The sequence below is a fragment of the Caretta caretta genome, chromosome 27, assembly GCF_965140235.1.
Source record: "Caretta caretta isolate rCarCar2 chromosome 27, rCarCar1.hap1, whole genome shotgun sequence".
Classification (NCBI taxonomy): Eukaryota; Metazoa; Chordata; order Testudines; family Cheloniidae; genus Caretta; species Caretta caretta.
The window spans coordinates 9,740,948-9,811,835 of NC_134232.1; the positions used below are offsets into that span (position 1 = coordinate 9,740,948).

Here is a 70,888-nt window from a genome sequence, read left to right on the forward strand (position 1 = left end):
TTTCTTTCTTCTTTTTTAAAGCATTAGAAATCCAGGTCTTGTCTGCATTGGAAGATGCTTTGGGGATCAGCTAACTAGTGAAACTGTGAGCGCACACAAGACTGAAACCTGAGGGCAGTATCTTCGGTCAGATGCTGATACTGGTATGATCTCTGTAGCCCTTCTGTCCAATGAACAATTGGGAGAAAAGAAGTCTTTGTTAAAGAGTCCTCAACCCAGCTGCTTTAATTGAGGCGTGAGTTCCCACAGTACACATCTGACAAGCCCAGGACATCCTCTCTCCAAATCAATGAAGATCAGACTTCATTCTTCTGATATTTCTAAGGTTAAAAATCAAGCAGGGGGAAAAAACTAAAACAAACCCCCACCTTTAAAAACTCTCTTAAGTCCCTTTTTCTTTCATAAACATGGTAGGGAAAGAGTGCGATTCCCACTATTTAAAAATCATTTGAAGGCCACCTTTCACTAATTTACCCCAGTAACACGACCATCATCCTCACTGCAGCAAATGAGGCATAGACTGCTAAGGCAACTTGACTGGCGTCTCAGGGTAAACTCAGCGGTAGAACAGCGATTAAAATCCAGGTTTCAGAGTAGCAGCCATGTTAGTCTGTATTTGCAAGAAGAAAAGGAGTACTTGTGGCACCTTAGAGACTAACCAATTTATTTGAGCATAAGCTTTCGTGAGCTAAATCCTGGTGTTCCCAAGTCATCCGGAGCAAAAAACGTCATCTTGAGACACAGTCCAAGCAACACGAACACAAAGTCCAGCAAGCACATACACACAGTCCCAAATTCCTGTGCGACACACACGTGAGGACACACGCCTACACACACACAGTGTGAAACACCAACGTACTCACACGTGCATGCTAACAATCACAACTACACGATCACATGCCAGTGAAGGCAAAAGCAATCCCACACTAAATACATCCACGACACACCAGCACTGTATGCTGCTTATTCACGGCTGAACAATACACCCGGCTACTTGCCCACACAAGCACATGTTCATTCATGGACATACAAACACAACCTTTTGATCCTGGGCCATGTCAGCCATCCACCCAAACGCCCACTGCTGACACCAATCACAGCAAAAGGACTAACTGGGTGGTTGAATTACAGGAATATTTATTCATTGTAAGAATTTCTAATTGGCATTACTCCTATTACAGAGAAACCCGAGGGGCCGGGATAATAACAGGTATTAACAAGAGGAACGTGCTGTCTTTGTACAACAAAACATTATAAAAAGCAACAAAAATCTCCAAGATCATTAACTTTGGCTTATTTTTTCCCTTGGTACTTTTGTCTCAGAACAGGAAGGTGAAGTGTCCCTAAGTCCTTCTTTGCATACTGAACGCTTCTCGCGTCAGCATGGAATTTGGTGATGCACCAAGGGGCTTCTCCTACATGGCCATTAGGACCTGAGCACTTAGCAATATTGCTCTGGCAATAAGAAAGAGATTTATGAGCTCAGGAGCTACTGCTCTGCACACTGAATTGCACCCGGTTAAATGAAAGCGTGACTTTAAACCGATTTAGTTTAAGTTGTGCAAAAACCAAATGTGGCCGCTCATCAATCTGTTTAAATCTAATGTGTAGCGGTTTAATTTTTACCAGTAAATTTAACAACGCAAGTAAAACTGGAAGCCAGGTTTAAGCTGAGCTGAGGGTATGTTTACACTATAGCCACGAAAACAGCTCAGCTTTGAAATGGATTTTAATTAAACCAGTGCCACTTCTGTGTGTAGACGGGCCATAAATCCAGAGTCGTCCCAATGTCAGTGGATTTGCACATTCAGGCGAACTCCACTGGACTGCACTGGGATTTACGCCAGGGTGGCTGGGCTCAGAGTCTGGAACAAATTCTCCAAACTGGTGGGTTTTGCATGCGCAGTTGCCAGCTAAGGCCATCAGCATTTGATGCCTTGTGGAAATGGTTCTTTCTTTGAATGGGTCTTTCTGCCTGGTCTACAGAGAGATTGGCATGAACACAGACTCTTCAGGGCTTAAAAATTCATCCTCCACTGAGCCTCCTTCTCCTCCTGACACCCCCCTCCCCTGCTTCTGCCTCTGACACTTTCACTGTGTCCCACTGGGATGGGGCAAGCAGAGGACTATAGTTTGCTGGGTGAGATGGAGGCTGTTACTCAAGCAGGAGCCGCCGTGGCTACCACTGCTGAATCCCTCCCTGCCAAAGTGCCCGTCCTCCCATGCCCACTGGAGCCATCACGCTGCATTGAGCCTTCCCCCTCACACAGACGCCATCTCCCCCACTTCCTGATGCCACAATGCTCCCTGAGCCTTTCTCCATATCAGGGAGGCATCCCTTACACCTCACAGTCTCTCTTCCCCTCCTCCACTAGAGATTCCCCAGCCCCACCTCTTCGGCCAGGCTCTCTAGCTGCCCCATCCTTTCCTGCTCTCTTTGCAGAGCAGGCCGGATCTTTCCTTGTTCCCACACTGTGCCCTAAATAACCCCTGAGTTCTCCCTTGTTCCCACTGCAGGCAGGCCGCCCCTGAGCAGATGACCCTCGCTGACTTGCTTGGCAGGCCATTTATTTTTTTTTGTCCTCTCTTCCTGCAAGGGCCAGGCTTTTGCAGGTGGGTTGGGAAGGAAATGCGAGCCTTGCTTTAAATTAACCCTTTCACCCCGAAGGGAAGGAACACAATGTTTCTCCCGTGTGACTCCTAAGGATTTACGGGGGGTGAATTATTTGGAGATCTGTGATTAACGAGGATGCTTTTGTTCTGTTCTCTGCTTTTAGGATTCACAGTGCAAATAATATGATCAAATATTGCTTTGTGGTACTGAGTAACTTCTTTTTTAAGAAGCTGGAAGAACATTAACTCGTAGAGTCCTCCTTAGCCATCAGAACATATACATGACTCCTCAGAGAGAAATAGCACAGGGTCTGTGTGGTTGCAGGGGGAGCAGGATGGAAAAATGCTAACCTGCAGCACAGGAGAGCTGGGTTTATTTCCCCTGTTCTTCCATAAACTTTCTCTCTGATTTGACACAAGTCATTTATTCTCCCCGGATCTCACTTTCCCCATCTGTAAAGTGGGAATAATAGCACTTCCCTGCCTTAAAGAGTGGGAGGTGATCAGATAAGAACATAAGAATGGCCCTACTGGGTCAGACCAAGGGTCCATCTAGCCCAGTATCCCGTCTTCCGACAGTGGCCAGTGCCAGGTGCCCCAGAGGGAATGAACAGACCAGGTAACCATCAAGTGATCCATCCCCTGTCGCCTATTCCCAGCTTCTGGCAAACAGAGGCTAGGGACACCATCCCTGCACAGATACCACAGTGATGGGAACAATATAAGTACCTCAAAAAGAAAAGGAGTACTTGTGGCACCTTAGAGACTAACCAATTTATTTGAGCATAAACTTTCAATGAAGTGAGCTGTAGCTCATGAAAGCTTATGCTGAAATAAATTGGTTAGTCTCTAAGGTGCCACAAGTCCTCCTTTTCTTTTTGTGAATACAGACTAACACGACTGCTACTCTGAAACCTGTCATAAGTACCTCAGACTTCTTCCACTGACTTTCAGTGTGTACTTTGCAAATCCCAGCCAAAACCCCAATCTAATCCTGTTCTCATGCAAGTTTCCGTGCGCTTCAAAAATGGAGAGAATCCAAAATATTGGAGCTGGTTGAAAATCTTCAGCTAAAGTTTCGTTCCAATGTTTTGCAGGAAATTTTAAAGCAAAACCTGAGAATGTCTATTTCATTCCAATTCAAATACAAATGTTCCTTTTGATGCTCATAGAAATTTTCAATTTGTTTCGGTTTTCAGCAATGGAAACAAAAATTGCCATCTCAAATGAAGCTAAATGAATATTTTTGTTCCGAAATTTCCCTTGAAAATGAAAATAAAATTTCACCGAAAAAACTAAATTTTCCTGGGATAACTTTCAGTTTTGAGGAAAACCTCATCTTCCGGTGGGAACCAATAGTTCGAAAAATGTAAACCAGCTTGACAACATAGCTGTGAGTCTGCAGATTCTGTGGCCTGAGGTCAGACTAGATGATCATAATGGTCCCTTCTGACTGTAGTATCTATGAATTTGCTTTTCAGAGTTCTCTGCAAGGCATTTTTGTCTGGAACACAACACAGGGATGTTACGACTACGATCACCTTCCACATATATAAGGCAACTCAAAAATTAAAGCTGTTTCTCCATGTACAATATCTAAGCACCCCTGGGGCCTGTGAAGAATACCTGATTTCTTATATGATGCTTCAATGCCTGCATACAAAAAATGAGTGGTAAGGTCACTATTAACATATTTTTAAAAAATCCCTTGCCTGCATTACTAACAACACCATATAGATGGTTAAAGATAACATCCGTCTGACTCAAATGTGCCTTTTTTATTGTTTCTCGTCTTTCATTGCTTGTTTATCTTTCTCCCAGTTTGACCTAGATGGGTAAGTTTCAGTTTTTGCTTCTCATGCATTAGCCCAATGCTGCTGGCCAAGCATTTTGCAAGTGGCTTGTTATCTGGGGACACCTTAAAGGGGCTTGATTTTCAGAAAGAGCCGAGCACCCACCCTCTGAAAATCAGCCCCCTTTTTAAGGTGCCCTCACTTGGGTACCTGAAGTCACTAGTCACGTCTGAAAACCATAGCCATTGTGTTTACATTTTCAGCGCCAAAGCAGGAAGGTTTTGATCCAATCCCTCCCGTTTCCATTGTCATTTTTTTTTTGGCTTAAAATATTTGGGACATTTCTACTCATATTAAGTTTTCTAAAACTTAAAAAAATATACATCTAAATGGGCAACATTTTTCGGAAACGGGGGTCTAAATGATCCGTTCCTAAGTCCATATTTTGGCACCTGGTTAAGTGGCCTGATTTTCAGAGGTGCTCTTCTCTCACTGACCTCATAGGGAGCTGCTTGCTGAGTGCTCACCCCTAAATCAGGCCATTTAATTACATGCCTACATATGGTCATCATGGGTGTCTGGTTTTCCAAAGCATCTTAGGTGACCTAGAAGCTCAAGCCCCACTGAAAGGGCATGTACTCCTAAATCAATCAAAAGTATGATGGTAGCTGGACATTTTTGTAAATCCTGTTCGAGAAGCCCAATTCTTAGCAACTCCCCCAGCCCCATATTTTAAAGCATAATGGGTGAAATTTATAGCACTTAAAGGAGTTAAGTGCTCAACTTCCACTGACATTCAGTGGGATTTGGGTGCCATCTAATAACTATGGGTACCTTTGAAAATTTCAACCTGTCCCTTTAAAAAGGCCTGAAGTTTCATCCTGGACCTAATCTCTCTGCTTTCGTCAGTTTCGCATGGCCATTCAACACTACCATCATCATCATCATCATTGTTAAAAAAAAAAAAAGTGTGCATATGTCAATTTCCCTCTGTAAGGCCAGAATCAAGGTTATTGTAACAAATACAAGGCTGGTAATATAAAATTCAACCTGCAACACAGAGCCATGAGCAAACGGATCTTTGCCACAACGCTGTCCATCAGGAAGACGCTGAGAGGCCAGTCAGTTCATTGGCACTGAATGGCACTGGTTATAACACTTATCATAGCTTTGTGGAAGAACGGGTAACAGCTAGACCCCATGCTAAGGCAGCGTTGAACAGAAGCCCTTGATGAGAAAGCCAAGGTCTCCTGCTCTTCAGCACTGTAATCCACTTCACACTTAGAAACATTTAGCAGTGAGTAAAACAAGACAATATTATTTACAATTAATTCTTAGTTGTCTCATTTGGTTTTTTTCCCCCCTTCTTCCTCATTTAATAACAAGGTTTCTGGCGGAGCTGGGAGGCAAACAGCAGGTCCTTCACTTACGTAGCTCAGTCTCTCAGATTTCCCTTTTCAGGGACAAGTTCGGCCCCTTTGGAGCCCCCCCAGAATTGGAGCAGAGATGAACGTGGCCCATAGACTTCATTTCATCTGTGAACTCATGACCATCACCAAAACTCAGCTACTGCAGGCCCTGTTCTTGACCTCCTTCCTCTGACAGCGCTCCCACTGCTTTCCAAGGCAATGCTGTCTGAGCAAGGAGACTAGAGTCAGGCCGTTAATGAATTAGCAGCTCTATGCATATACGCCGTGGACTTGCTGGCTTGAGGACTGGAGGAAGAGGCCAGACCAGAGGCAGAAAAGGAGGAAGGGTGAGGGGCTCCCCTTCCCACCCCAGTTCTGCTACAATTCTTCACTAGCTACCAGTCAAATGAGATTTGATCCTGTGTTGTGAGGGCAGAAGCAGGGTATATTCTAGAACTGGAGACATTTGAGGCCGGATTCTTACTTGCATTGAATAGTAGAGCGGGTGAGGAATTTTCCAAAGAAACTTTTTTTCTCCACTGGAAAACGCTGATTTTTTGAAATGGAAACTTTTTTTTTTTTTGCAGGAAAGGGTCAATTTTGACAAAAGTTTCCTACCCCAAATTGGGGGGGGGAGGGTGTCAAAATTGTCAATGTTTTATTTTGACATTTTCAACATGAAAAATCATAGTTTTCCAGTTCAAAGTAGCTTTTTGCTTAAAAAATTAAGCTAATTCTAGTACCCCCCCCCATTAAAAAAAAACCTTCAAATGGTCAAAATTAAAACAAAATGCTTCAAAATGATCGAAACGAAATATTTCGACCTGAACTGAATTTCTTTTGCCAGATTTTTTGATGTGCCTCCAACACCATCTTTCCCCCAAACCCATTTTCACCCATCTTTCCCCCGCCTCCAACACCATCTTTCCCCCAAACCCATTTCCGAGCCTGGGAAAAACTCCATTGAACACACTCCCCCACGCCCTGTTCCTTTAGACAGGTTGCTGCAGCTGCCTCTCTACCACCCGGGTCTTCCCTGGAAGCCTCAAAATACCCAAAGGAGCCTGTTCTTGGGATGTCTCCAGCTTTGCAGAGACCGAGAGGTTCAGATAATACAGTGAAGACAGCTGAGCTTCTGGGCGCTCTTCCAAATCACCCTCCGACCCTTTCGAGCCTTATCCGTACCAGCTCAGATACTGCGGTAATGATCACAGTCTATGAGCCCATATAGAATAGAATCAACTCCATCACTAACATCGCCCAGACCCACTTTCCCCTTGCTCGTCGGCCGCTAATGCAGCAGCGTGATTACGTTATAGCCCACAGTGGGTGGATCACTGGTCCGAGGAAGGGCACAGAGCCTTTCTCCTAGTGTCTCACCAGTACAATACATGATGGGTCTGGGATGACAGCTTGAGTCAGGGGCCTTGCAGCTGGCCCAGATCTCCATGGCAGCACCGGGCTTGCAGCGTGATGGATGGCAATTGTTTCCTGTTTTTCCAGGCACCATTAGCCGTTTGCTATTCTCCACTAGAATTTGGTGGCTCTAACAAGGGTGATGTCTGCCTTGGAGAGATCAGTGCCTGGGAAGGTGCTGGCTATTGACCGCTGAGCATCCAAGGCGGGCAAACGACATTATTCCACAGGTGACTAGATTGTTTCTTAATGTGTCAGGCAGCCTGGCTGCTAATGACCAAGGCAAACTCTTCCAAGCCTGAGGCATGTGCATGTTGTGGAGGCATGGGGATCTCTGTCTCCAACATGCACGCTGTATGTTTCATGATTCACAGTGTAGATTTTGCCTGCTGGAAACAAAGTCCTCCCGCCCCTCACCGCTCCCAAAGACAGTGCAGAGGCACAAATGTGTGTTTCTATGGAGGGAGCCCTTTTTTCCCCCATGATGCATCCTTGGGTAGCTCCTTCTAATGATATCCCTCTGCTCCCCACCCTCCCTCCCAATTCCCTGTTAATAACATCTTCACTCAACCATTAGCCTTGAAATCCACCCTCTTCTCTCTGAATTCAGCTGGGTCCATCCTTCCTGGCTTGGCAGATGCAATTCAAAGGGGGAGTAACTGGTGATCTGGGGCAAATAGGAAGGGGTGGATATTGTGGGGGGTGGGGTAGAGGAAGATCCTCAGAGGGGGAGTGGAAGAGGGGGAACGAAGCAGACAGAGAAAGAAAGAGGAGAGACCTGAGAGAGCAAACGCGGTCATTGTTGCAGCTACTGAAGAAGTGTTGTTGGGGTTCGGGATGGGGGGGCACAAGAGATTGTTCTGCTCACACAGGATGTGCCGAAGCCGTCAAGCACTCCTAGGTCCCAGCCAGACTGAAGGAGGCCACAGCTCCCGTTTGCCTTGGCTATATCCCTTCTGCTTTCGCATCAGCCTGTCTGCCGGAGAAAGGGGGATAGAAAAAAGGGGACAATACTGAAAATAAGAGGTCAGTGCATACAGGATTGTTCGTAAATAGCAGGGGGCCCAGGCTGGAACCCCATTTCCTTCACATCTTCTTGCCGGCTGGTATCTCTGTGGGGTCGCAGAGGGGCTGGCTGGGGAGCGCCTCTCCCACTCCACCCTTCACACCGGCGACGTGGCGGTCGACTCGCTGTACAAGCTCTCCACAATGTCTCCCCGCTGGATTCGGCGCAGGGCGGAATACAGGGCGTCCATGGTGGCGCTGTCCTTGCTGGACCAGTCGGAGAGCAGGGCCCGGACAGGGCACTCCTCCTGCGTGAAGGAGTCTATGTGATCCTCCTTGTAGCCCAGCTCCCCCGCCAGATGACGCCAGGTGTCCTCGGGGGAGCTGTTGAGCAGCTTCTCCACCTCCTCTTGCTTGTTAGGAGGCAGGCTGGTGTAGAGGTTCCCGTCTCCTTTCAGAGCTGTGCAGGGAAGAGAAGGAACAGAGCAGGGTGACTGCAGCCTTTGGGAGATGAAGCTGAACCAGAAGGGGTCAGAAAGCCCAGGAGAGTCCCAGGATTGGGGGGCGGGCAGCTTCCCAAGACAAACCGGGGGATGCCTATGGCCTGTACCCTCCTGTGTATTATTTCCCCAGTCTGGGCTTGCAGCATCACCCCACTGTTCCAGTCCTGGGCTCCCCTCTGTCCCAACCTGTCCAGCCACTCCTACCCCAATCCTGACCCGCAGCTCCCCTTCCCCACAACACCATGTCTGACCCTCCCAGCTCCACCAGTGCGCCCCAGCCCTGAACTGCAGACTTCGCCTAGCCCCGGTCCCACCCTCGCCCGGCTTGGTGGATAAACCTTACCCTGCACCTGTGCGGTCTGTGTCGGTGGCTGTTGGTCGTGAAGGCTCTGGCTGTCCACGGAGATCCCGCTGTCGCTGTGAAGCTTCTCTCCTTCCGGAGAGGGGGTCTGGTTCACAGGGCGGTTGTTGGCGCCCTGTTTGTTCTGTTTGCAGCTGTTCCACCTGCAGAAGGGACCAGCGGAGAGGAATGAAACAGCCAATCCAGCCACATCCGCCAGCCTCTTACCTGGATCTTATTGGAAGTCAGCCAGAGTCACAGAGCCTCATTCTCCCTGTCCTGCCCCTCTGTGCCCTGTCTGCCTTGGCACTGCTGGTATAAATGTTGATACGAGGGCAAAGCAGCAGAGAGCCAGACCCGCCGTCCTTAGAGATCCAGGCTCCAGCATCCTGATACTGATTACTAGGATGTATTGCAGTCACACCTAGGAGCCCTAGTAACGGATCAAGACCCCCTACAGGGTGCTAGGTGCTGTACAATCCCAGAACAAAGAGACTGTCCTTGCCTCAAAGGGCTTGCCATTTAAGTCTCAGCTAGGGATAAATGAGGATCAAGGGTATGGCTACACTCCCAACGGCACAGTGACCAGGCTGCAGCCATAGTGCCGTAGTGTAGACACTTCCTACGCGATAGCGTAGACACTTCCTGTGTGGGTTTGTCCCACGATGTAGTTAATACACCTCTCCGAGAGGTGGTACTTAGGTCAACGGAAGGATTCTTCTGCCAACCTATCCACATCTACAGTCTACGCTACGTCGCACAGGGCACAAAATGTTTCACAGCCCTGAGGGATGTAGCTAGGCCGATCCAACTTTTAAGCATAGGGCTAGCTCTTCCACTGAAATCAGTAGTGTTACAGAGGTGAGTGTGGCCACTGAGTCAGGCTGCATGAGTCCACTGTGATTAGGACAGGACTGGTTTAGTTTGCTTGGCGGCCTAGGTTTAGCCAGGCTGACTAAAAAGCCAGCATTCGTCCTTCAGGGGAGAATTACTGCATTGCTCCTGATGTCGTTAGGCCAAACTCTCCAACAGTGTAAAGTGGCACCGCTCCACTGAATTCAGTGCCAATTTGCACCACCGGAGACCTGCGTTTCCTGTAAACATAAACTTTCCTTTAGACATACAAATATTTTTTTAACGAACATGAAAACCAGTCTGCGTGCATTTATGCACTGGAGTCTGTGCACGTATGGGACTGTGTGCATACTGTTAGCCAATGTATAGGTGATACGTATTGCATACTGTATTATGTAGTATCCATCATATTAATATCATATACATTACATTATATATGAATGTTAGCACTGAGTTGTATTAGGGTCAGGCTTGCCCACTCGCAATATCTCCCACAATACCTTGCAAAGCTAGATACAGCATAAATCCTGTCAAAATCAAGAGACATGAGTGCTCTGCTCTGGTACAAAGTAGAGACTGTTTTCATGGCATGGAATGGAGTGCTTTGTTCAAAAGGAGCTAAGGGGCACACCCTGGTACCAGGACAAACAAGTAAAAATGCTGATGGGTGAATTTTAATCTTGGGTGTCTTATTGAATGCTTTTAATTTGTAAATGGGTGTACTATAAAAATAGCTAGTTTGGGGGGGCACAATCTTAGAAGCAAACCCACTGTGTAAGCACTTGCTGCGAGAAGCAGCTTCCCAGAGGGGGCGGTACATAAACATCCTTTCTGTATCGTACGACTTTGTCTTTAGACAATAAACTTGGCTGAGGCTGGTCATAAGGTTGTCCTGCCTTGACTGCAGGGGACTGGACTAGAAGACCTCTTGAGGTCCCTTCCAGTCTTACAGGTCTATGATTTGAGCTCTTTAATGTTTTTAATGATGGACCACGAGTGTAGAGCTAATCAAATGGCTGCATTCTGATCAATAATACATCTGTGATTGTGTGGGCTCATATAAATGCACGTCAAACCGGGGGTCCACGCACGTAAATGCATGTGTTTATATGCTTTGGTGTGCACGTGGAAATGCCTGTGAAACAGCATGTGGGCCTGTGTGTATGTGTGAATCACTGCACCGAGCGATATGCAAAGGCACATGGGATTGTGTGCAGACATGCAACTGAATGTGAATGCAGTGACTCGGTACACACAGGTAGTTGGGTGAGAATATGCACATATGAACCGTGTGGGGTGCATGTGTGAACACGCTTGTGGGTGTGCACATGGGAATGTCTTTGGGGGGGGGTGCACCTCTGCTGGCATCACTGATTAGTCAATGGGAGTTTTCTTAGCAGAGAATTCAGCCTCCTCCCTGGGAATAACAGTGATTAGGGATTATTTCCAGCACGTTGGTATGTGGAGAAATCGTAGCCTCTGTTCAAACACTGAACCAGCTGCAACCTGCATAGGCACCAGGTGCAACTCCCAGCACAAAGCGGGTGAGAGGGTGCAAGACACTGAAAGTGATGCAGTTGCAGAATGTGTCGGAGTTACAAGCACCCCCCAAAGGGAAATGAGCGAGCTAAAGAAAGAACAAGATAGGTGAGAGAGACCATATAGGGCCCAATTCTCCATTGCTCTGCACTACAGGGCATGTGAGTGCCCAACTCCCCTTGGCCTTCCATAGAAGACGAGTGCCCAACTCCCAAATGTGCCCCTCCGGTGCTGTCATTTATACCAGTGCGAAGTGTAAATTGGAGTAAACCGCCAAACCTGATAACTCCATTATCACCAAAGGTCCCAAGACGGCCAGATGCTGCTAGAGAAAGCTGCCCGATGCGGCAGTAATGGCCCTGGGCCTCAGTCTGAGGCCGGCAGCCTCCCCCACTCCTGGAGCCCTCCCTCCGTTCCTAGAATCCATCAGGACATTGGCCCCTGCCTACCTTTTGAAAGCAATGTAGGCCACTAGCCCCGCCACCACGGCTGCCAGGACGGAGCAGTAGACAGGGATGAGGTTATCGGCAGGGCCGCGGCTCACGACTGGCTGGGAGCTACCCAGGACGGTGGTGACTGTATCTGCTAGAGTGCTGGCAATGCCTTTTGTATCGTACGGGTCTTTGGTGAACGGCACGGGGCTGCCAGAGCTCAGCAGGGTTGGGGTCCAGCGCGGGTGAAGATCTGCCAAGGGGAATAAAAACGAGTTAGCAATTCACCCCGCCTCCCTTTCGCCTCTCGAGCTCTCAGTAATGGCTGCGACTAGTCTAGGCACCCTAGGGAAGGGGGAGGCGAGACATAACGCCTCCAGAGGCGCCGGGCAGTGAGACTTGCCACCCTTTGGGAGGCTGTAGCCAGCACACGCCCAGTGAAGCCGTGCTGGCTCCCAGGGGGAGGAGCCAAGACGAGGCCCCGCCCCTCCTCACACAGACACACCCCTCTGGCACCCTTAACAGGGTTAGCCATCTCTCCACACCATGGCACTTGGACGGGTGAGCGCTATGAAAACAGCTACTGCACAGTCCCCACTGTTGACTCTCTCTAGTGGGGCTCAAAATGAGAGTAGCCAATGTTCAAATAAATTGGTTAGTCTCTAAGGTGCCACAAGTCCTCCTTTCCTTTATCTCAGGGGTAACTAAACCTGCCCAAAGACTGTCGGGACTTCCTGGCAGAGGTGGGCTCACACGGGAAGCCCACAGCCTAACCCCCCCACCCCGAATTCTGCAGCCAGAACCCATCTCTAACCCCTGTCTGCCAACCCTAAACATGGCACACCCTCGGTGTGAATTGTGTCTCCCATTCCTCCTTCTCATTAGTCCGTCTCATTAGCTCCAGCAGGCCAGCGTCACATATCCCTGCAGGTAGCAGCCTTTGTATGCTGGCATGAAATTCCAGAGAGCGCTGAATCTTTTCCATACCCTTTCTCCACCCTGGGACGGCTGACCCTGTCTGGAGCCAGCTCAGAGCCATCTTTGCCCTTTGCTCTTTACCAGTATTTGTTTATTGGAGGCTTTTTTCCTGATGGTCAAGGACTGTGGGGCTTTGACCTGTCATTCTCTAAAGGGCGTGAAATTTGGAGCACCAACCAAATCGAAAAGGGCAAAGGGTTTCAGAAACGCAGTGCTGCTGTCAAATACCAACACTCATCAGCAAAGCAGATGCATCCCACTTGGATGTACTAGGATCAGACAGCAGCAATTAGAGCTTTGGGGACTGCAGACCGTGTAGATGAAGCTAGGCAAGGGGGGAAGCACGTCAAGGAAGAGATCAAAAGCAGGGCAGGCAGCTGTGATGATCATTTGAGCACAGTTTGCAGTAACCTGATCGCTTCCCTCCTAGGGAAGGGTCACCACTGAGGAAGGCTGAATGCGGTGAAGAAGCAAGCAGTCGGAAGGTCTAACAGAACGCGCGGAGCAGTGCGGATTCTTAGCAAGAGTGTGGGACAGTCTATGGAGCACAGTTCGTCCAATGGCCATCGCCGTATAGCATGTGCACAGGAAGCTGTTCGCTCATCACTGAGATGAGGCCGCTTTTTAGTGGCCTGAAAAGCGTTCAGCTCCAACCTCAAACATACCTAAAATTAACCTTGGTTCAGGCTCAGAACTAGGGGGGTCATCCAGTGAAATGAATAGGCAGACGATGTAAAACAAACACAAGGAAGTGTTTCTTCACACATCGCAGAGGCAACCTGTGGAACTCCCTGCCAGATGATGTTGTGAAGGCCAAGACTATAACAGGGTTAAAAAAAGAACTAGATAAAGTTCCTGGAGGATCGGTCCATCAATGGCTATTAGCCAGGATGGGCAGGGATGGTGTCCTTAGCCTCTGTTTGCCATAAGCTGGGAATGGGCGACAGGGGATGGATCACTGGATGGTTCCCTGGTCGGTTCATTCCCTCTGGGGCACCTGGCACTGGCCACTGTCAGAAGACAGGATTCTGGGTTAGATGAACCTTTGCTCTGAACCAGTGTGGCCGTTCTTATGCTCTTATGTTCTTCTTATTATTTGTATTTCAGTTGCCTTGAGGCGAGAGCCCCCCACTGCAGGGCAGCGCACAGACACTTAATAAGAGACAGTCCCTGCCCCAAGGAGCTTACATCTAAAGAGACATGCCAAAGGAGAAAGAGGAAGTGGCTTGCCAAAGGTCACCCAGCAGGTAAGTGGCAGAGCTGGGAATAGAAATCAGATCTGCCAATTTTCCTCACATTACCTCTCAGAATGAATTCTTTTTACAAATCGTCTATGGCAAAAATGGATTTTGTTCCGGACCTTCAGTCCCTTCCTCAGAGCTGGCTACGTACAACAATACTAGCCTACAATTTATGGACGAGAGGAACCAAGAATATCCATTGCCAGGGGAACCCAGAGAAGGAATTTAGGGTATCAGATTATACTCATCCAAACACATGTCTCTTGAATAAGTAATAACTAAGGTGGGACAGGCCACCTAAAGCCACAACTATTTCAATATCAAAGAGAATGGTCCAAGAAGTTGTAACTAGAAATAAGGGGATGGTTTAAAAAAAAAAGTAATATGATGCAGGATAAATATCAAGAGAAACACCCTCAACAGTGGGATCTATGTGACTGGGTGAGAGTCTTCCAATGGACGCTCCATCCCCGGAGATATAGACATCTAGGCAGGATGACTCACTAGAAGATGCTGTCGGGAGCAATCCTGCAAGGGCAGGAGATTAAACTTCTGTGCCTGCCACTGGAGGTTTGCCGGAACACGGGGTAACATCCCATCTCCTACTCCTGGCAGATGTGCCCACAGCACGTGTGATTATCGCGAACGGCCAGGCTTTTCCCTGCGCGATTTCTCACCGCAGTGCTGGCCTGGACCGACCCTGCTTTGCTGATGAAATCTGACTAGATCGGAGCCTGAGGTGAGAGACGTTCTTTCTGCTGTTCCTCCTCTCAGCCCTACTTTCCGCCCAGAGCCCGGCTGGGTGGCAGCAGCAATAACTGACCCGCGGAGCTGTTCGGTGGATCAGCTCCACCCAGGCAATGGAAGCCCCACGTTGCCGGGGTGCTGCACTGTGCATGTACGTCTCCTTATCCTGCACAGGAAGGATGGGCTTATGGATAGTGGTCCAAGACTCGAGAGAGGGGTTCAGTTCCTACCCCGTCTCAGACTGTCCTTTGTGAACTTGAGCCCCTCTCTCTGTGCCTCAGCTCCCCATCTGTATGATGGGGATAATACCATTTCTTCTGTCTTCCTTGTCTATTTAGGCTGTAGGCCTCAAAGCTGTTATGTGCTTAACTCCCCACTGAAATCCATGGGAGTTAGGTGCCTAAATACCTTTGCAGATCAGACCCTTAGCTCATCGGGGCAAGGAGTCTCTTACTCTGGGTCTGTACAGGGCCTAGCATAATGGGGCCCCAACCTCAATTAGGGCTCACTGTCACATTGATTTTAATACACGGGAATATTGTGCTATGCAGCCTGTAGACACAGCTATTGCACGGCAAACACAGGACTGCCACCCGTCTCAGCAACATGCATGGAGTCAGGCATGGAGCTAGGGTCGTCCCTTGCTAACATCGAGGTGTTCCTGTTTCACCTGGATTCCCTCCCTCCAGCTCAATGGCACGAGTCACTAAGAGTCAGTGAGCAGCGGCGTTCCCAGTTTGTTCTCTTCCCCTCTGTGCCCAGACGCTCCTAGCCTCCATGCATGCCCCGTTGCTCTGGGACACACCCTGTCCTTTCAGCTCCGGAGGGGAGGAAAATGTTTGCCTATTGGCTGGTTCCCCGTCTTCAGCCAAGAACCGCACCTAGGCATGCCTGGTGAAGAAAATGTGTCTCATCTTGTGCCTGTGAAGCAGGGAGGGTCCTACCCATTTGTTGCTGGGGAAAAGGCAGGAAAAGTCACAGGGAGGTTATGAAAGGTGGCGGGGGGGAGAGCAGGACAGGCGAAGGCAAGGCCTGGGGGCCTGTGATTTTATAGTCTCTAGCAAGAAACCGTCTCTGACGCTTACAGCATCCCATTGCCAGGAGAGCGTGACCGCTGAGCTGATGCTTCGGCTTCAGTTTTAACTCTCCCTGGTGCCACCTACCCTCCCAAATCTGCTGCTTTCTCCATTGCCTGATGACCTGGCTTTTCACGCTGCCCGCTACGCGAGTAGGGAGTGATCCACCTTCTGGCTCTAGCACTGACATTTGGAATGGTCCAGGCTGCAGGCTGCGGGCTCGAGCGCCAGCAGCTGGGATGTTCCACGCGGCAGCCTGGGGTTCTAGCACCAGCAGTTGGAATGGTCCACGCCGCGGCCTGGGGTTCTAGCACCAGCAGTTGGAACCGTCCACGCCGCGGCCTGGGGTTCTAGCACCAGCAGTTGGAATCGTCCACGCCGCGGCCTGGGGTTCTAGCACCAGCAGTTGGAATCGTCCACGCCGCGGCCTGGGGTTCTAGCACCAGCAGTTGGAATGGTCCACGCGGCAGCCTGGGGTTCTAGCACCAGCAGTTGGAATCGTCCACGCGGCAGCCTGGGGTTCCAGCACCAGCAGCTGGAATGTTCCACGCTGTGGCCTGGGGTTCTAGCACCAGCAGTTGGAATGGTCCACGCGGCAGCCTGGGGTTCTAGCACCAGCAGTTGGAATGGTCCACGCTGCGGCCTGGGGTTCTAGCACCAGCAGTTGGAATGGTCCACGCCGCGGCCTGGGGTTCTAGCACCAGCAGTTGGAATCGTCCACGCCGCGGCCTGGGGTTCTAGCACCAGCAGTTGGAATGGTCCACGCCGCAGCCTGGGGTTCTAGCACCAGCAGTTGGAATGTTCCACACTGCAGCCTGGGGTTCTAGCACCAGCAGTTGGAATGGTCCACGCTGCGGCCTGGGGTTCTAGCACCAGCAGTTAGAATGGTCCACGCTGCGGCCTGGGGTTCTAGCCACAGCAGTTGGAATGGTCCACGCTGCGGCCTGGGGTTCTAGCACCAGCAGTTGGAATGGTCCACGCTGCGGCCTGGGGTTCTAGCACCAGCAGTTGGAATGGTCCACGCCGCGGCCTGGGGTTCTAGCACCAGCAGTTGGAATGTTCCACGCTGCGGCGTGGGGTTCTAGCACCAGCAGTTGGAATCGTCCACGCCGCGGCCTGGGGTTCTAGCACCAGCAGTTGGAATGGTCCACGCGGCAGCCTGGGGTTCCAGCACCAGCAGTTGGAATGGTCCACGCGGCAGCCTGGGGTTCTAGCACCAGCAGTTGGAATGGTCCACGCCGCGGCCTGGGGTTCTAGCACCAGCAGTTGGAATGGTCCACGCCGCGGCCTGGGGTTCTAGCACCAGCAGTTGGAATGTTCCACGCTGCGGCGTGGGGTTCTAGCACCAGCAGTTGGAATGGTCCACGCCGCGGCCTGGGGTTCTAGCACCAGCAGTTGGAATGTTCCACGCTGCGGCGTGGGGTTCTAGCACCAGCAGTTGGAATGGTCCACGCCGCGGCCTGGGGTTCTAGCACCAGCAGTTGGAATGGTCCACGCCGCGGCCTGGGGTTCTAGCACCAGCAGTTGGAATGGTCCACGCCGCGGCCTGGGGTTCTAGCACCAGCAGTTGGAATGGTCCACGCCGCGGCCTGGGGTTCTAGCACCAGCAGTTGGAATGGTCCATGCCGCGGCCTGGGGTTCTAGCACCAGCAGTTGGAATGTTCCACGCTGTGGCCTGGGGTTCTAGCACCAGCAGTTGGAATCGTCCACGCCGCGGCCTGGGGTTCTAGCACCAGCAGTTGGAATGGTCCACGCGGCAGCCTGGGGTTCCAGCACCAGCAGCTGGAATGGTCCACGCGGCAGCCTGAGGTTCCAGCACCAGCAGCTGGAATGTTCCACGCTGTGGCCTGGGGTTCTAGCACCAGCAGTTGGAATGGTCCACGCGGCAGCCTGGGGTTCTAGCACCAGCAGTTGGAATGGTCCACGCTGCGGCCTGGGGTTCTAGCACCAGCAGTTGGAATGGTCCACGCCGCGGCCTGGGGTTCTAGCACCAGCAGTTGGAATGGTCCACGCCGCGGCCTGGGGTTCTAGCACCAGCAGTTGGAATCGTCCACGCCGCGGCCTGGGGTTCTAGCACCAGCAGTTGGAATGGTCCACGCCGCAGCCTGGGGTTCTAGCACCAGCAGTTGGAATGTTCCACACTGCAGCCTGGGGTTCTAGCACCAGCAGTTGGAATGGTCCACGCTGCGGCCTGGGGTTCTAGCACCAGCAGTTAGAATGGTCCACGCTGCGGCCTGGGGTTCTAGCACCAGCAGTTGGAATGGTCCACGCTGCGGCCTGGGGTTCTAGCACCAGCAGTTGGAATGGTCCACGCTGCGGCCTGGGGTTCTAGCACCAGCAGTTGGAATGGTCCACGCCGCGGCCTGGGGTTCTAGCACCAGCAGTTGGAATGGTCCACGCCGCGGCCTGGGGTTCTAGCACCAGCAGTTGGAATGGTCCACGCCGCGGCCTGGGGTTCTAGCACCAGCAGTTGGAATGGTCCACGCTGCGGCCTGGGGTTCTAGCACCAGCAGTTGGAATGGTCCACGCTGCAGCCTGGGGTTCTAGCACCAGCAGTTGGAATGGTCCACGCTGCAGCCTGGGGTTCTAGCACCAGCAGTTGGAATGGTCCACGCTGCGGCCTGGGGTTCTAGCACCAGCAGTTGGAATGGTCCACGCTGCAGCCTGGGGTTCTAAGGCCGACATCTGGAATGTTCCATGATGCCGCCCGTAGCTCTAGACCTTTGGTATCTTTCACTCTAGGCTGCTCGTCCACTCTAAATCAGGACAGACCTCAGCAGTCCCCTTCTGGAAACTGCCTGAGTTCCTGCTCTGCCATGCCCAGCTCAGAGCGCGCCCGTGCCACACTGCCCTCCGATAGCCGTGTCAGAAACACACTGCAGATGAACCCTTGCTCCAGGAGTGATGCCTGTCCAGAACCTTTGGAAAAAAACCCTGCCCATCTGAATGCGCACACAGGCCCCTCTGCCATCCCCTCCAGAACCACGGCGCAAGCAGGGCCATGGAGCCTGTCGAGGCACCGACCCCTGCCATAGGAACAGGCTAACTAGAGTGCCACGCGGGGCCTGGCCCAAGAGCAAACCCAGATCCGGAGGTAGTTTCTCAGGCTGGCGATTGCTCCTGGCTCAGAAGAACGGCTTGTAGCAACTGGCAGCCCCCCCACTCCGCACACCGCCCTCAGCTGGGCTGGAACAGACGGCTCCTGTGCCAACCCATGCCGCCTTTTCAGAGCAAGCCTTGGGGAGGCCTTCCTGGCTATTTTCTGCTGGGCTCTGATCCCGCCCCTTGTGCCCCCAAGCATAAAATCCGGCTAACAAAGCCCACCCTTTGTGCCTTGACTTCTGGCTCCATTTATTCAACCCTGTAAAGGGATCAGCCAGAAAGGACTGCCCAGAACTCCCCCTGCCTTGCAGCGGTGAATCAGAGACGCCCATGGCACAATGGTCTCTTCTCTACTTCTGTGCTCCAGGCAGGGCAAATAACTACGTCTCCAACCAAAGGAGGAAACTGGTGCCCTCCCCCACCCCTGCCACCAGCCGATCATGCCATTCATCCTGCTAATGAGCTTTCTAAATAAAGGGCTGCCCCTTTTGGGAAATCCCCTGGGGACCAGGGCCTCGCTGTGAAGTGTCATCAGCATGGCTGGGGCAGCAGAGGACTCAGCTTTGGGGAACAGGGGGTTACTGCCAGATGACAGAATCTGATCCTCTAACAAAGGAGTCCCTTCCCTACACAGGTGACATTTTGTGTAAACTATTACACTGCTAATCTGCATGTAATTTGGATTGGCTGGCACCCTAGGGGATTGAACCAGGAACCTCCAGAGCTAAAAAAACAAACCCCATAAGCTGCTGTAGTGTAAGTCCACACGCCTTAGCTAGGGCTATACCAGACTCACCTCTTCTGGGACCTGGGACTGGCAGCTCACACCCACCGGTGGGTTACACTGGACCATAAACTTCCCAGGCCCGAGCCTACCCCTTCTCTGCCCAGAGTGCCTCGGTGGAAGTGAGGAGCTTAAAACCTTTGAGGGGGCTGAGGCAAAGTCCCAAGCTGACATTACAGCTGATCCCCAGCTGGCCCCGAGGGCTTGTTCCTTACCCTAGAGCTCAGTCCCTATCCCGGATCCCACTGACATGACACTCCAGGTCCTGAACTCAACACGGACATTAGAAGAAGCAGCGACGGAGCAGAAGGACTGTAGCCAGCAGGCCAGAGCTTGCCATTCCCTGCAGGGCTGTGTGGATTTGCTCTGTCTCACCCACCCTGGCCTGTTTCCTCATCCTGAGATTTGATCCCAGGGGAAAATTGAACCATTGTCCCCCACTCCCGATTTCCTTATTTCCCTCTTCTTAAACACAATTCCCCAGCAAAATGCAGCCTGGCCCCGCCACCCCTCCTGTGGGGTGGCACAGCGGAGCCTCAGGAAGCAGAGAGTCCTCGTGAAACTCAGTCACTGATCCCACGTGCCAACAGGCCTGGTTCTGCCAGGCACAGAGCCTCATTGGAGCCAGCAGGCCCTGCACTAGACGGGGCTGCTGTAGGATTTTAGGGAGAGGTTGTCCCTGGGCCTTGTGCAAGGCAGGGGGGTAGGGAGAGCAGGAATCAGGGGACTTCCCCCACCCCTACATCCGCATGCACAGGCAAGGGACAATTACAGTCCCTGCACTGGGTGAAATTCCAACCCCTGTGCATGAGGCTGAAGCCGCACTGAAGTCCTGCATGATACCTAGGTCTGGTGCCGGCTCTCTGCACGGGGGTGGGATTTCAGCCTCTGGGCAGCCCATAGGGCACATATTGCTCTGAAAACAGGCAGGGTTATCGTACACCGGGCCCAGGCCCCAAGCTCCCCTGTGCCATAGGAAACTCAGAGAAGGTCTGGGTCCACTCCACACCCCCAAAATGAAGCACACTAGCGCTCCTGGGGAAGTGCAGTCCCTACGCCTGTCAGCGACGAAACGCCTCAATTAATTCCCATTAGGGACCCGCCGGCTGCCAAATTCCATTTTACAGAAGGCCAGGACTGCCAGGCTCCAACTGCCACAAACAAAGCGTCTGAAGCTATTAAACGTCGGCCCTTTGCTCCAGGTTCCTGTACCTACCAGGCAGGCCGATTATTTTTAAACACGGCCAGCAGAGACCTCTGGGCATATCCCTCCCCACATGAGCCGGGCTTCACCTTGGAGCCAAGAGGCTGCCATTGCCGGGAAGTCATAGACCCCTTGGAAACACACCAGACCAACCACCAGTGCAGGGCAGATGTTTGCAAGCCACCTGGGAGCTTGAAGCAGCAGACGCAAAGCCACATGGTTAGAACATGTGCTGGCTTTTCTGGAATCTGCCCACTAAGTGTCAAACCCCTGAAATGCCCAGGGCTGCAACCAAGACAGTATTGCATCCTTGATTTTCCTGCTAGCCTTGGGGGCTGCTGCTTTATTACCCTGATGTGTACGACACCACTGTCTAGAACCAGCACTCTGACCCCAGGCGTTCCAGTGGCCCCCGCCTAGGATCCACGTTGCTTTCTCTACTGTGTGTAGCAGCTTTAATCATCATGTTCAGCAGTGAATTAAGCTGATGGATGATCAGTATCAGCCCCGGGAATACAGCCGAGACAGATAGTGCTTTGCATTTATAGTACCTTTCACTGGAGGATCCCAAAGCACCATAACCAGCTGGATGCAGCACCATTATCCCCTTTATCCACAAGGGGAAACCGAGGCACAAAGACGCTACGGGAGTTGGCCAGGCTTACACTCCCCTGATCTAATCCCTGGGCCTCCCAGGTGAACAAAGATTGGCTGCCAAAGAATTTCCATATGAAAAAGCTTCCGTACGCCCATTCCCCTGCCTCTGATGCGGGAAGCAGCTGGGGTGGGCTCGGTGGTGGAGCATGCGGGAGGCGGAGCTCTCTCTGACTTGGAGGGACAGCCGCCAAGGCCGTGAGTCAGAGAACATCGTGGCTGGTTCCATTGCTCATCTGGGATCTGTTTCTATATTGGCACGGCGACCTTGCTGGGGAAGCCAGATCTGTCTGGAGGGACAGGTGGAACCATATGGAACAATCAAACCCTGCACATCCTGCTTTACCATTACATCCCAGAAAGGTGGGGAGCAGAGGTGGTCCCGATTTGCTTGGAGGCCACATTGTCTAGGGGCTGGGACTGGGAGTAAGGACTCCTGGGTTCTTTGCTCAGCTGTTTGAGCGGTGTCATAATCAAAGCAGGGGGCTGGGAGCCAGGACTCCTGGGTCCTCGAATTTTGACACTGGCTCCTTGTGTGACCATCAACGTATAACTTCACCCTCCTTGTGCCTCAGTTTCCCCTTCAGTAAGGTGATGCTAATGCTCCTGACCTACCCTTGATAAAATGCTTTGAGAGGTAGGAATGGAAGGTGTGCTGGGTGACTTAGTCCTTTGACCTGAAAGTCACTAAGGGACAAATCGTGAACCCAAGGAAGTTAAGGGCCAAACTCCCATTGCCCTTTAATGGGGCTGGATTTGGTCCTAAAGTGTTAATCTGAACGACCATGATCCACGCTCCACAGAACAGGGATGCAGGGATCCATTACCTCTGCACTCGGCATCGGATATCGGGGTGCACTCCTTGATCATGACCTCGTTCTCCTCACAGATGGTGCAGGGCAGGCAGGGGTCCATGTGGTTGGCTTCATCGGAGAAGGTCCCGTCGGGGCACTCCTCGCAGACGGTGTTCTGAGTGTCCCCGCACGGGAACATCAGGCCGTAGCCCACCTCGCAGATCTCGCATTCCTTGCACTGCCCACTCCCCTCGTCCTGGTAGTAGCCGTAGGCGCATTTGCAGACGGCGTCGTCCGACTCCACGCAGGGAGCCGACATGCTCTGCAGGCCCACGCACTCTGTGCATGGCTTGCATGCCTCCGTGGCGCTGACGGTGTCCGAGTAGGTCACACCTGCAATGGAGCAGAGAGAGAGCGCGAGTGAGAGATCAGTGTGTGGGTAACCCCCTGGGGAGCAAGTGCTACAGGCCTGTGCTGATCCGCAGAGGATAGGAGTCTGTTACTGCCCCGACTAGGCAGCCGTGGCTTTTTAGCTCAAGCTGCAGCAGCTTTGGAAGCTCCTGGTTCCATCTTTGCCGCAGCTGCGTTCCCCTGCTCCTGCAACGGATGATACCGTTGCTCCTACACCGACCTATAGACTATATCGCGTCCCCCTCTAAACAGAGCTACTGGTGGCAATGCAAACTGGCCAAAGGCAGGAGCTGCGGCAGGACAAAAACTTGGGGCTCTGTCGTGTCCTAGTGCAGGCAACTTCTTTAGCTGTACGTGGCTGTTACCCGACTGGAACAAGAGGAGATTCAAGAGCCCTCTGCAGCTGCAGCACCAAGCTTTTAAAAACCCAGGAAATTAAGGGTTTTGTTATTAGGAAGCGTGTTTGGTACTGGTGAAAGGTGCCAGACTGACAACCCTGGAGACCCACGTCTCCTCTCCCCAGATCATGGCCCCGCATTGTCCTGCCTTTCCCCGGGAGCTCAGGCCCCAAGCCTCAAAGGTGTGGAGGCTCCTAACTCTCCATGGCCCATCCAGTCCCCAGCCTGCTCATCGGTGCTAAGGGGATGATAGCGCTCCTTGTCCAGAGGGCACTGGACTGAGACCAGTGGCTCATTTCACAAGCCATTCCCTCTGGCTGGATTTGAATCAGCAGCCTAGTGGGGAAAAGCTCGGGATTCCGATAGCAAACCCCCAAACCCACCCAGCCCCATAAGGAAGGGGAAGTTCAGGAGAGGGAAAGGCACTAACTACAGCAGCCTAAACCGACCCGGGTTCCCTTCACCCTAACAACGGATTGCTGGAAGCTGCTGTTAACCCTGTAATCAGAGCAAAACAATTTTCCGCACAAACAGAGGGGCAGCCCCAGGCTTCGCTAACTCAGGCCCTCTGAACTCCTGCCTCGTTGGGAGACCCCGGACTGATAGCCACAAGCTAATCTCTGGCATAACTGCCGTGTAATTAGCACGTGTTGCTAATGGGAGGGCGTGAAAGAGTGTTTCACTGCACACATTCACTCAGGTCTGCCTCCCTGAGGGTCATGTGGAGAAGGGAAGTGGTGTCACTATTCCACTGGGAGGGTGGTGAAGCCCTGGAATGGGTTCCCTGGGGAGGTGGTGGAATCTCCATCCTTAGAGGTTAAGGCCCGAGACAAAGCCTTGGCTGGGATGATTTAGTTGGTGTTGGTCCTGCTTTGAGCAGAGGGTTGGACTAGATGATCTCCTGAGGTCTCTTCCAACCCTAATCTTCTATGATTCTATGCCAGGGTGTGAGCGGGGGAGGCTATTGGCGGGAGGGGCAGGGGATCAGGAGGAAATTTTTCCTAGGGCAGGTTATCCCATAACACCCTGCTGCAGGGGTTTCTTGTACCTCCCTCTGGCCATGGTCAGAGACAGGGCCCTGGGCTAGAGGGATCCCTGCTCTGATTCAGTCTGGCAGTGTCCGTGTTCCAGCTGCCAGTCCATGGCTTGCTACCCCAGAAGGGTCCACTCACCCCCTTCGCAGCTGCCTAGCCCACCCCAACAACCCCACCACCAGCACCCCCCAGGTGCCCACTCTCTTCTGCTACTGCACCACAATAGAGAATCATAGGACTGGAAGGGACCTCGAGAGGTCAGCTAGTCCCATCCCCTGCACTCATGGCTGGACTAAGTATTATCTAGACCATTCCTGACATGTGTTTGTCTAACCTGCTCTTAAAAATCTCCAATGATGGAGATTCCACAACCTCCCTAGGCAATTTATTCCAGTGCTTCACCACCCTGACAGTTCGGAAGTTTTTCCTAATGTCCAACCTAAACCACCCTTGCTGCAATATAAGCCCATTGCTTCTTGTCCTATCCTCAGAGGTTAACGAGAACAATTTTTCTCCCTCCTCCTTATAGCAACCTTTTATGGACATGAAAACTTATCATGTCCCCTCTAGGTCTTCACTTCTCCAGACTAAACAAACCGAATTTTTTCAATCTTTCCTCACAGGTCTTGTTTTCTAGACCTTTAATCATTTTTGTTGCTCTGCTCTGGACTTTCTCCAATTTGTCTGCATCTTTCCTGACACGTGGTGCCCAGAACCGAACACAAAAGTCCTGCTTACAACACTCCTGCTAATACATCCCAGAATGAGGTCTGCTTGTTTTTGCAACATTACACTGTTGACTCATATTTAGCTTGCGATTCACTATGACCCCCAGATCCCTTTCCGCAGTACTCCTTCCTAGGCAGTCATTTCCCAGTTTGTATGTGTGCAATTGACTGTTTCTTCCTAAGTGGAGTACCTGTAATCCTGCTCCCCTCCCAATGCTGACACCCCATCCTGTGAGCCAACCTGCCCCCCACAGCGGCTAATCCCTCCCCAGCTATGGAGTCCACCTCTCATTACTTTGCAGGCCCTGTTGTTAGAGGCTGCCTGCTGTGGGCTTGGATCCATCCAGAGCCTCAGGGGCAGGGGAGCAGCTGGCACTAAGCATGTCGATGTAGGGGGTGACTGCTGTCACATGGCACTGACGGGCTGCTGTGTTCCAGCCCTGAACTGCCCACCCGCCTTCTGTTAAGGGATCCCTCTGAATACAGCCTGTCAAGTGCTCTGTGATCCCAAAGGTGCTCTAGGCATTCTCCTTATTCTTTATATTAGTGTCTGAGGGCCCCAACTGAGATTGGGGGGTCCCGTTGTGCTAGGCTCCGAACTGACACTGAGTGAGAAAAACAGGCTCCGCCCCTCAAAGCTATTTAGGCGCCAAACTCCCATTATCAATCAATGGGAGTTAGGCCCCTAAACAGCTTTGAGGATCTCAGCCTGAGTGACTTGGCCAAGGTTATACAAGGCATCTACATCTAGCGGAGATGGGACTTGAACCCGGAATTATTCTTATGTTACACAAGTTGTATTACTGTGGTGGGCTCTGTGCAAACATAGAACAGATTGACAGTCCCTGCACCAAAGCGTTTACAATTTAAATCTTGAATCCAAGTCAGATCTCCTGAATCCCAGCCCAGTGCCTTATCAACAAAGCCAACCTTCCTCTTCTAACACCCTTGAGGCTTTTTCCGCCTTGCCCTGTCAGGGCTGATTTTGAGGGGCGTTGCCTGCCCTCCATTCCCCCACCAAACAGCCATTTTCCCCAAACAGCGGCCACACGCCCCATTTGGTTTAGCTGCATCTGTTTCCCATCAATGACTGATGGAAAACAGGAGAGAATCAAGATGCAGGAGCCCAATATAAACACGAGCGTACGATGCTAATTGCTGACTCTTGCCCGAGCCTTGGTTCCTTGGTCTCCGGTTTCAGCGGCACCCTGCAGAACTAATTCCTCAGCATAAATCAATCTCCCCCACACGTATCCCACGCTGTCTTCCCTCTCCCCTCCCCAGCACCCCCAAGACTCCTGGGCTCAGAGACTTTAAGGCCAGAAGGGACCGTCATGATCATCTTGTTTGGCCCCCGGCACATTGCAGGCTGCAGAACCTCATCCACCCACTCCTGTAATAAACCTCTGGCTGAGTTCCTGAACTCAAATCACACGAGAAAGACTTCGCTGGAGGTGCAGCAGGCTGGAGGCCAGGGGCTACTTTAAAGGGCTACAGTGCTGTGCTGGGGTAGGGCTGGCCTGGCCTACAGGCCCTGCTGGGCAGAGGAGCTGGGCGATGGGTTGCTCTGAGCTGACCGTCGCAGGGCATAGGCTGCCTGCTCCCCTCCAAGTCCTGTGCTGTCCCTGTCCCTAGGCTGGCCCGACAGAGGGGGGCCCTGTGGGTTGGGGAGAGAAGAGCCCTGGGGGCCCCCACCCTGCCCCCATGGCTACAGGGAGGAGCCCCAGCGTCTGAAGTTATTTTTAACCCCGGGAAGAGGAGTTCCTGTAGGGCCTGCAGTCACTGTCTCTTCATCTACGTCCTTTGAATTCATTTCCTCCGCTCTGACCTGCCAGGGCCTTCGACCTCGTTCCTCTCTCCGGGCCTTCGAATCTTCCCCCCCTCTTCAGGGGAGAAAGGTGTCGGAGAGATTAACCCTAATCCTCGGCTCAGCCTCCCCCTCATTTTGAAAGTTATCCATCCGTGTATTAATCTTTAATTACCTGGGCGATCTCCCGAGGACGTTCGCGGGAGACAGCAATTATCCCGATGAATGACAGGACGCAAAGTGCTCTGCTCGGATTGAATGCTGCCATCATGGCCGCCTTGCTCCCGGAGTCTTGGTTAAACCTGCCCTTTGCTAGCTGCCTGTCTCATGCTGGAACTTAGGGTCCCCGGCACTGTAGCCTCTGAGCACCTCATGACCTTTAATGCATTTTCCCTCCCACAAACTGGGAGGCAGGGCAGTGGTGTTATCTCCACAGGACAGATGGGGAACTGAGGCACAGAGAAACTAAGGCCTGGATCTGCAAATGGTTTTAGGCGCCTAACTCCCAGTCCCATGGGAGTTGGGCATCTAAATACCTTTGAGGATCTGAGCCTAAGTGACTTGCCCAAGGCCAGACAGGGAGTCTGTGGCAGAGCTGGGATCTGAATCCAGCTTCATTCGAAATAAGCAGTTGGGGAGGGGGCTGTGGTCTTTGAGCCTTTCTTACCAGCGCAGAGCACGGGCATTCAAGTAAGGAGACTAGGGGGTCATGGTGGGGTCACAGGAGGAGACAGGAGGTGGCTAGATCATGGGCTGAGAACTGGGAGGCCATGAACGAAGGGAGAAGAGGAACAAGCCAGATCTCTGTGGGATGACACATCCCGCCCACACCGCTATGAAGCTAGAACAGAAATTATTAGCTGGATGTAGGAATTCCTGCATGAGGTTCTCTGGCTTGTGTTGGGCAGGAGGCCAGACTGACTCCCTTCTGGCCTGAACCTCTATGAATAAAGGCAAAGTGGGGCTGAGGAAGAAGGAGATGTATCTGTTGAGATTTGTACGCACTATCATCTAGCTAAGGTGGCCCCATTGCCATGTTACCTAACCATCTCTAATGTACTGAGCCACACAACACCGCTGATGCATGGTACAGATGGAGAACTGAGGCTAAGTGACAGGCCCAAAGTTCTGGGCTTGAACCCAGGTCTCCCTAGTCCTGTGTCCTAACCACTTGGCCACCCTTCCTCTCGAGAAGGCAGCAGCCCATCCAGTGCTCTTGACAATCTAAACCCAGGGTTGTGAGCGCAATCCTTGAGGGGGCCATTTAGGGATCTGGGGCACAAACTGGGGATTGGTCCTGCTTTGAGCAGGGGGTTGGGCTAGATGACCTCCTGAGGTCCCTTCCAACCCTGATATTCTATGATTCCCACTGAGCAAATGAAACAACCCCATGACAACATATCACACACGTTCCCCAGAGTCCCACCCATGACTACCCAGCCCTACCAACTGCTCATCTCCTCACCAGCCAGGAGAAAAGGTAGGCCCCTGAAGGCCGACCCATTCAGGCTGGCAGGAAGTGAACTCCAAAGGTCCGGAGCTCTCAGGGAGGGCACCTTGTGAACCACCCTTCCTCAGTGACATTTCGTGGTCAGTGGGGTTAAAGGCGGCTGACAAATCTAATGCTCTCAGTCCTTCCTGTTCACCCATTGCTGGGAGATCATCCACCGGAGTTGTCTCTCTCAATAACCAGACTGGCAAGGAGATCTCACGCCAACCTTTTTCCATAAGCTCAACCAGATGTGGAAGACTCGATACAGGGCGGGAGCTGGCAAGATAGCCAGTGCCAAGCAATGAGTACTGGATAGCCGAGGCCTCTCTGACAGGGCTGTATGGCCCTGAAGGAGAGGTGGCTAGTTCACGGGCTTGTGGCATTACGCTGTATTGGCAGGGAGTGGTAGACATGTCTTCCATGGTAGGATGTGCAGTGCCTTGTGGGAGAAGACAATGGTAGCCACAGACTCCCCATTGACCCACGTAGGCGTGTAACTCGGTGGTGACATGAGTCCCAGACCAGTGACTTTATCACAGGCTGATCTTTCCTCTCACGGACGTGCCATTGGACAGAATTTAACAGGCCATAACAGGCCCCTCCTCTTCCCCAGGGTCTGCATCATGTCAATAAACATAACACGGTGACATTCCGTAGTGTCCACTAGGCCTTGGTGTTTGGGCCCAGGACCAATGGGAGTTAGGCACCTTTGAGGCTCCTCAGCCATAGTGAATAGCTCGGAGCTGTCCCAGCCATCTGCCAGGAGGTCCGGGAAAGGGTGGGGCAGCTGGTCAAGCCCCATCAGCTCCATCTCCATGCAGCTGGAGGGCTTTTCTTTTGGCAGGAAAGCGCGCCGGTTCAGAGGTGCGGAAAGCAGCCGTGTTTAGCTATTTTAGGCAGGGTCCTCAATAATTCAGCAGCATCAGTTCTCGGTGTCGAAGGATCACAGGGAGGATGATGCTAGCGATGAAAGGCAAAGGGGTCCCCATGTGGCCCAAAGCAGCTGATCACTATTAGCTTGGCTATTAAGGGAAAACATTGGTGCCTGTGAACAGGGTGTTCCTGGCGGCGACCTCGATCTGTCCCCCCACTGTGCTGGGAGCGCCAAGCCGGGTCAGAGCATCCCGAAAGGTGAGCGTGCCAGGGTAACTCCCTGAGCAGGGATATCATGCACCACCCTGCTGGCACTGGCCAGGTATTGCCATTCTCCCCACCATCCTCTCCTGCTGTACCGTGTGCCGTGGTGGTGGTGGTGGGGGGGTAGATCGCTGCCCCTGCTAGTCCTTGAAAGATGCTTCCATCCTCTGCTCTGTGGCTGAGAGCACCCCCAAACACACACCCTGGCACCCCACGGCGTTGCCATTCGCCAACTCCCATCCTCTCTGGCTCGGTTCAGTCCCAGCCAGCTCAGGGAGCGCTGAGCGGCAGATCATTTGCATTCCTCTGGCCCCTTAGCCCCTCAAGGAGTGGGTGTGGGTGTGTAGGGGGGTGGGGGCATTCCTCTTCTCCTCCTAAATCTGTTAATTTGAGTTTTCCATCCCAGAAGCAGCTCTCTCTTCTCTGCCCGCCTCTGCTTTCTTGGCTTCTCCTGCGGCCGCCAATTTCGTGGTCGTAACTGAGCACAGAACAGAGATCAGACCTCCCAAATCTATTTTATTCAGGCCCTGAGCCCCATGAGCCCCCCACCCCTACCCCATCACCAGCTTGGCACAAAGATTCTTTCCTGGGTATCTGGTGAGTCTTGCCCACATGCTCAGGGTTCAGCTGATCACCATATTTGGGGTCGGGAAGGAATTTTCCTCCAGGGCAGATTGGAAGAGGCCCTGGGGGTTTTTCACCTTCCTCTGTAGCATGGGGCACGGGTCACTTGCTGGAGGATTCTCTGCACCTTGAAGTCTTTAAATCACGATTTGAGGACGTCAGTAGCTCAGACATAGGTGAGAGGTTTATTGCAGGAGTGGGTGGGTGAGATTCTGTGGCCTGTGTTGAGCAGGAGGTCAGACTAGATGATCATAATGGTCCCTTCTGATCTTAATATCTATGAACCTGTGCTCTCTCTCCCTCTCACCCATCCCACTCCCCCCCGCCCCCATCACCTCCCTTGCCTTTCTGAGCAAACCAAGGCATCGCAGTTCCCCGTCAGACGCCGGAGTGCACAGCTCCCATTAACCTGGGTTAATTCCTTACATTATTCTGAATTATTGATGGACGCCATTAGACCGGGGAGCTGGACCGGAAAAGCATATCGGCTGAGTGGGCACATTTTCAGTGGCAGCCGGGTAGGCGAGCTGAACAATTACAGCAGAGAATCAAGCAGGCCCCCATGTAATGATGGATGCTGAGGAGATGAATAAATAAATCATGAGACAGTGGTCGGGAGAGGCTGGCGGTGGCGGGGCGGGGGAATGCAGCTGCTTGGGCTAATGCAGGACTCAGGGGTTGAACTTCAACATGAAAGGAGACCTGGTTCCCCCCCTTCCCCCAGCAGCCAGTGATGTTTTCTTCTCCACCTCCACAGGCCGAGTTTTGCACTGATGGTCTTTTGCGCCTTGCTGTTGTCGAATCGGTTGCAATAAATGAGGCCGGCCAGTTGGGAGCAAATCAAAGGAAAGGCTTTTCAGGGCAAACTGGAGGAATCCGCAACCGTGGGCAGTCACCCGGGCCAAACGGTGGGGCTGGATTATTAGAGGGCTCCATCATTTAATGACCAGCGACTGCACGATTATTCTGGATGCTGTGATCGAGGGGCGGCAGATGCCACGCTCCGGGATGTAAGGCAATCCCCTGCTGAGGCCCAGAAGGAACGGTCTCACCCAATCCACACCATGGACAGCTTTTCACAACTGGCTAGGCTACAGAAGACCCATTTTCTCACCCCCCCTCTGAAGCACCAAGTAGTAGCAGCTGCCAGGGGCAGGAGATTGGATTTGATGGGTCGATGGTCTGAGCCAGTGCTTGGCGGTAGGTTAGTGGATCTGAAACGCCTGTGCTACGATCCACTAAGGTGAATCCTGTGGGTTCTGCAGCCATCTGACGCTCCTATGAAAGCCCAAGGGATTCTCACACGTGGAGCAGCGCCGGCATCAGACCGGATTGCTCCACACTGCCGATATTTCACAAAGAACAGAGGGAAGGGAGCAGGGCTCAGAATCTGGGACAGGAGAGGCGAGGGGCTTGATTCTGCAGGGCCGGCCACCAGCCTTACACTGGCATAGCCCCTGGGCTCCTTATCTACAGAGGTGCAAGCAAGACCAGAATCAAGGCCGAGGGCTCCTTCCAATCAGACATGGACCAAGGCTGTTACCGCAGCTCAGCCAATCCATCGCCCGAGGGATCACAATAGGGGATTAGTCCCTACTGGATCTTTTCAAGTGTTTTCTCATTTTAAATGCCCCCAAATGCCCCCAAGCACTGGAGAGGCTGTCCCACGGCTTGATGGAGCTCACGGCAGCAAGTTCTGCCTCCCAGCTTCCTTTTGCTCCTAGCTACCCCCATTGGGTCACACTCATTCTTCTCCTTTCACCAGCAGCGCCTCTTGGGCACATCTGCTCCCCTGATGACCTTGAGCCCCTCCCTCCTTGAGGCGGGCAGAGTGACCAGCTGACCCATCTGCCACCCCTGGCTCTGAGACGACCCGTATTTTATTCTGGGGTTTTTAAAAAGTGACCTCCAAGTTCTAGCTTTTCTCATCATAGTTTTTTCCTTATTATTTCCATTAAAGTAGCCATTTTATGTTAGGTGCTGGACAAACACATAGTAAGAGACAATCCGCGCCCTGAAGATTTTACAGTCTAAACAGGCAAGTCAAACAAAGGGCGGGGAAAACTGAGGCACGGAGAGGTGACATGACTTGCCTAAGGGCACCCAGCAGATCAGTGGCAGAGTTTCTATTTTCCAGCCTGCTGCCCTATTATCTAGATCAGCAGTTCTCAACCAGAGGTCCAGGGCTTCCTCGGGGGGGGAGGGGGGGAGGGGCCGCGAGCAGGTCTCAGGGGGGTCACCAAGCAGGGCCTGCATTGGACTTGCTGGAGCCCAGGGCAGAAAGCTGAAGCCCCACCTCAAGGAGCTGAAGCCCGGGTCCCTGAGCCCTGCCACCTAGGCTGAAGCCGAAGCCTGAGCAACTTAGCTTCGTGGGGGCCCCTGTGGCATGGGGCGCCAGGCAACTGCCCTGCTTGCTACCCCCTCACGCCAGCCCTGACTTTTATATGCAGAAAACCGGTGGTGTCAGCACTCGTGGGCCATGGAGTTTTTATAGCATACTGGGGGGGCCTCAGAAAGAAAAAGGGTGAGAACCCCTGAGCTAGATCATGCAGTCCCTCTACCCCCAGCCACTCCTGCCTCTGGATTACTTTGTGACACTGGGGTAGGGGAGAGGGGACACCTCAAGACCCTGTTGATGAGTGATTGGTTGCGTAGCTCAGCTCCCCGGTGTGACAAAGCAGAGAGCAAACCCAGTCCAAGCAGCAGAATGGGAATACACACGCCAGCTATACAAAGACATGTCAAGGTCAGCTGGGCACATAAAACAGAAACACGTGTATTTATACACACAGCCACCCACGTGCAGATTAATGGACAGACGCTCCAGTGCTGCACCCGAGTTTTGATCCTGCTCTCTCAATACCGCCCTCCGCACACATTCCCGGAGGGAATCACATGATGAGACCTGGAATGGCTCCATCCCGCGGGGGAGAATGCGTCCCAGCCGGAAGGATGCGGGGGAGGGGAGGGGGGGTTGCAGAAAAATGTCATGTCCCCACTCTGAGGTTGTGAGAGTGGAAATGACTCGAAAGCCCAGAGTGGAGAACGAACATGTGTCCGTGAGGATTAATACCGTCATCTGTGCAAGAGGCTGGGAGCCTGGCTTCCAGCAGGCCGCGCGCACAAAGCTGCCGCTGCATGGCAAAGCCAACAGCATGCCCGCCACAAATACAGCTACGGTCCACAGAGACAGCATGCAAACACTTGCACACGGAGCCATCCCCGGGAGTGGTTAACCTGTAGCTCCGTAGCACAGACTTGAGCTAAGGGAGGAACATCACTAACCAGCAGCAGTAGTAGGCTGTTACCTTCAGAGAAAAAGCCTCGAAGGGGGGGGCACAACACACACTTGTGCAAGTACAGAGCCAGAGTCATGATACACCCATCTGCCCGCACAAACAAGTGTGATCCAAGGACATGTTCACTCCCATTCACATCCACTCAACATTTACTGCATACGCACTCCCTCCATTACCCGGGTGGGAATTTTCTTCTTCCAAATCCACATTTCCTTCTGGAATGAAGAGCTGGCATGTCTCCCTGGGACCTGATTCATGCAGCATTTGCTCTGCGTGATTGTAAAGGCGCCTCAGCATGGACTCCCTGCTCAGGGAGTTACCCGGTGAGAGACCTAAAGAGAGTTACCAGCATATTCTCGGGGCAGGGTTTGCTCCCTGGTAGAAGCTGCTTTGCAGGGTGCTAACATGCTTCTCCTCCAAGGTCAGACACCGGGGCTGGTATTCAATATCCAGAGTCCTTACTGCCATTCACTCCGAGGGTAAGTGGCATTCATTGATTTTGCAGGAAGGTTGATATTTTTAGCCGGTGCGGGACGACAGGCCATGGAGCATTTTCCTCTAACAAGTCAGATCACCTGCCCACAGCCCCCTCCCAGTCGGCACCCTCTCCTGCACCAGTCCCCTCTCTTCCAAAAATTGTTTTCAGGAGACACTCTCCCCAAGGATCTCTCCTCCACAGGGGAAACCTTGTCCTCAGGGAGGTCTTCTCCCCCTGCAGCATTTTCAATTTTGCTCTGGGTCAAAATAAGAATTGTGCAACAAACCGTCACGCAGCCCTTCACCACAGCGTTTTGGCTTGTGCGGATTTCGCTGCAAACGGTTGGAACCAGCAGTATTTCGGCACTTTTCTACCATAGTAAAGATTTGCAGGGCAGACTGCCCTGGTGGTGGAGGATGGGGGGGGGGGGCTGGTGTTTTTATTTTCTCTGCAAAGCACCGTACACAGCCTTGGCACTACAGAAATAATCGCTCAATCATTTCATCACTTCGTGTGCACTGAAATCACTACCACATATGAAGCATCTGATGGGGACAAAATGCCTTCATCCATCTGTGATCAAACAGCTGGTTTCCTTGTCCTACTGGGGCTACCTTGTTCTCATCCCCTGCTGAATGGTCGGTCTAATTCCACTTTCTTATTATACTGTAAAAGACCCGGGTTGGAGGCTCATTGGAAAACATCCCATTGGGCAGACCGTACAGCTAAGCAAGACAGAGATAATTTCCCAAACGTCTGAGAGAACCAAGCAACTGCCATCAGCCGGTGCAAGCCTGGGGAAGGGGCTGAGTGGGTGTGGAGAGGAATAGAGACCCCAAGGAAGGAGGGAATGAAACAAATGGCCGGTAGAAGAAAACGCAAAGGGCTGGTATCTCAGAGGAGGGCTCAGGGGGAGAAAGCCCAGAAACCCCTTTGCCGTTTGGATGTGCAAGTTAGTGGGTACATGCAGACGGGGAGCTGGCTTGATCAGACCGCGAGGCCACACCGGCCTTCTGCAGCTGAGAGGCTTCGGTGACAGTGGTTATCGTGTTTGTGGAGGGTATGGTCTATTTGTTATATCCCACCTGCTGTGAGGGGGGGAATGGGTTTAAATGATATAAAGGGAGACCAGATACCATAGTAATGGGCGCATTAGAAATTGCAGGTGAGAGCAATTCGCTAGTCTGGAGCAAGCAGATACCTGAGTGAGGACTGTACCAAATGGGATGACAGAGCAAAGGGGATACCCACTTTTTCCTAGGTGCTCTGTGTATTGTAGTCATGAGAAGACAATACGCACCCAGTGATCCCAAGGGCTTTTCCACGCAGCCATCTCACCCCTCTACTGGAACACAACACCCCCCGCCCCCAGCTTTATCCCCAGTGCAGTAGGCAGCAGGCGGTTTTCCCCCCACCTCCAAAGCTCGCTGCAGGGGTGAAATAGAGCACAAGCTACTTACTGTCCAGGCATGGCTCACAGACCGTCTGATTCACCCCACAGGGCTGTGCTACCCCTTCGCCCAGGTTGCAGGCTTTGCAGCACTCCCCGCTGGTGGTGTACCTCTTGGTGAGACACTTCTCCTTCGCAGCCCCTGCCGGCCCCTGCCACGGGAGGGAAACAGAATGATCGGGTCAGTCTCTTTGCTGTGCAGGTGGGGTGGGTGAGGAAATAAGTTACTAAATAAATTCAATCCCACCAGCAGGAGGGATGTCCAGCGTGATCAAAACGCCCCAGCCTAAAATGCACTTGATTGGAAACATCTGGGTTTAAGATGAGCTCACCTACCTACTATTATTAACATCAAAGGCTTGGGAGAAGAAAGGGATTAAAGAGTGTCGTTCCCCTCCTCCCCCCGCCACCCCAAATTCCCATTCCCCAATAAAGCCCCCAAAAGCATGAGAGTGAGATCAGCTAGGAAAGCAATCAAGTGTCTGGATTCTGCCCTCTGCCGGCACAGCACATTGTGGGGGGGGGGAGGCTGGGTTCTTCTGGGTGCCTATTGCACTCCTTAGTCGCACTCCTATAGAGCCTTTCGTCAAAGGATCTCAAAGCACTCTGCAATCGTTAACCACCTAACCCTCCAACCATCCCTGTGACGTTGAACGGATGCAGGGGAATAAATAGAGACTCAGAGACTTGCCCAAGGTCACTGCGGCTACCCAGTGGGAGAGCTGAAAAGCTAACTGAGTTTTAAACCCTACCATCCCAGACCCTCGCCCAGTTAGGGTGACCAGACGGCAAGTGTGAAAAATCAGGACAGGGAATGGGGGGTAATAGGCACCTGTCTAAGACAAAGCCCCCAAATAGCGGGACTGTCCCTATAAAATCGGAACATCCGGTCACCCTACGCCTAGTGCACCGTGGTTTGCTTGAGCTCCAGGACTGAATTCCGAGGCCTGATAATGGAAGCGCACGCTTTGAAGTGCTTGGTAATTATGGTGCCAAGGGATTCAGCTATATCACTGTCTAATGGAAGCAACGGTATTTGCTTTCTAAATAAATCCTGCCCTGGCGTATGGAAGCAATAACACGCCACAAGTTGCGCGGTTAGGACAGAGCTGCATATGCATCATGTGGGTTTGGTAAACGGCAGATGAGTGAGGCCAACCTTCCTGAGAAGTGGGAGGGCTGGGTGCTTTAACTTCATAAAGTGCTTCTTGCTGTCAAGCACCCTCCCTAGCAACGCGGCATCTGCTTCCCTAGAAGAGACAGCTAGCGGCCGAGTGTTGGCAAAGGTTACGTCTTGCAAAGGCTATTATTTTTCCCCGCTGCAATGCTTGTCGGTAGAAGCAGCCAGCCGCTTTGTATGAGCTGTGGTAACAAAAAGAAGAAGGGGAGAATTGGATGGCTCAGGGCATGGTAACGAGATTCAGAGCCTTCCACCAAGGGGAGTTGGGCGCCTAAATACTTTTGAGGCTCTGGGCCCCAGTGCAAAACTAGCCCAGGCAGGGACCAAAAGGTGCTATCTGGCATTCTGCATGAAATGAGCTTGGCAGCATCACGCCACTTTCCATTCTGCACGTCACAAGCCGACAGCCACTGGCACTAACTGCCAACCATGTCTACGGTCTCAACAGAAAGGCCCAGGAATACATGGGACAGAGATACTGAAATACCTCTCTCCTTGTCCTGAGCAGTGGTCCCACAGGGCCGTCGACAAACACAGCTATACTTGAACAATGCTCTTGGCTACTGCTGAATGAGAAACATTTCCTGGGGGTGGGGTATTTTCATGAAGCGACCACTCAGTGCAACAAAAATAAATCTGCTCACAGCACTGCAGGCTGGGAACTTGCTACTTTATTGAATTGCATCACAACAGAGTGGAGAGGGGAAGCTTCCATTGACTAAAACAGGAAGTAAGGGCGAGGTGGAACATGGCTCCAACTCATAATACTCTGAATTATTCCTTTGATAACCATCTCCTACTTCGACCACATCACTAACGAACAGGTCTGTAACATCATCACTCAAAGCGCTAGGTCATATGAAGACCTCCTGACGACCGTGAAGAAGCACAAGCTGAAGTGGTACGGCCATGTAACAAGCTCATCTGGCCTATCCAAGGTCATCCTCCAAGGGACAGTACAGGGGAAGAGAAAAAGATGTAAACAGAAGAAGAGATGGATTGGCAACATAAAAGAGTGGACAGGAATGGACTTCACGGAGACTCAAGCACTGATACACAGTCATCAGGGGTGGAGACAATTGGTTGATTGCTTATCAATGATGGTGCCCCAATGACCAATGTGGTTATGGGAGCGAGGATGATGAGAGGCATAAATCATCAATCTCTATGCAATTTAAGATTCACTTTTTTTTTTAACTAATTGTGTTTCTAGCTTTTAGGTTTCCGAAGAAAACCTCCCAAATGGGAATGTATGCAGCACTGTCTTCCTGAGTCTACAGACAGATAGCTTGCCTGCTGCTTACCGCTTCTTCAAATAGCAGCAGAGTGAAACCTAGAAGCCTGGTCAGTTTCATGGCCTCTGGGAACAAGAATCATGTCAGTTTTAGTCTGCTGCTCTGGGCAGCAACACAAGAAAGCATTGGAGTTATTCATGAAGAAAAAGTCACTTGGAGATGGGTAGAGTAGCAGAAATCTGACCTCTCCAGCAGCAGCAAGTAGAGTGTGGGAAGAATAGTTAAGAGGAGTTGGAAGAGAGAAAAAGTTCTTCCTTCCTTCCAGCAAACATAGGGAGTTCACCTTTATCTGCCACCAATAGCCAGAAGCAGCTACACAAGATGGAGCAGAGTCTAGGGCGAGCATCACTGGAAGGAATCCCAGTCCCACCCCTGTTCCCAGAAACTGGGAGAGGAGCTTCTGGCTTCTCACCACCACACCCCCTCTTGACTTCCATAGTTGGGGGCAGGGATAGCTCTGTGATTTGAGCATTGGCCTGCTAAACCAGGGTTGTGAGTTCAATGATTGAGGGGGCCATTTAGGAATCTGGGGCAAAAATTGGGGATTGGTCCTGCTTTGAGCAGGGGGTTGGACTAGATGACCTCCTGAGGTCCCTTCCAACCCTGATAGTCTATGATAATATCAGCCTCTAAATAGTAGGTTAACTCTTGTGCCGGGTTGGTGTCTGGTACAGTTATCAAGCCCATCGGGACTCTAAAGCAGCATCTCCCTGCTGCACCTTTCATGAGCAATACAATTCATGCCAGAAATGAAAATACAGCATTGAAAAAAATCTCTCAAAACAAACCCTGCCAGGGGAAAAAAAAAAACGAGGCAGGAAAGACACTTTCCTGGCAATTTCTCTTGCCCACCCGCCCCTCGCCACGCAAGGGAGACGAGCTGAGCGAAGGAACCCAGTGCCTTCGCAAGCCAGCTCAGCTCCCTGCACAGCGGGCACCTCCCTCGGCCAATTCTCTGCCTCCTTTCCCAGTGTCCATTTGATAAACTCTGTGCTCTGTCTATTACAGATGCTGGTGTTAGACAAGGGCGCGCCAATTACAGGCATTTGAATGACAAAGGGCTCCAATTACCAGCGCTTGAGAGCATGTGGGCATTGGCACTGCATTCGGCAGCACGGTTAACTCGTGAGGGCCTGGGATGACTCTCTCTGGGCACGACTGCAATAAAAGACCCACGGCACCAAGCCTTGGAGGCTGGATCAAGTGATTCCGGCTCACGGGGCTCAAAACAGCAGTGTAGACGTTCTCGCTTGGGCTGGACCCTGGGCTCTGAAACCACGTGAAGGGGGTGGCTCAGAGTCTGCCCTCCAGCCCGATCCTGAATGTCTACATGGCTATTTCTAGTCCCAAGCCCCGCAAACTCGAGTCAATTGACCCGGCCTCTGATGCTCGGTGCCGCGGTGTTTTTCTTTGCCGGGTACACATACCCTCTTGTAAACGTTGCATCTCACGAGTGACCCCAAGAGATGGGGCTTCATGCTCAAGCCGGCATATCCAGGCTAAGAAGGGTCCCTGGTAAGTAAAGTAGTAACTGCAAGCTCCTCACAGGCTCTTGTATCATTATTTTAGGGCCGTGGTTCTCAACCTTTCGGGGCTCAGGACCCAGTTGTAGGTGCTTATGGCCTGTCACGACCCAGTAAATAGTCTGGGGGCGGAGGCCCTGGGGTGGTTTCGGTCGCATTCTGTCTCCTGAGAGGGTTGGGTCCTGCCCAGCACTCACCCCACAATGGCAGCTCCTGCAGCTCCTGGGCTGTGGGGCTGGCTGGGCTCGGCTCTCCTGCTCCAGGCATTGCAACCTGACTGGACCAAATTGGTGGGAGTGGAGCTGTGACCTGGCTTATGGGGCTGCAGCGCCACTCACTCAAATTTAGTCTACCCGGACTCCCGTCAGCCTGATGGCTCGGCCAACCTGCGCCGTGCTGGGACCCCAGAGGCTGCAGTGCCTGGAGCAGGGAGGCAAGCCCAGCCAGCCCCACAGCACAGGAGCTGGCTCGGGGCCCTTTGACACGTTCCGGCGACCCAATGTCGGGTGCTGACCCACGGGGTTGAGAAACTCGGGTCTAGGGCCTCTCTGCTGGGTGAGGTTGGGACTGGAGAAGCTGGGGGGGGGGGGGGGGGTTACAGCATTCCACGGTGCCCCCTGCTGGAAGAAGGTAAGAATTAAATTAGGGTTGGCCAGAAGAAAATAATCCCATTTGGTGAAAAATATTGAGGGTTCAAAATGTGTTTACATTCTGCCTCGGAAGGAAACCGAAACCTTTCAAACCTGTCCACAAAACATGAGAGAGAGAGAAAAGCCAAGGGCCCTGTGACTAGGGCAAAGAAACACCCTGACTCAAGGCTTTCCTCTGCCTGATTCCACCAGCTTCAGATGCAGTCTCCCTCTACCTGATTTAGAGCAGGCATTTGAACCCGGGTCACCCCCGGCAGCCCAGCTGAGTGCCCTAACCACTGGGCTATCACATGGTGAGGGGCTTGCTCTCGTTTTGCTCAGAAATTCCATCCTGACCCAAGGAATCTTCCTGGTGAAAGTTTAATTAAAACCGGCAAATTTCTGCCAAAAGGCTACAACGAGAGGGGGAAGTGTCATCAAAAAGTTCCCAAATGACTCCAGATGAAATTGCTTTAAGAGCCATCACACCCAGCTCACCTCTAGGGTGACCAGACAGAAAGTGTGAAAAATTGGGACAGGGGGTGGTGGGTAATAGGCGCCTATATAAGAAAAAGCCCCAAATATCAGGACTGTTGCTATTCAATGGGGACATCTGGTCACCCTACTCACCTCCTGCATCACCCCACAGTGACCCCTGATGACAGGGGCAAGGACGGCAGTAGGTGGGTCAACATTCAGTGACTTGTCCTGCATCCTTTCCGGCAGTGACTCCTCTTGCCAGAGGCTGGGGCTCGAGTAACAAACCAGCTGCTCACATTTCTTACTATGAATAGCTCTGGGAACGAATGGGACCAAAGCAGCTGTGCTTTCGGTCCCAGTCTGCTCAGGCCGGCAGGGACTGAATGAAGTGGGTTACCAAGAAGCCTCAAAAAATTGGGTAGAAACTCATAAATGTTCCTCTCCTCAGAAATCTGTAGTAAAAGGTGAAAGATTTATATGATCTGAAAAGAAACCAAAGTATAGCCAGGCTCTTACCCCAGCCTCTGCCAGGGTTCCTAGAAGCTAGAAGTGAAATATACAGGCTTTCCTGCGGCCAGTACTCCCTGCAGTGCCCCCTGCTGGGAGAGAGCAGCTGTGAGATATGGCTAATCCCTCGCAATCTGATTGCCGGGGGCGGGGGCCACTGACTGACAGCCCACACTCTGCATCCCCTGTTGTAATTCTTGCCAGGAAAGGTAAGAAGAAATGAGCAACGCCCCCTGCTCCTTGGCAATCCCTCCCCTCAGTGCTACTAAATGATGTGGAAAATATAACTTCCATTCCCAGGTTCCAGAATCCAGCCTCCCTGCCAGCCTGCCTTTCCCTTTCCGCTCTGCGTCCCGAGCACTGAAAACTCCCATAAAGATTAACACATTTATAGGAGGGCACATGGTCTACATTAGTCCAATGAAATGTGCATGTTATTAACACAACTCCTGTTGACAAAGCCACAGGTATTAACCCCATAAAGCATTATGACAGCTGGAACAAGAAGGGGAGAGTGACACCTCCATGAGCTTTTAATTGCTTTTTAAGTTGTGCTGGTGTGTGTGGGTGGGGTGTGTGTGTTTTGTTTTGTTTTTTTAAGGAAGAGGATGATTGATCATAAACCCTGGAATACATGTAGGACATGGTAGCAGGGCACATTACCAATAAATCTCTGGCATGAAAAAGATTTCATCCTGAACAGGAGACCTGGGGCAAACTTCAAGCTGGAGATGGGCCCAAAATCCTGGAGCCACACTGCCCCACAGGCTTCTCACATTCCATGGCTACTAGCCTCAATGGCCACAACCAGCAGAACCAAAATGCCAGCTCAGAATAACCCCCACCCTTTGGGGACATCTGAAATCTGGATCTGAATTCTACAGCCTGGGTCATTCGCAAGTCACAGCCCCACATGGGCAGTTTCTCTCTGCATCCTACCACTTGAGAATGGCGCTGACCAAACTGAAGACCCTTCCCCTTCCCTTCCTATTCCCCCCAAGGAGTTTATCTGCTGGTTGGGGCTGGTAATGGGACACTGAGCCTTTCGGCTCTAAGCAAGCGGTTCCAATCCAGTGCAGCTCGGTGATGACTGAAAGTTATTTCCATCTGTTCGGTGGTCTGTGTGAAGTGGGCTGATGGGTGTCTCTCTACCTTCTAGGGGCAGATGTGCTCATTGCAGTCCACAACTGCCTACCCCCCCCGCTCACACGCCCCTTGGCTGGCTGTCTCAGCAGAGAATCAAGGGTACAAGTGAACACCCCTTTGAGCCCCAGAGGTGATCCCTCCGGGTCACAGCTGAGCAGGGAGAGCACTGGGGGTCCTTGGCCTGTTTCTGCTCTGTAGATCAAGTTGTGGGCTAAGGAGGTGCAAAATGGTTTTAAATAAATGAGGTTGGCTCAAGCCCTGAAGTATGAGGTTTAAAATCCCCTCCAAAATGTGCTCAGCAGTAACTCTCATAATTCTGGGTAGTCCTGATATCCACAGAAACATCCACTCCTGCCCAGGCTGTGGATCTGAGTGGGGCTAGCAATTCCTCTGTTCCTAGGGATCTATAATATACCTCTGCCTAGGGGCCTTTTCTTCTGCTCGATCACTGCCTTTGGCTTGTGAATATTTCACTGGCCTTTCGCACTCTCCCCCCTGCAATGCTTTTAATGGTTGTCCCCTATCGTATTTGAATGGTTGGTGCCCCCACAAGAACCCAGGGAGGGCGGGGGAGGGGTGCTTTAGCAATCAAAGCACAATTGCTCTGTGATCCCCTAGCTCCTGCTCGGGTGGGAGCCCAGATCTCATGGGGGCAGATGCCCTCAGGGGGTCCCAGACTAGAGGAGAAACCCCTGGCCCCCTGCTAGCCCCTTCTGCTATGTGTGAAGGTCACAGGGGTCCGGACACTTGGGCTGCCATCCAGACTAAGGGTGAGGTTAGCTGAACTGAGCCAGCTGTGGAAAGGGGCCTGCTGGCTGATACCTTCCCTGGGCTGGGGCTTCCCCTCTCTCTGCTGGGGATGGGTGTCTGGAGCACCCCGAGCAGGGACACTGGAAGCTGCCAGGCCGTTCAACCAGACGCCTGAGGGTGTTGGAGAGACTTTGCCCCCACCCCCATCCCTGGGAAAGGGATAGCAGCAGGGGAGGGGGAGATAGGTGGGGGAGTGTCTGGAAAGGGGCACAGGCGGGTGAGTGGGGAGGAGGGGTCGGGAAAGGGAGGGGACGGGGCTGCTGGGGTGGGTGGATGGGTTGGGGAAAGGGGTGGGTGGATGGAGAGGGTGGAGGGAAGAGAAGGGAAGGGGTGTTGGATGGATGCATCACAGGGGCCAGTCTGGCCGCATGATCCCCAGCCCAGCCGCGTGCATTGATTTAAAGCCCCTCAGCATCCCTTTGTGGGCGTTCAGCTCCTTGGCTGGATGGAGCCCCCGGGGCGGGGCTCAGCCGTAGGGAAGGGAACGGAGCATGTTCCAGGCAAAGTGCCCGGTCCAGAGGGGAGAAGGTCACAGCCCAGCCCTGCTCTCTGTGCCCCTCCACACACTGTGCCTAGCAGCCCACCGCTCTGCACCCCCCTGCCTGGCCATCCTCCACCCCCGCACCCCTCGGCTAACTTCCCCCCGTGCCCGGGTACCCCTCCCCGAACCCTCTTCCCCCCGGCTAACCCCCTTCCCTCCGTCCCCCTGTAGCCCTCCCCCCAGCTAACCCCTCCCCCAGTCCCCTTGTACCCCGGTACCCCCACCCCGCTGCTCCCCTGTGCCCGGGTACCCCCCGCAACGCTCCCCGCTAACCACTCCCCCGTCCCTCTGTGCCCGGGTACCCGCCGCACCCCTTCCCCCGCTAACCACTCCCCCGTCCCCCTGTGCCCGGGTACCTCCCGCAGCCCTTCTGCCCCTTAACCGCTCCCCCGTCCCCCTGTGCCCGGGTACCCGCCGCACCCCTTCCCCCCCAACCACCCCCCTTCCCTCTCTGCCCGGGTACCCCCACAGTCCTTCCCCCGCAAACCACTCCCCCGTCCCCCTGTGCCCGGGTACCCCCCGCACCGCTCCCCCCCAACCACCCCCCTTTCCCTCTGTGCCCGGGTACCTCCCGCAGCCCTTCTGCCCCTTAACCGCTCCCCCGTCCCCCTGTGCCCGGGTACCCGCCGCACCCCTTCCCCCCCAACCACCCCCCCTTCCCTCTCTGCCCGGGTACCCCACACAGTCCTTCCCCCGCAAACCACTCCCCCGTCCCCCTGTGCCCGGGTACCCGCCGCACCCCTTCCCCCCCAACCACCCCCCCTTCCCTCTCTGCCCGGGTACCCCCACAGTCCTTCCCCCGCAAACCACTCCCCCGTCCCCCAGTGCCCGGGTACCCGCCGCACCGCTCCCCCCCAACCACCCCCCTTTCCCTCTGTGCCCGGGTACCCCCCGCAGCCCTTCTGCCCCGCTAACCACTCCCCCGTCCCCCTGTGCCCGGGTACCCCCCGCACCGCTCCCTCGCTAACTCCCCCGTCCCCCTGTGCCCGGGTACCCCCCGCACCGCTCCCTCGCTAACTCCCCCGTCCCCCTGTGCCCGGGTACCCCACACACCGCTCCCCCCCCCCAACCACCCCCCTTTCCCTCTGTGCCCGGGTACCCGCCGCACCGCTCCCCCCCCCAACCACCCCCCTTTCCCTCTGTGCCCGGGTACCCGCCGCACCGCTCCCCCCCCCAACCACCCCCCTTTCCCTCTGTGCCCGGGTACCCCCCGCAGCTCTTCTGCCCCTTAACCGCTCCCCCGTCCCCCTGTGCCCGGGTACCCGCCGCACCGCTCCCCCGCTAACTCCCCCGTCCCCCTGTGCCCGGGTACCCGCCGCACCGCTCCCCCGCTAACCACCCCCCTTCCCCCTGTGCCCGGGTACCCCCTGCAGCCCTTCTGCCCCGCCGTCCCCTCTGACCCGCTACACCCCTTGTCTCCATCCCTAGATCCGGCTGCTCCCCCCACCCCGTCCCGCCTGTGCCCGGACACCCGTCCCCTGTCCCGCTACACCGCCCGCCTCTCTCCCTGCGTCCGGCTGCCCCCCGCGCCCGCCCCATCCCTTTGCCCGCCTGCCCCGCGCCGGGCTGCCTCCTCCTCCGGGGCTCTCCAAGCGCACGGCCCCCCCCGGGCCCCGGCTCCCCTTCCCCGGGCCCGGGGCGCCGCCAGAGCCCGCGGGTTGACTCACCCCTGGGACCAGCAGCAGGAGCAGGAGCAGGAGCTTCTTCCCCATGGTCCCTCCCGCGGGCGGGCGCGACGGGGCAGAGCGAGCGGCGCTTCCCCCCGGGCCCCTGCAGCCTCTCACCTCCCCGGCGGGCTCGGGTCGGAAGAGGGAGGCAGCCCGGCTGGCTGCGGGACAGCACCTGCCTCTGAGCCCGAAGCTCGGCCCCGTTTCATTAAAACGATCGATACTGCTCTCCCACTGGCTGGGTGGCTTTTCAAAAACCCAAGTCACTGCAGCAGCCCCTCCTCCCTGTGCCGCCCCCCCCCCCCACTTCCCCTCCACCCCCAGGAATATTGTAACACACACACACGCTGGCATCTGCCTGCTCAGCCAGAGACTCTTCGGAAAGGAGCCTGGGAGACAATTTAGCTGGGAAATGCACAAACCTGACAAGACAACTTCCAGCTCCCTTCCCCTTCGCCAGCTGCCATGCATGGCCCTGGAAACGCTGAATGGCAGCTACATGGCCTGGGTTTCCAGGAGAAGGGCTACACACAGGGCCGATGGACTGCTTTCATTGGGGTCCTTCTGTATTACCCACCTATGCCTACCCCCCTCCCCCAAATCCATCTACCCAGCCCACAGCCCAGCATCCCTCCCACCCTCCCCTCCATCTGTCTGTCCACCTTTGCTCCTATTTTAGTCTTTATTTGTGGTACAGCGGCACCCAGAAGCCTCCATCGGGTTGAGGCCCCTGGGTGAGGCAGCCCGAAGAGGAAGATGACCTGCAGGCTAAATTCCCCCTTTCACCTGCCCATCCCACTGGTCTTCTTTTAAGTCAGAGCTTGCTGGTGTGGAGAGGGCTGCCCAGATGGGAATGAAGACTGGAGACTGCCCTTGTGCAGCCCAGGTCCCAAAGACGTCAGAGTCCCTTCTTTAAAAGCGAGCATAGTATTCTACAAGAATGGTCCACAATGTTTGGGCCAGACCCTCCGTTACAGTGGAGACGCGTCCAGTACAGTTTGGCGGAGAGGGGAGCAAGGAAGTGTCTTTTGCCCCTCCTGAAACTAGGCCAGCTGTGTGCAGCTCGGGTGTGCGGCATAATTCAGAGCAGCTTGAAGGCTGCTCTAAACGAGCCCAGCTGCTGGCGGTCCCTGGGGGCTGATACATCAACCAGGGACTGCCAGTCAGTCACATTCCTTTTCCCTCCAGTCCCTGTCCCTACATCGGCAGCAGGAAGGGGTGTGCCGAGGAGGAACTACCCAGGCCCTAACTTCCAGAGAATTGCCCTATACTGGGGCAAGCAATTCCCCTATCCTGGCCAGGGATGCTGGCATTAGGGTCACTGGGCCCATGCTGCAGGGGAGAATCGGAAGAATCCTGTTCTACCATAGTGTGTGGAGAGATTATGGTTGTGTATTGTATTAATTAAACACTGTAACGACATTGTTTGGGGCCATTACTGGAGAACACTGTAGTGCCGTTGTTATTATTAAGGTAAAATTCCCCTTGTCCCTCACTGCAAGCGAGGAAGGGTGGTCTTGGGGCTACCACACTGTTCTGGGGCTCAGGAGATCTGGGCTCATTTCCAAGGGTCTGCTGCAGACTCCTCATGTGACCTTGAGCAAGTCATTTAAAAAAAAAATCACTCCCTGCCTCAGTTTCCCCATTTGTAACACAGGTGCAATAGAATGCTCCCTTTGTTTGGATTGCCAGCTGTTTGGAGCAGAGGCTGTCTGCTGCTATGGGTTTTTACAGCACCGAGCACAAAGGTGCCTTGACCTCAGTTGGGGTCAGTAGGTGCTACAATAATACACATAATAAGAAAGAAAATGGTGAGTTGATTCCTTGATTGGCAGCAAGTTCTCTCCTCTGTGCACAGACCTGGTTTCTGCAGCCTCCTGCTGGCTGGGCGCTCTTCTCTTGGGCCTCGGCGTTCCTGCCCCTCCCAAAATGTCCCCTAACCCCGGGGGACAAGGAGCTCTCGAAGCCAGATGGCTCCAGCAGCAGCTGGCAGGGCAAGGCATGGGGGAACGTGAGCCTGTTCTCTAATGTTAAGTGGAGAATTAGGATGAAACTCAAGGGGGGGGTGTTGCGGGAGGGGGGAGGAGAGGGGAGCGCTGTGACTTCCTTTCTGCACCCCCAACCTATGTACCCGATCCTCCCCAGTCCTTACTGGGAGACAATGGGACTTTGGTCTAGGAAAGCAGAGTTAAGGATCTGGCCCAGCTCTGGAGTTCACTGGAAATGGGTGAATGAAAAACCAAGCCAAAGGAGGAGAATGGCCTTAATTAAGATACCGTCCTGCTCTCCAGCCAGGACCCACAACCTGGCAGCATCCAAGAAGGCCAAACCCTCCCACCCCTAGGTGAGTGCTGTGGGATTTTTGCCTGAGTGAGAAATTAAAGGTCCACCCCCAGCCGGTGCAGGAGTTTCCCCTCCTCCCTCCAGTCTCCAATCCATTGCCCCAGTTTAGTTTTCAATTGCTCCAGGAGGCTGTTTCACTGCTTCCCGGCATCAGCATTCTGACACCCCAGGCCCAAGAGACATCCCCCCACTCGCGCGTTATTGTCCTTCGCCGGTTTCCTCCCCATTGCTCATCCCGCTGTGCCTCATTAAACCTCATGCATTCCGCCCCCTTCCGGCATTTGCAGGCGGAGACCAGGGTCTTGCAGAGCAGTTGCTCAGCCAAGATATTTCAATTCTTCTGATCTTGCCTCGCAAATCAAGCCCTGCAGCTCCCCGATGGTTTTTTGGTTTTGTTTTTTTTTGACACTCTCCTTTGAACTGCCTCCAGCTGAATCTATCTTCCTGGCAATGAAGCGCCCACCGCTGAAGGCAGGAGCATGACTGCGGGGTGTGTTTTTCAGATGATGACTGTAGCACTGGTTTATAGCCCTCGTTACTACACCTTGCTTGGCTGCGAGATGCAGCGTGACGGGCTTCACCTTGCTAAGAGCAGATGGGCATTCACCCATATGTTAAATACCCTTCCTTAACCGGCTTGTAATGAAGAGGTGGTACCTCCCCGCAGACAGCTCTGGGCTGCCTTCCTGCCATTGCTAGTCTTCCTGCTGCTGGAGTAAGGACTTTGTCATATTGATCGGATCAGGCTGCGTTTCCTCTCACAAACGCGAGCTATCGACCTGCCAAAGCGGATGGGGTCAAACAGCACGAGTGGGGCAGCTGTATTCTTCTGGGCAGCTCAGTCTGCTCTCATGAGCAGCTACAAAGGATCTCTAGGAAAGTCCCTCTTTCAGAGCCTTTCGCTCAAGTCCAATAAAATTAAACAAAGGATACGGTTTGTTCTTCATCAGCCAGACGTAGCATCACACATGCATCCCACACCAGGGCAGGATCTGAAGTTTGGTTTGCTGGCTCCGCTCAGTTGTCTGTCCAGGGTGAAGCTTGGGAGCAGGGTCCTCAGTTGAGTACCCACTTGGCAGAGCTGGTCTTTGGGACATGAGCGCAGTGCCCACTCAAGGATCAAACCCTTGGAGCTGGAAGCAGTGGTGACAAACCAAGCTTTTCTTTTTGCTAATGCTGAGAAGATTGCAATGGGGAGATCTACCTGGTTGTAGGGCAAAGGGGTGTGGCTACAATGGGGGAGATCCAGAACAAGGAGACGACTAATCTTGTGCTTCCCACTCCAAGCAAACCCACCCTCTCTCTAGTAATACACAAGTCCCTTGCTGCTCCCTGGGAATGCCTTCCAAACTCCGGGGAGTTTACAAATTGACTCCAGGTGTCATGGACCCTGAAACAACCCCCACATCCTCAAAGGCCCCCATTCAGAGGTGATGTGCAAGGTGGGGCTACACTGGTGTAATTGCCACGCTCCAGGGCTAGACATGAGCAGCACCTCAGGGAAAGAAGTGAACAGGAAAGTGTCAGTTAAATTATCTTTCCTCCTCTTAACTCCTACCACCTCCCAGCCCCACAGTGTGTAAGTTACAAGGAACTTCCATTTCCCCAGCTGTAACTGAGGCATCCCCTCTGACTCTGACCTTCAAATCTGAGGGACCCAAACACAGGCACTGGAAAAGCCACTGTATAGGAGCTCTGGGTCCGGACCGCATTACAGTGGAAATCATAGGGAAACCCCTCCACCTCAGGGGTTCTGGAACTCAACCCCTTGGGCCTGATTCGGATCTCACGCCCATGCAGATCAGGAGTCAAGGGAATTACACTGGAGTGAGCGAGTGGAGAACTGGTCCTCTTGTCTCCATTACCCGTGGGCTAACACTTTCCGCTCCAGGGTTCTGGGCTCGAATAACCCCCCTCTCAGGCATTGCCTGCCCCGGCTTACAGGCTGTGGGGTTGATCTACAGAACGTGCAGAAAGCAGGAGCCCCATGCAGTTAGATCTGTGATCTCCCCTCCCCCCAGCCCCCATACGCTCTACTCTCCAGGGATACTCAGTCCTCAAAAGCCCGATGCCTCTTCCTAGGCCCACATACTGCTCTCTGCTCAGCCCTGAGCGAACTGCCTGACATGGATGGAGCAACTGGCCCACGGGGAGGAATATAATGGTCGTGTAAAGCAGAGTCAGGCAGACAGACACCCCGTCAGGTGGGCTGTATCTGCAGTTGGGCTGGGAGACAGCTATGGTAAGTCACATCTTCTGCTCCCACTGTAACCACCTTCAGCGTCTTTGCTGACCGCGTTAGCTAGGGCCGCTGAATCAGCTCCCGCCATGTGTTTTGCTGGCAGCCCTTGATGGCTGTGTGTCACGACAAAGCTCCTCGTACAGGCCAAGGGGCACCACACAATGGAAGCTAATGACTGGAGGGTGCGGGGAGCATCTGGTCCACAAGGAACTTCAGGGCTTTGATCTTTAAGAGATTGACCTCCTAGGGTTAACACCCAGGTCCTGGCTGACTTCCTGGGGTCCTGCGGGAGCCCAAGGGACTCCATGCCAAGGGGGAAGGTTTAGGGTCCAGCATATCTGGTCTCCAAGGAGATGAGGCCTCTAAAAAAGAGGGAGGGTTTCTAGTCACTGGAGTGAGCCCTGCCCTGCCCTGCCCCACCTTCCTGCCACCACAACTACCCTCCTCCTGTGCCCTGAACCCCCAGCATGACCTGGCTTCACTGCCTGTTCCTGACCCTCTCTTGGGCTGGGGCAGTCAGGAATAGGGCAGGGAGGAACCAGTATGGAGACTACTTTGGGGGCAGGGAAGCTGATAGACAAGAGAGATGTGACTCTTCCCAGGTCTGAGGTGCATTTTCAAAGGCCACAACTAAAATGCTCCAGCCATCTGCTCAAGCCCCATCTCTCAGAGGTTTGGTAGTGTCCCCCCCCATTCTGGATCTCTCCAGCCCCATGCTAGCTGGAGAGAGGAGGGACTCTGGAACATGCTCCATGCCCTTGGTCTGAAATAGCTGCCAAGCTGATGGCCCTCCGGGCATGCTGCAAAAAAACATCTGCTAGGGTTTTAGTGGGACATTGCTAAGGAGTTGAGGGCCAAAGGGGCTTTGCTGTTGCTTTGATTTATTGATTGACTGAGCTCATTAGTCCCTGCCTGTGATTATTTTTATACTACTGGGTAGTCATCCTTATGGGACTGCAGGTCTAAGTGATTGTTAACCCCCCAGAACTTTATATATGGGCATTTACATCTAAATAATTCGCTCTAGGGACACTGCAGGACGAAAACCCACGCAGGAGGTGCTGAACACTGATCCAGTTTTATGGGAGGTGTTTGTTGCTGGTCCCATTGAAATTAGACAGTTCAATTGAAATTAGTTCAAGCGGCAAAATTCAGGCACAGATTTGTAACACCCTGAGCCTCAGGAGGGAGTTTGGCTCAGGGGAGCTGAGTTGGGCCCGTTCACAGCAGGATTGGGACATTCCTTTATCATGCAAGAATAAAACACTTCCTAGTGACAGACTGCACTAATCTGAACAGCTCAGCTGTGCGGCTCACGAGCCAGCTGGGCTGTCTGTGTCTGTGTGTGTGTTTCTCTAACAGGAGGGGAAGCCCTTCCTTCATCTTGCATGAGCCATGTGTCATTCCTAGCCAGCTTTCCTGGGGGAGACACACACAGAGAGAGACTCTGTCTGCTTCAAGGAAGGAGTGTCAGGGGCTGAGCTCAGCCACGCTGTGGCAAGCCAGCTGCAGGGCCCCTCTGTGCTGCAGCAGGAAGAATTGTATGTGGGGCTCATCACATTTTGAATTCATCTGCTACTGAGTCAGCATTTATCCATCAGGGAGGGGATAAGAGGGCAGGGTTCAGAGAGAGAATGAAACAGCAGTAAGAAAGGGGAGGAGAAAGAAGACAGAAGACCGGATGATTAGAGAGATGCACATCAGGAAATCATGGCTAAATTTGTGTGCCTACAAGACAGCCAGATGCTGGGTTTTATCCTGGTGGCAGTTCCACTCATAAATCTAGAGTGATCCCATTGCTTTCAGTGTAATTCAGAGCAAAATTTGGGCCCCAACAACAACTCTTCACTGTTGTACAGAATATTAGGGTAAACTAATTCGAAATAAGGGTCTCTTATTCTGGAAATAAAGCATCCTCAGAGGGAGTTAGGTTCTGTCCATAAATTACGTAACCTTTTTTGGTGATTTTCAAGACCAATCCATCCCCTTGTAACACTGAAACAGACACCCAGAATTACGGCCCCATCCACCCCCTAAAGCATTACATCATTTATGGACAGCCCCTTATTCTGGAATAGCTATTCAGGAATACTCCCTGTGTAGACAAGCCCACAGACACCTACCTCATAGGCGTATTCTAAGGGTGAATTAGTTAATGCCTATGCAGGGCTTTGTACGTACAAAGTGCTATCTTAAGCAATTCTCAAGGATGGAGCCTAAGTGCACGGTGAACCTGGAGAAAGTTTTCATCAGAGTGTTCTTTCTCTCTGAATTTAGCTTTTATCCAAGCCAGCTCTGCTCCCAGACACCAACAAGGGGTAAAATGCTGGCCTGCTTTCCTCCCACCATGCACGAGTGGCCTGTGAACTCAGAGGCCCCCCCAGAAATAGATAGCGTTAAACACTGTGTGAATTCCTGCCTTCAAACTTTTTATTGATTTTACGCAAAAGCAGTAGGTAATTACAGGCCCGACAAAGACAGTAAAACATTACAATCAGTTATAAATAATGATGAATAAATAATATATAGACACACATGGAAAAAGATAACACTACTACCCAGAGTATGCACAGCCGGGGCTGAAATGAAATTGGGTTACTTGGCATCAGGTTCACTTCCATCTTCATTGAGATTGTACATGTGAGAGTGAGACCATTTATAGACAGAAGAATTCAGCTCCCATTTAGACACTCCGGATCTCCAAAAGCACCTAGGGTCCAGATCCTATAAAGGCATTCACGTGTCTAGCCCTCCTCTACTATTTAAACCAATGGGAATTAGGTACCTAAAAGCCTTTGAGGATCTGGGCCTATCTGACTTCAGCAGACAGATCAATGGGATTTGTACTTCTAAGTCATGGAAAACTCTGAAAAAATAATTAGGCCCAAGGTGTCTCAAATGGCCCCCCAGTCATTGAGGTACCCCCAATTAGTCATTATCTTTGGACTTATTGGTTTAGCCCAAGTGGTAACAAGCTGATCTTTGGTGTTAAAGGTCCTAGAGTCAAGCCCCCGCCTTGTGGGGCTGTGAGGCTAACAAGAGAAAAGAAATTAAAGCATTTGCCTCTGGCCTGCATTAGGCCCAAGGTCAATCTTGTTCTTTCTGACTTTGCAAGTATGAATCTTTGAAGGAGGGAGTGAGAGTTTGTACAGCACCTGGCACACTGAGGTTCTGGTGCAAGACTGGTGTCCCTGGGTACTGACTAAATACAAAGAATAAATATGAATCTATGAAATTCTGCTCCCACAGACATTACAATGGTATCAACATGTAACTCCATTACAATGTTTGATTTTCAAATTATATTGTAAAAAACAGGATTTCCGATTTGTTTATTTAAACTGAATATATTTGGAAAAACAAATTTTAAACTGTTCCAATTTTTTTAAAAATGACAGAAACGCAGTTTTATTGTGACTTACTGGAGTTGAAAGAAATTTAATTTGATGCTTTTAGATGAATTTTCATCCATTTTCAGAAATGCATACTAAATTATGATGGTCTACTACTTTGTTTTGGTATCTGTCTACACCCAGTCATTTCTTTAAATATATCTGTAACTGAGACAAGAGCTAGTTGGAAATCCAGTTTTTATCCCCATGAAAATTTGTTGTTCAAAATTTGGTTTCCCAGAGGAAGTTTCAAACTGACTCAAGGAACAAGTTTGATTCAAATCAACTTAGTTTAAAACTCTTGTTTTGCTTTCGCCTATTTAAACCAGAAAGAAATAACACGTGAAGTAAATTACAAGTGAAAAACTTTCAGTTTTGAAATTTCATGTGGGAAAGACAGAGAGACAAGGGGGTGAGGTAATGTCTTTTATTGGACCAGTTTAAACTTCTCTTTCACCAACCGAAGCTGGTCCAATACAAAGGTATTACTTCACCTACCTTGTCTCTCTCATATCCTGGGAACACTGCATACAACATATGGGGGTGGAGACTCATTTTTCCCCCACCAAAAACTTTGGTTTTAACAAATCCGTATTTTCCAGAAGGAAAACATTCCACGTGAAGTGTTTCATTTAGCTCTAATAAAGATCATGCAGATGTCACAAAAATTGCAGGTTTTAGAAATATTGGTTTTCTATAAACTATCCAAAAAAACCCCAGAAGATGGCACCAGGACTATTCATGGGGATGTGTTTTATGAGGTGACAATTTGCAAAAAAAACAAAACAAAACTCCTATTTGTTTTCTTTTTTTATAACCCAAATCCCAACATCTGCAGCCTTCCAATTTATGCAGCACAAGTATTTGCATTCTGAAGTCACAACCTGTGAGGGTTTTTTGCCTGATGTTTTAGACAAATCTATTTTGTTCTTGTCTCTCTCGCCAACAGAAGTTGGTCCAATAAGAGATATTACCTCACCCACCTTGTCTCTCATATCCTGGGACTGACATGGCTACAACTGCACTGCATACTGTAGGTACAGAACAGTCTGAATTGCTCAAGGAATTTAAAATGACATATATGCCCTGATAAGTTACACATGTTGACGTCAAAGGGACTTAAGCATGTGCTTAAAGTTAAGCAAATTCTGGGCTTGGCTGGGGACTGTCTGGCTGTTATAAAGAGCTGGTCTAATTTACGCTGCCTCCAATGGTTCCCAATGGAGCTGTCCAGCAACACAAAATAGCCAGAGTTTAGAGCGCTCCAGACACACCCCTTCCCACCTCCAACATGCCTCTTCCTGCCCCTGGTTCCACGGGTTATGAGGAAGAGAGGTTATGCTGCCTGGGGAAACCTCCCCCTGCATCAGCCCGGATTCCAGCACCTATACACTGCTGGATTTGCATAAAGAAGGTGGAGGCAGACAGGAATCCTCTCCCACCCCTACAGATGGTCTCTGCAGATCAAGATTGAGATGCAGAGGAGGGACCACGTGCTGAATCTTGGGATGTCTTGCTGGCTTCTCTGGGGATAAATATCGGACTTCAGTTAAGCTGGTACCTATCATGCGATGAACAACAAGAGCGAGATCAATTTGTACCCATAACTTTGGGGAGGTAAATGGGGTCTAACATTCCCCTAACTAACAAAACTCTGATTTCCATCAATGTCAGAGTGTCCAGTTTAGGTTCTCATTAGACAGACCTATCATTTTTCCTAATGCTTCCCCCTTTTCACTTGTTAATCTCTTCAGTTCAGGGCTTCCCATCTTCCCTTTGTTTCCTATAAATTGTCCTTTCATGAAGATTCATTGCTAAAGCATAGCCGGGGGGAGGGGCAGTCATTTAGTGCATGAAATGAAACTTCACTTCCTTATAAGGAGAAAGAATGGGGGTCTGCTAGGACCACAGACGACAATGTCCAAGAAAGATGAGCCGCGAACGGGCTAGAACAATGGGAAAATAGAGAGACAAAAATAGAGCATGAGTTTTCCCCCCCTGAGCAACAAGAGTTTACAAAATCAAAAACAACATACTTAATTCAGGGGACGTTCCTCATGGTGCTTATAATTAGGGGCATAAATATGTCTGCTGCAGCAGCTTGGAGACTGCATTATCAATATTTTTCTATTTAAGGTATTGATCGATTCCACATGCCAAGGGCATGGCAGGCTTTCTTCTCACCGGCCCAGGTTTTGGGAACTGATTGATTCAGTTATGTTGTTGATAGACCAGGAATTCTGCAAGTGAAAGGAAATGAACTTCAGGTCCTTTGTTGCCTAGATATGAAGGAAAAAGGCAGGTGCTGGACATGGAGTCAGGACTCCTGGGTTCTGCTCCTGGCTTTGCTCGTGACTTTGGGCAAGTCACACCTACATTTTCAATAGTGACCTCTGGTTTTGGTGGCCTCAGTTTCTCACCTGATGGGAGAGGCCTTGAGGTCTGATTTTCAGATGTGCCAAGCGCATCTCAAACTGGAAGCAGAGGGAGGCAGCATCTCTGCAAATCAGACCTAAAGGGTTTCAAACTGTGCCCACAAATCAGTGGCCACTTTTGACATTTTGGCTGCTAGCTTCTCGTGTCATGGTTTCCCCATCTGTAAAGTGGGGATAATACTAGGCTTGCTTGCAGATCTCTTGGGAGTCTTAATGAACGTTTACAAAGTGCTTAGAGAGCCCGGGATGAAAGGGAGAGTAGAATTAATTAATCTGGAGTTACTTGCTCTAAATCATGATTGTCCCTTCAGTTTGGGGATCAAGATGTTGCTTGCTCCGTTCTCTACTATGCTGTTCTCTTTTGTCTCTGAAGTAGAATCTCTGGTGGAGTCTCCTTCCTTCGAAGTTTTTAAGGTCAGGCTTGACAAAGCCCTGGCTGGGATGATTTAGTTGGGGATCAGTCCTGCTTTGAGCAGGGGGTTGGACTAGATGACCTCTTGAGGTCCCTTCCAACCCTGATATTCTATGATTCTATGATCCTAAGTATTTTCAGGCAGGATGGAGAGGGGGTTTCCATCTGGCACAGGGACCAGCGCTGGTCTCTACCATCCAATAAGAGCACAAGAACAGCCATACCGGGTCAGACCAAAGGTCCATCTAGCCCAGTATCCTGTCTTCTGACAGAGGCCAGTGCCAGGTGCCCCAGAGGCAGTGAACGGAAGAGGCAATCATCAAGTGATTCATCCCCTGTCATTCATCTTCTAGCAGTCTGAGGCGAGGGACACCCAGAGCATGGGATTGCATCTCTGGCCATCTAGGCTAATAGCCATTGATGGACCTATCTTCTATGAACTTATCTCATTCTTATTTAAAGCCCATTATAGTTTTGGCCTTCACAACATCCCCTGGCAAGGAGTTCCACCGATTGATTGTGGGTAATGTGAAGAAGTACTTCCTTTTGTTTGTTTAAACCTGCTGCCTCTTATTGTCATTGGTGACCCCTAGTTCTTGGGTTATGTTTAATTGGAAAGGCTTGTCTTCACAGGGGATAGGTGCACCAGTAAAGCTATATCAGTGTAACCCTCCTCATGTGTCAAATGGGGTTTGCATCATTGTGACCTAACCAGTTTCAAACTACCTCAGCTTCAAATTGCCTTTTACTCTGTCTAGTGTGTCCAGAACCACAGAGGCTTGCTCCAGGTCATCTGTGATATTTCTAAGGCACCGATTGCCGTGGTAGCTAAGCACCCAAGAATGACTCAGAGTCCTCCTGGTTCCCAGTCCTTTGCTCTAACCACTAGACAGCACAGCCTCCTCAACAGCTCTCTGGGATTCTGCCCCAAGTGGACAGAAATGTGCATATTTGTGCTTTCAGCCTCCCATTTCTGGACTGTACCCTTTACCAGGCTTGTTTTCACTGCCAAGGTAATTCAAGTGTTGCCTCTCCTAACTGGAGTCCTGTCCGCAAACAGAAACTCTTCCCCTGAGAGTGGGGGTGCTTTTAGCTCGATTTGGCTGGCCCGTAAGGGGGTATAGGCTAAAACTCAAATGAGCACAACCCGTCAGCTGCTAACATGAGCATTTGACAGCATGGAAGCTGGTTAGCTTTACTCGAGCGCTGCTAGTCCTCCAATATCTTCCCACAATTCCCCCCTATGCACCCAGAAAGGACAGACAAGGTCTCCCACACTTCACTGGGAAAGAAGTCCTAGAGCAGGTCAGCTTGCTGCAGCACAAAGGAGCATGGGATGTGCTCCCAGAAGTCTTAGCACCGCACACGAGTAAGCACAGCTCAAGCGTTCTCTCGCAGTGGGGCTGCTCTGGCTCGAGCTAGGCTAACTTGAGGGGGAGCAACCCGAGTGCTAACAACTCAGGGGAACTCTTCACCGAAGACAGACCCTTCCTAGCCATCTGGTTTCCCCCTCTCCGTTGGGCTGCTCCCGGCGTGGCTTTGCCTGGGGTCTGCTCTGTGCATTCTCTCTCCCTGGTCCTCTGCGCTAAGCCAAAGGCCCCGTGGTGGCTCTACGAAGCAGGAAGCTGGAGTCTGACTCCATCTGCTGTGCTGCGTCCAGCCCCCATGGACCTGTTGACCCTCGCGTTTCTCAGGAGGCAGGAGCCTTTCCCTTCCTGACCCAACTCAGGAGCTCCTGAGCCCAACTTTAGCTCTGCTTGGGCCAAACCCTGCCAGGTGCCAAGTACCATCCAGCACCTCTCATTCCCACCAGCAGCCCTCTGAGACATACTGCCTTTAAAGCCCTGGGCTTCTCCTTCTAATCCCTTTTCTGGGCTTTGCACCCTTTTATCAGGTGGAGTGTTTTGCTTTAACAACCCCAATCAGCCCCCCCAGATGCCCTGCACAGAGTCATTTTCTCGTTAAAGACCAGATCTCAACTGACACCTGGGGAAATAACCTTACACATGATCCTTGAGCTTGGTTACATCTTAACAGCCCTTTGGCAGGGAGCAGGGGAGTCCAGCTTGGTCCTCCTTGGACTTTCCCCGGCAGCTGGTTTCACTTGACTGGTATTTCCCTCCATCTGCTCTGAAAACTGTTCCTCCTTGCACCATCCCACATCCTTACCGCTCTCTAGACAGACATTTCATTCTGCTCAGGACTGATTCTCCATCTGCTACCAGGAGGATGGGGGTGGGGGGGAGGGAGAAGAGTAGCTAGTAGCAGGCGGGCCCTCTCCTGCATTCTCTTCAGTGGCTGTCAGGAAATGGCTTAGATTCCAGTTTGGAATGAGATTCCCATCCTCCCGCTCTGAAATCGTTTACTACAAGATTCATTAAATCACAGGCCACCATCTTTCCGTGGACAGCTGTATATTGGAGAGTGCTTGCCGCCTGCTGCTTGGACATAGCCAGAAACGCTGCAACGCAGCAGTTTCCAGACAGCAAGATTCATGGATATGACTGACTCCGCGTCCATTACTCATTCTCGCTGCTGGGTCACTGGCCCCATAGTTCCCTCTCTTTAAATCAGGTTTATTTCCCTGTCTGCTCCCGCTTCATTGCCTCCTCTAAGCATTTCTGATGTGGGCACTGTGACATCCGGGGCAAGCAAAGTGGGATTGTCTGTTTTGGAGAAGCAGCCAGGTCAGGGCACCATATGTGCGAGAGGGAGAAACGGGGAATGGGAGTGACGCCGAGTTCTGATCCACATCCCAACTTGCGGGTTGGGGGGGGGGGGGAGAAGGGGTGTCAAGGGTAGCAGGTGAACTTCCCCTGTGTGGAGACTAGCCCCCAGCCCTGCCCTTTCCACCCAAGGCCGTCCCCCGGCAGCCTGAGCCCCCCCACGGCCAGAGGAACTCCAGCTGGCCCGAGCACCAGCCTGACCCCTGGGCTGCCAGCTGGCCCGAGCTGCCACTGGCCACGTCTGCCCCCCAGCTAGAGCAGAGCCCCCACCAGCTTCGGGGAGAGGAGGAGCGAGAGTGGGGCCTTGGGGTAGAGCATAGGTGGGGCCACGGTCTGGCTTAGGGGAGGCATAGCCTGTGTTACGATACCCACCGTCCATGGGGGATGTTATTTCAGGCCCATCCCAAAGAACAGCCACTTCCTCGAGTGCACAGAAAACAGGGGCCATAGACTCATGTTTTTAACCTGCCATCCTTGTGTGGATCAGCCACCCGGCTCAATCCTGAGCTGCTTTCCTTCATGCTTATGCCCTCCCTGATTCGGCTCCAACCGAAGCCAGGGGCTAAACCTCCCCTGACTTCAATGGAAGCAGGGCCAGGCCCCCAGCTAGAGAAACACCCTTCCGCAAACACTGCGAGAGAGACCTTCTTTCCGCTTTTAGGGGTGGGATTCTCACAAGTGCTCAGCGCTGGCTGATGTCTGCCCCCTGGCATCAATGGGACTTGTATCACTGACATTGATCGGCGCAGAACTTAGGCCAGTGCTGCATGCTTTTGATTTACAGGATTTGGCCCAAGCAGAGTTACGGTTGGGGTTAGATTATAAATTCTTCAAGGCAGGAACCATGCTCGTGCTCTGTGTTTGTACAGCACCTGGCACAATGGGGCCCTAGTCCTTGAGTGGGGTGGCTAGGAGCGACCATAATACACCTAAGAGCAATACAAATGTACAGCACCTAATGCCTACTCACCCTCTCACAGGGTCTTTGATGGGCAGATGCTGCTTCTCACAGGGTCCAATGCAGTGGTGTTTTAGCCCCCCGGCTATGAAATGCTTGAATTAGCCAGGGCATTACGGTTCAAAAGGAAAGGAATGGTATGAACTCCAAAACAGTTCTGAGGAGTATCTGAGGAGTCTTTGGCAAGACCCCACCTTCCTACTCAGAGCTGGTCTTCAAGCAGCCAATCCTGTGGGTGATCTCCCTGGGACTGGTCATCCCATGCATCAGAGGCTCATCCAGGCAGTAAGTGGGCTCTGACTCTTGGCTGAAACCTGGCTTCCCTCACCAAAGGAGAAGCAGAGGTGTGTTGTCCTTCTTGGTCAATCCCAAACTGGGCTGGGCCTTCTCCTTTTAACTACCCTCTCCACACCTGACATCTGATGCAGGTGTAGCAGAGCTGGGCCAGGTGGGGCCACAGGCCTTCATTAACCCTCTCCTTGCCAGGGTGGGGCCTGTATGCCCCAGCACACCCACCCACATATATAGAATCATAGAATATCAGGGTTGGAAGGGACCTCAGGAGGTCATCTAGTCCAACCCCCCCTGCTCAAAAGCAGGACCAATCTCCAATTAAATCATCCCAGCCAGGGCTTTGTCAAGCCTGACCTTAAAAACTTCTAAGGAAGGAGATTCCACCACCTCCCTAGGCAACGCATTCCAGTGTTTCACCACCCTCCTAGTGAAAAAGTTTTTCCTAATATCCAACCTAAACCTCCCACACTGCAACTTGAGACCATTACTCCTTGTCCTGTCCTCTTCCTCCACTGAGAATAGTCTAGAACCATCCTCTCTGGAACCACCTCTCAGGTAGTTGAAAGCAGCTATCAAATCTCCCCTCATTCTTCTCTTCCGCAGACTAAACAATCCCAGCTCCCTCAGCCTCTTCTCATAACTCATGTGTTCCAGACCCCGAATAATTTTTGTTGCCCTTCGCTGGACTCTTTCCAATTTATCCACATCCTTCTTGTAGTGTGGGGCCCAAAACTGGACACAGTACTCCAGATGAGGCCTCACCAGTGTCGAATAGAGGGGGACGATCGCGTCCCTCGATCTGCTCGCTATGCCCCTACTTATACATCCCAAAATGCCATTGGCCTTCTTCGCAACAAGGGCACACTGCTGACTCATATCCAGCTTCTCGTCCACTGTCACCCCTAGGTCCTTTTCCGCAGAAAAATATATATATTTGCAGTTATTGCCAATGTTATTGCTCTAGGGTTTCCACCCCATTTGGCCTATGTATTACTCAGTCCCTTCATACAATGCATGGGAAAGTTGCTTTACAGATGACATTGTGATGGATTCAGCACAGGTGCTCCGAGTCTGTTGCTCCTTCGCCTCAGACCTTGTGGCCTTTGCAAATAGCTACCACTCTGACTTTGCGTTAATATAAATGACAACACAATGGGCAAGGTAGCACTATAGGAGGCCATGTGACCTATAAGGTGAGTGCACTGGGTTCTAGAAGACCAGAGTTCTAGTCCCAGAATTGCTTTGTGAGCGTGGCTGTTTTTCTTTGGGGAAGGGCCTGTCTTTCATTATGTGTACATACCGCGCCCACCACAATGAGGTCCTGATCTCAGCCGGCATTTCTAGGTCCGACTATAATAAACTAATTCATAAGAGTCACAAGGCAGCAGAGAATCAAGCCATTTCGATGCAGATTTCATAGGAACCTAAATTCAGGGTCTTTAAATCTGAATTCCTTGCTGCCTGGATCTGAATTCCAGCCCCACTGTGGTCCACGTGGCTTTAGCTACTAGCTTCGGTGGAATTGGGAGGCCAATCTGGATCCAGCTTTGGATTTCAAACCCCCTTGAAGAACAGAGGTGTCTGGATCCAGGATTTTAATTTGGGCCCAACTCAAAAATCAAGAAATATTTCCCCAGTGAGATGGAAAAGCAGTGTCCTGGCCATGAAAGAAATCGTTGGCTGGCTCCCCCACCACTTTCCCCTGTGTATGTCTTTTCCCCTCCCTCCCGCTGCGGCCTTGTTAATGTCTTGTGTCAGGAAGTTTAAAAAGTGATCCTGCACCGTAGCACATGTGACGTTGCAATTTTCTCTTCGCAATTAAGTTTTGTAATAAAGTTTATCATATTACTTCCTTATTAGAAGCTTAAAACATTTCTGATGACAGACCAGAGCCAGAGCCGAGGGATTTAATATCCCATCTGATGGCTGAGTGCTTTTCAGCAGAAGGCAACCATTTTCAAATTAGCTCATCCTCTAAATATTTAATTATCTCCCTAGGTTTGAACCAAAAAAGATGGTGCCTTTGAGTTTAAAGCCGTCATTTCCAGCCCTGGGAGACAACAGCCAGAGAGGAGACGGTCGCTCAGAGGCGCGCGCTCCATCTCTTCCTCTTGTTCTGTCACTGGACTTGGCTCATTGCTACCCGGCCCCAGGCAACCCTGGAATGAGACTAATGCGGAGAGAGGTTCCCTTGACAATGGGGGAGCTGCTTAGAAAGGCTCCTGCTCCGTGGCCAGCTCTTGTATCTGGCAGCAAGACACTTCCTACGGAGGCAGGATATTGTCACATTGGGACCCAGATGGTTCTCAACCATTTCCTGTTACAACCAAAGAGATTTTTGACATCCACCCATCCCATTTAGCTACAAAGAAAGGGAAGATGGTTGCACCTGTTCCACCCTTGCAGGTTAACAACCCTTGGATTATGGGCATCCAGTGGCCAAACCATCTCAGGTAAAGCAGTGCTCATGGACATGGCCTGCTCTCTACTTCTGGGTGAAAAGGCCACTTTAACGAGGGTGGTTCCTGTGTAAGTCTCCCCCACGCAAAGCCCATTCAGCTGCTATCAGCCCACAGAGAACAGAGGTGTGGGTTGGGAAAGGGAGCTTCCTTTATTCCCACGGAGAGACAAGAGAACAGCTCAATAAATGAAACGGATTCCCAGTCTCCCTGTGCCCTGTCTGTGATCCCCCCAGGCTCCTCTCCCTCCCAGCCCTTCCCTGCACTCCCTTTGCTTACTTCTCTCCCTGCTTTCCCCATGGTCCCTGGCTCTGCCTGTGCGACCCTGCCTTCCTCATGCTCCGCACCCCAAGCCTGCGACTTCCTGACCATCTCCCCCTCCCAAGAGCCAATCTGTTCGCAGGCTTTTGGCCCATGTCCCAGAGCTCCTGCCTAAGAGCTGCCAGATTCGCTTCTTTCCCTGGACACTTCGCCAGCAGCCCTAAGTCAAATCTCCCATGAGAGAACCCCACAACTGACCCAGATGTCCCTGCCTGGGGTTCCTACCCCTGCTCCTGGGAGCCGCCCTCCAACATCGACTCAGTTTCCCTTAACCAGGCCCGTTCTTCCCCTTGTCCCCAGGGCTTCTGCACGAGCGCTCCTGTAACTCAGCAGGGGGTTTGGGCCAGTCCTCCCCAACAATGGTCATCACCTGTTCTCCTTCCCCAGCGCTCTCTGTACCAGCTCCCTGCCGCAGTTCCTGTTTCTCCCTGGGTCTCTGCACCTCTCACCCACCCCTGTCCTAACTGACTTGCCACTACCCCAGTTGTTCTCATTTATATGGCCCAGGTGCCCTCTCTTAAGTCCAACTGGGAGGCAGCTGATGAGTCACAGGAGCACTGGACCCCGCTCCCTCTTTAAGGGACCAAGCACCCCCTGACACCCATCTTCTGGCTCTCTTCCATGTTCCCTTGCAGGGGCACCAGAATGGGAGGCTGGGGGGGGCGGGGGCCAGGAGGCCATAGCCCTCCCTTTTTATTGCCATAAGGGCAAGTGATGGGGGAGGGACAGAGAGGAGCGAGAGGGGGTGGGATCTTGGGGGGAAGAGGCTGTGTGGGGGCAGGGCCTCAGGGGGAAGGGGCAGCATGGGGGGGACGCAAGGCCACAGTTCGGGTTCCTGTGGTCCCCCCACTTTTAGGATGCTTCCGCCACTCTTGTTCCCTTGTGCTCCCCAACAATCCCTCATGTTTTCCTGGGTTTCCTTGTGTTCCCCTTTTTCCCTGCACATCCCATGCATTCCTCTTCTCCAGGCTGCCCTGTGCCATCCTGCAGGCCCTCTGCTCCTCTGTGCCTTAAAGAGTCATTGAGTCTAAGGCTAGAACGGACCACTAGATCATCTAGCCCGACCTCCTGCATATTGCAGGCCGTGAACCCCACCAAGCAGCGCACACCAGCCCCAACAACCGAAATGAGACCAAAGTGTGACAGCTCATGAGAGACGAGAAGGTTATGTGCCTCGGGTTGCCAAGTGTCTGGTTTTCGACTGGAACGCCCAGTCAAAAAGGGACCCTGGCAGCTCCGGTCAGCACCGCTGATCAGGCCTCTAAAAGTCTGGTCAGCAGAGCAGTGGGGCTAAGGCAGGCTCCCTGCCTGCCCTGGCTCAGCACGGCTCCCTAAAGCAGCCGACATGTCCGGCTCCTAGGCATGGGGACATCCACGGGGGCTCCGTGTGCTGTCCCGGTCAATTGGGGGGCCCTGGAAAAATGGGTGCCCCCCGCAACCTGACCTGCTCCGCCCACCCAGCGCTCCTGCCAGGGAGCGGGGGAAGCGTCCACACCCCGACTCCGCCAGGAGTGCTGGGGCGGAGCAAGCCCTGCACCCTGACCCCATTTCCCGCGCAGGAGGATGGGAGGACTGCAGATGGAAGGGATGGGGAGGGGCCCCCACTTGCTTTGGCCGAGGGGCCAGGGCAACATTATTGAAACCCTTTGGGTGCAGGGGAGGGGCGGGTGTTTCCAAAACAAAATTCCACCCTCAATCAACATATTTTTTTCTAAACATTTTCACTTTGGTTAAAACAACCTTTCCCAGTGAAAACCTGGCACAACGAAAATTTTCCGACCAGCTCTAGCTGGAATTTTCAAACAAGCCCAAGGGAATTAGGCACCCAACTTCCCCTGAATTCTTTTAGGGTTCTTTGAAAATCCCAGCCACCATGTATGACTGTCCACGTAGGCCAGAGGATATCTGTAGGGGTGGCTTTGTGTTTGCGTGTGCTCATCCACCTTCTTGCAACTGGTTATGGCTGTATATGTGGCCATGTGACTGCTAGTGGAAACATGCATTGCGTATGACTGTGCGCCTCTGTGCATGGGACACGGTGATTGTGTTCACTTTGGGTCTTCCAACCCTCAAACCTGCTGATGGTTAACTTGCCATCAGTATCAATCTTTGGTGGGGCACTAGGGCTGGTTCCAAACTCTCCCCTTTAATCAGCCCATTTGCAGGCTGTCTGCCTTGATTTCCTTTTCCCCTCTCTGGTGCTCCAGCCCCCTTCCCTTCCTTTCATCAGAGGGTACCATTCTTTGTGGAGCTGTCTGTCTGCATTTCCCTTCCCTGCCTCCTCCTTACTCCGTTCTCTCCTTCCCACTCGCCCCATTTGTCAAATCCACTCCCCTCTGACTGGCTCTGTGCGGCTGTCTCTAAGCTTTAATCAAGGCAAGGGGTTTCCTATCAAGCCATTGAGGCCCTCTGTCCTGGCCCTGCTACATCAATTTAACACCGGCCAGCAGAACCCCGCTATGCCAGCTGGGGAAGATTTGGTTACCGGCGCCCCGGGACTCCAGATCTGGCAGCACCAATGAATTCAGCTCCCAAAAGATATGAAGAGGGATACATAAGAAGGCAAGCAAAGCAAGATAGCAAACAAGGCCTGCTTGCCACTCAGAGGTACTGTCCCCATGGCAATTGCTTTCTACCACAACCTCTTCCCTTTGTCTCCTTTTCCATGCATCAGCGGCACAGAAGGCTGGGTCTTCCAACAGGTTCAGGCCAAAGAGAAGGCCTCATGAGGGTAAAGAGAGAAGCCTGGGAGGCTGGATGGGGGAGATGCCATTTCACACCAGCAATCACTGGGACTGAAAGAAGAGCCCACAATCTCTTTATCTCTAGAGAACCTTACAGAAGTTATGCGGGCTGGGTCAGAGATGGGGCGTTGGGGACAGAGGTACCCTGTAGGGTTATTTCTCCACCCAGAACTCGGGAGCATTTTCTTCTAAAGATCCCATGAACTTCTGAGGGAGGTTTTGGACCCAGTGTCGGTCTCAGGGCCAAATACGGAAGTCTTCCCTGCGTGTTTACTCCTCCCACTGAGTTTTGTGTTAATAAAGACTTCAGGGTTTGGCTTTCCCATATGATGGTTTCAGTCTGGTGTAGCTATTGATTTCAGTGGAGTGCTCTGGATTTACCCTGGTGTGACTGTGAGGACAATTTGTCCCTTTGTTTTCAACGTTCTCTTTTTGTCGCAACAGCATTTCAGGCAGGCTAAGCCCTCCTTGGAGGGGGAGATGTAACGGCAAGTGACTGCAACTAGCAAGTGTGTAGCAGGGACCACTAGGCACTGGGACTCTCCTTGTTCTACCTGAAAAAAAAGGCAAAGCTGGCCCTCACCTCCTGAACCATCCAAGCATGGGCTTCTCCTGCCCTGACTAGCCTTGCCTTTGGGGAACACAGAGTCAGAGATTGCGAGACCAGAAAGGCCCAATGTGATCATCTACTCTGACCGCCTGAATAACCCAAGCCATAGAACTTCCCCAAAATAATTCCAGTTAGAGAAGCACCTAAGCTTAATTTAAAAATTGTCAGTGATGGAGAATCTGCCCCCACCCTTAGTAAATTGTTCCAGTGGTTAATTACCCTCAGAGTTAAAAATCTATACCTTATTTCCAGTCTAAATGTGTCTATCTTCAACTTCCAGCCATTAGATCATGCAATACCTTTCTCTGCTAGATTGAAGAGCCCATTATTAAATAATTGTTCCTCAGGTAGGTTCTTACAGACTGTAATCAAATCGCCCCTTAGCCTTCTCTTTGTTAAGCTAAATAGACTGAACTCCCTGAGTCTGCCAGAAGAGCTGGCAGAAAAGCTTTTGTCGGAAGATGCTGTTTTGACAAAAACCAAATTTTTTTGGTCAAATTGTATGAATTTGGACAAAATTTTGTTTTAAAAAATTGGGAAAAAAAAGTTTCAACATTTTCAGAATGAAAAGTTTCCATTTTTCGTTCCAAATTGACTTTTCATTTCAAAATTTACTTTATTGTACATTTTAAAACTTTTAACAATTAAAAAGGGTAAAATATTTTGATGGACCGTGAATGAAAAAAACTTTTTTTAAAAATTTTGTAGCACAGAAATAAAACCAAAATTTTGGTTTTTCATCCTAAGTCAGAACAAAAGAAAAAAAATTTTTAATGAAGTTCACACTCCGGAGTGTTTGGACTTTCCCTCCTTTGTGTGATGTTATTCCACAAACATTAGACCTTTTATAACTTTGCTTCTCCAGCATCTTCATTCTTTGGACCACTCTGTAGGGACAAAATGCTTCAGTGGACCCACCTCATTTTTCCAATCCCCAAATCCTCCAAAGCTGGGTTCTCATTCTGTAGTCTGCCCTGATGGGCTCTACTGGGGGGCCATGAACTGTAGCTGGAGAACAGCTGCTCAAGACAATTCCTAGCGTACTGGCCATGGTGTGACAATTCTATTGTCATTTTCTCTTTGCACTGGGAACTGATCTGCCCGAGATATAAAGGGAGCAATGTTGAGAAGGGTAGCTTCAGACTAGTCTTCATGTGAATGGTAATAACACACAAAGAAGATACCTCGATGCTGGTAAAACTGCATTTTTTTGCTGGTGTTACATTTATGATGAGAAATCCCTGCAGATTAATTCAGAGCCTAAAACACTCTCCTGATCCCACCCAGAGCTTTCTCAGCATTATCAGGATACTATTCCTGGTTTACATTTCCAGAAAAACCACAAGATCCTCATTCCACCCCGTAAAAGAGCTGTAGGTTGGAGCCTCAGAGACGTGGCGGGTCCTTCTCAGAGCCTGGTTAGATGCATTATCTCGCAGCCATGTGGTTCTGGTAAATGCATTTCCATCCATCTCCCTGAAGTGGAGAAGACACTCCGATCAACACTCAGGAATGAAGTGTTCATCAAGGTCAAGAGAACAAGAGCTCTAATGGGGAAGGGGGCTCCTGGGTTCCTTTTAGATTCATTAATATTCCCATGCAGGGAAATAAATTTTCAGGAAGAATTAGTGGTTCCTATGGAGAAGGCAAAGAAACGGCAGCTGGTTGCATGGTGAGGTTAAGCATTTACAAACAAAAGCACCTGCTCTCCAGTGCTTGTTTCTTTTCCCGGGCATGGCAGAGAACCCATGTATGTGAATGCAACATGCCTGTGTCATGATGCCTTGCAAGGTCAAAAGTGGACTTGGCTGTGAGTCTTTACACAGGTCTCTTGATTCAGGAAGGTACTGGAGCATGTTCTTAATTTTAAGCATGTGAAGTAGCAGCTGTGTACCAGGAGTAACGGTATTGAAATCTGGAGTTACACAGGCAAAATAGGAGTAATTGCATTGAAATGGATTGTGATGTAGGTAGGGTTGCCAACTTTCTATTTGCAGAAAACCGAACACTCTTGCCCCGCTCCCTGCTCCGCCCCTTTTCTGAGGCCACACCTCTGCTCACTCCACCCCGCTCCCTCCGTCGCTCGCTCTCCTCCACCCTCGCTCATTTTCACCGGGCTGGGGCAGGGGGTTGGAGTGTGTGTGGGGGGGTGGCGGTGAGGGCTCCAGCTGCAGGTACAGGCTCTGGGGTGGGGCCGGAGATGAGGGGTTTGGGGTGCAGGAGAGGGCTTCAGGCTGGGGCAGGAGTTTGGGGTGTGGGAGGGGGCTCCAGGCTGAGGCAGGGGATTGGGATATGGGAGGGGGTGTGGGTTCTGGGCTGGGGCCAGAAGTGAGGGGTTCAGGGTGTGGGAAAGGGGTCTGGGATGGAGCAGGGGGTTGGGGTTTGTGGGAGTAGAGGTGAGGGTTCCGGCTGTGGGTACAGGCTCTGGGCTGGGGACTGTGGGCTCTGGGGTGGGGCCAGAAATGAGGGGTTCAGGGTGCAGGAGGAGGAGCTGGGCTGGGGAAGGGGTTGCAGTGCAGGGGGGATGGAGGCTCTGGCTCGGGGTATGGGCTCTGGGGTGGGGCTAGGGTTTGGGGTGCAGAAGGGGGCTCCGGGCTGGGGCAGGGAGTTAGGGTGCAGGAGGGGATGCGGGATGTGTTCTCCAGGTAGTGCTTACCTCAGGCAGCTCCCAGGAAGCTGCCGGTATCTCCCTTCGGCTCCTAAGCTGAGGCGCGACCACATGGCTCTGCGCGCTGCCCGTGTCTGCAGAAACCACTCAGTCAGCTCCCATTGGCCACGGTTACTGGCCAATGGGAGCAGATGAGCTGGCGCTGGGGGCGGGGACAGCGTGCAGAACCCCCGTGTTCATCCCTCCACCTAGGAGCCAGAGGGAGATGCCAGCAGCTTCCCGGGAGTCGCGCAGAGCTGGGTAGGGAGCCTGCCTGCGCCGCCGACCAGTCTTTTAACGGACCAGTCAGCAGTGCTGACCGGAGCCGCCAGGGTCCCTTTTCAACCGGGCTTTCCAGTCAAAAACCGGACACCTGGACACTTTGATCTTTGGATACCAGTCAATCCCCAGAGTCTGAAGGTGAATGAGCCTCTGCGTGACGGCACTTGGAGAAGGATATGGATCCCTGAGACAACTCCCAGCCTTCTTGCTTTGCAGGCTGCTGCCCCGCTCAGCGGATGAGCTCCTGATGCCTCCTACTAGGGGGCTTCTCGCACCTCCTGAGTATTTTCCCAGCAATTGTGACTAACTCCTAATGGGGCTAATTTCCCAGTCTGCTGAGAAAATGTACACTAATAGCTGCCTTCATTCCTCATGCAAATCAGGCATACGCTGGCCCCCGGAACAAAGAGAAAAGCACCTTTATGGAACAAGCGAATGGCAAAGCTTAACAAGCACATCTGAGCACCAGCAGGTTGGACCTCTACCCCTAAAAGCCGTGGAGTGGATGCACACTTGCCACCACCCAATTTAAAGTGGAACATGCTGGGCTTGCTGCTGGCCAGTAATAATTCTTAGCTACCTTATGGGTCCCACTCTCTCTAGCTTACTTTGGTTACAGAGCAAGCTCTTTGGAGCAGGGACCAGCTTTTTGTTGTGTGTTTCTGCAGTGTCTGGCACAATGAGGAAGCCTGGGGCTCCTGGGTACTGCCACAATACAAGTAATAACAAAGGAAGGTAGCTATTATTACCCCCCACCACCACCACTATTTTACAAATGGGGAAACTGAGGCACAGAGCCAAGCAATGACTCGCCTGAGGTCAGTGACCAAGTCAGAAATAGAACCCAGGTCTGCTGATGCCCCACTCCTGGGTTCTATTCCCTGTGCCCTGCTGTCCCCATATTAGGCAACTAAAAGTCGGGTCAGAAGGTGGACTGGAAAATGAGCGATGCCCACGGGCAGCTGTGAATCACAAGAGATCTTATTCCCCCTTTCATTTTTCAAAGTGCATTTAGTGCTGGGAAAAGGTGACTGACAGCCCTGAAGACTGAATCCTCTGTGTTCCCAAAGGACAAATATGGGATCAGCAGCGGCGGGATGTGCTTCTTCACGCCACACTCCCCTTCCATTGTACCGCACCCCTGAACTGGCACGGGAGTAGAGAAGTGTCTCTGAGGCCCGTTCGCCTAGTGGCTCCTCTACCATCAAGGGGACCAGCTAGCAGCATTGGGGTGGGGGTGGGGGTTCAGCCATGCGGAACCTGTCCACTAGTATCTGATCCAGAAGCCACCAGTTCACCAGAGTTGAAATATCCAGTTTTCTTGGGACCATAAGGTTCAAGGTGGTTTGCAAACTTCCTTTCCATGTCTGCTAATGCACTTCTGTTTAACCCTAAAAATCCACCCTGGGGACCAAATATGGGGTTTGACTTCTGATCCACCTCTGCAGTTGAGAATCTTTCCCCCACTCCACCACCAGATGAAGTTGCAAGATCTCTTTAATAAACTTTCCATAAGCGTACCATGTAAACCTTGGTGCTTTGCAGTAAATCCCTATTAGCTTTGTATTTAATTTGGGATTTATGTACCAATATAAAAGAGAACAGCAATGGCAGGGAATGGGGCGGGGCACCTAGGAAATGATAGGCCAATAAACTGCTTTTCAGCTCTGGGAAATTGGTTGAGAGCTTTATAAAGGTCAGTTTAATGAAGACCAATTGGATAAAAATAAACGGATGGGGATGAGCCAGCAATGGTTCTGCTGGGTGAATCCTGCCTTTTAACCCTGCTGGAATTCTCAAATAAATAAAGGAAACAAATGAGGAAATGGATGAATGTAAATTACTCAGGACGCCAGAGAGTTTTTAGCAAGATCCCTCACATGACACTGTTACAGAAATGTAA

At 52.1% G+C, this 70,888-nt stretch overlaps 1 protein-coding gene and 1 non-coding gene across 2 annotated transcripts; both read right to left on the reverse strand.

Annotated features, from left to right (window-relative positions):
• Window positions 1-1,120: 1,120 nt before the first annotated feature.
• On the reverse strand, window positions 1,121-45,342 carry NGFR (nerve growth factor receptor). The gene is made up of 6 exons (XM_048830339.2): window positions 45,121-45,342; window positions 35,353-35,494; window positions 22,518-22,877; window positions 11,923-12,157; window positions 9,083-9,243; window positions 1,121-8,696 (listed from the first exon to the last, which is right to left on the reverse strand). Exons 1-6 carry the CDS (start codon window positions 45,163-45,165, stop codon window positions 8,395-8,397), a joined length of 1,245 nt encoding a protein of 414 aa, XP_048686296.1. The 5' UTR covers window positions 45,166-45,342; the 3' UTR covers window positions 1,121-8,394.
• Window positions 40,841-40,951, reverse strand: LOC125626930 (U5 spliceosomal RNA). Its single transcript, XR_007353867.1, has one exon. It is a non-coding gene; the product is annotated as a U5 spliceosomal RNA (small nuclear RNA).
• Window positions 45,343-70,888: the final 25,546 nt, after the last annotated feature.

Coding starts and splice junctions, on each gene's coding strand:
- NGFR (XM_048830339.2), bottom strand. CDS start 45,165: ATGGGGAAGAAGCTCCTGCTCCTGCTCCTGCTGCTGGTCCCAGGG. Junction 12,158..22,517: donor ATCCGATGCCGAGTGCAGAG/GTAATGGATCCC, acceptor TCCCCTTGGCAG/ATCTTCACCCGCGCTGGACC. Junction 9,244..11,922: donor GCCTACATTGCTTTCAAAAG/GTAGGCAGGGGC, acceptor TCCCTTCTGCAG/GTGGAACAGCTGCAAACAGA.